Here is a 71632-nt window from a genome sequence, read left to right as displayed (position 1 = left end):
GGGAGATCAGAAATTGGCGGAAAGTGCTATAACGAAAGCCTAAATCTGAGAGGAAAGGCAAAGAAGTCCACACCATAGAATTAGGTGGTGCCAGGACCAGAAGAGCTGCGACCCCACCGGGAGGAAAAGACCGAGGAGATACAAGTCGGTGAGAGGAAGGAAAAACACTTACATAGGAGCCAACCTAGGGGAAACCCTGAACAGGGTTGGGTGAACTCCTAAGAGCTAATTCCGACCTCTTCGCCTGGAAGGCTTCCGACATGCCCGGGATTGATCCCGAGCTCATGTCCCACAGGCTCTCGGTTTACCCAGGGTCCCGACCTGTACAACAAAGAAGACGCAAGCTCGGCCCAGAGAGGGCCTCAATAGTAAAGAGCAAGTACAGGCGCTCCTGGAAGCCCTTTATCAGAGAGGTCAAATACCCAACATGGCTAGCCAATGTAGTGCTAGTCAAAAACAAATGGTAAATGGAGAATGTGCGTCGACTATACCGACTTGAATAAGGCGTGTCCCAAGGACCCCTATCCTCTACCAAGTATTGACACCCTGGTGGACTCCAGCTCAGGGTATCATACCTATCATTCATGGACGCCTACTCGGGATATAACCAAATCCCGATGCATGAACCCGACCAGGAGAAACATCGTTCATCACACCAAAAGCCAACTATTGCTACGTGTCATGCCATTCGGACTAAAGAATGCAGAGCCACGTACCAAAGGCTGATGAACAAAGTGTTTTCCTCCCATTTAGGGAGCCTAATGGAGGTATACGTCGACGACATGTTAGTAAAAACCAAGCAAGAAGTCGACCTCTTAACCGACCTCTCACAAGTCTTCGACACTATAGGTTGCATGGGATGAGACTAAATCCCGCAAAATGCCCTTCGCAGTAAGCAGGGAAATTTCTAGGCTTCATGCTAACACAAAGAGGATTGAGGCCAATCCCGACAAGTGCAGAGCTATCCTAGAAATGAAGAGCCCGACTTGTTTAAGAGAGGTTCAACAACTCAATGGCCGACTCGCAGCCCTCTCCAGATTCATGGCAATCGGCACTAAAATCCCTTCCATTATTCTCCCTTAAGGAAGGATGCCAATTTGAATGGACTCCGAATGTGAGGAGGCGTTCCAAGAGTTCAAAAAATTCTTAAGTCAACCTCCTATATTACTCGACCAATACCGGGAAAAGACCTCGTCCTATACCTATCTGTCGCAAACAAGGCTGTTTCATCAGCCCTGATCAGAGAAGACGAGGTCGGGCAACACCCGTCTATTTCACACAGTAAGGTTCTACAAGGTCCTGAGCTAAGGTACCACAAACTAGAGAAGTTTGTTTACTCCTTAGTGATAGCCTCACGAAGGCTACGACCTTACTTCCAGGCTCACACAATAAGAGTCCGCACGAACCAACCCATGAAGCAAATCCTTCAAAAGACGGATGTTGCAGGGAGAATGGTTCAATGGGATAGAGCTCTCCGAGTTTGATTTAAGATACGAAACTCGGACTGCAATTAAAGCCCAATGCCTCGCCGACTTCATCGCAGAATACGCAGGTGAACAAGAGGAAAAACCGACTACATGGGAACTCTATGTAGACGGATCCTCCAACAAAACAGGAAGCGGCGCAGGCATAATATTAGTAGATGGAAAAGGAACCCAGATAGAGGTCTCCTTGAAATTTGAATTTCCGGCTTCAAACAATCAGGCAGAATATGAGCCTTGATTGCCGGATTAAAATTAGAAGAAGTTGGCGCTGCGAAGGTGATGATCTACAGCGACTCACAAGTGGTGACTTCCCAAATAAGCGAGAATATCAGGCAAAGGACCCCAATATGAAGAAATACTTGGAAAAAACCTTGGAGCACCTTGGGCACTTTGCGGAAACCAAGGTTAAGCACATAACTCGGGATCTAAATAGCAGAGCTGACGCCTTGTCCAAGTTAGCAAGTACCAAACCCGGAGGGAACAACAGAAGCCTGATCCAAGAAACCCTCCAAGAACCCTCGGTATCAAAAACAGAAGACGAACAAAAGGTACTTGAGGTAGTCGGCCTAAACCTCGGATGGATGAATCCCTTAGTCGAATACCTGAAATTCGACATCCTCCCCAAAGAGGAGAAAGAGGCTAAAAAGATCCGAAGGGAAGCACAACATTATACATTGGTGAGAAATGTCCTTTACAGAAGAGGGATATCAACACCATTGCTGAAGTGCGTACCGACCTCAAGAACCTCCGAGGTGTTGGAGGAAGTACATAGTGGGATCTGCGGAAACTATCTCGGAGCAAGGTCGCTGGCCAGGAAAGTAATCCGAGCAGGATTCTATTGGCCGACCTTGCAGAAAGATGCCACAGACTTTGTGAAAAAATGCCAGCCATGCCAGATGCATGCAAATTTCCACGTGGCTCCACCCGAAGAGCTCATCAGTATAACTTCCCCTTGGCCTTTCGCGAAATGGGGAATGGATTTGTTAGGTCCTTTTTCCCAAGCACCAGGGCAAGTCAAGTACTTGATCGTGGGGATAGATTACTTCACAAAGTGGATAGAAGCGGAACCACTAGCCACTATCACCGCTCAAAGAAGTCGCAGGTTCCTCTACAAAAATATTATCACAAGGTATGGAATACCTTATTCCATAACCACAGACAATGGAACCCAATTCACCGACGCCACCTTTAGAAGCCTGGTAGCTAGTATGAAAATCAAACATCAATTCACCTCGGTAGAACACCCACAGCCAATGGGCAAGCCGAGGCAGCTAACAAAGTCATACTGGCAGGCTTGAAAGAGACTACAGGAAGCGAAGGGGGCTTGGGCTGAAGAGCTCCCTCAAGTATTGTGGGCTTATAGGACGACCCCCAATCCGCCACAGGAGAAACACCCTTCCGACTAGTCTATGGGTAGCCATGATTCCCATAGAAATCAATGAGCAAAGCCCAAGGGTAATTCTCCACGATGAAGTCGGAAATGTACAGGGGCACAAAGAGGAACTCGACTTGCTCCCCGAAGTCCGAGAAAACGCCCAGATAAGAGAGGCAGCATTAAAGCAAAGGATGACTACCAGATACAACAAAAAAGTCATTCGAAGAACATTTGTCGTTGACGACTTGGTCTTAATCAGAAACGACATTGGGGTCAACAAATCAGGAGATGGAAAGCTCGCCGCAAATTGGAAAGGACCATACAAAATCAAGGAAGTCCTAGGGAAAGGTTACTATAAAATAACCGACCTGGATGGCACTGAGTTACCTAGGTCATGGCATGCTTGTAATATGAAAAGGTACTACAGTTAGAAGCGAACTCTACTCCCTGATGTACTCTTTTCCCAGCTTCATGATTTTTTCCCAAAAGAAAGGGTTTTTTCTGGAGAGGGGTTTTTAACGAGGCATCATAGTAGAGGCTAAGGGAAAACATGCTGTCAAAGACCCTTAGTAGCAAAAAGGTACCTTCCCAATTAATAAAGATCTTTTTCATTACTATGTCTCTATTAAATATCCTCCTTTATTCTTTATAAGTCTTTCTACGAAACGCGCCGACTTAAGCTCGACAAAACGTGAAAATCCCATGAACCGACCTAACATGGTCGTCAGGATGAAACGACGAGGTACAAGTCGGCGTAAAGAGGTTATATAAGTTGATCGTATGAAACTCGGGAACAGTCCGACTTATAAGTCGAAGACAAAAACCCGAGTAGAAAAACTCGGATACATTCCGAGTAAACGAAAAACGCATCACAAAAATAACTTAAGTCATAAAAACTCACTACAGCAAAGTTGAGTATAAAGGATAACAAAAGAGATATGGAAACCTGAAAAAAGTTTAAAGTTTGCAGACAAACCTTTGCACAAAAAAGGCTCAAACAATGCAAGCTAACAAAAGGTTTTTTCGAAAGGATCAAACATATTCAAAGCAGAAAAGCATGTATACACGCAAAGTAACTTAAACCCTTATCCAAAAAAGGGCGCCTACTTTGATTAGAAAACCCTTATCCAAAAAAGGGCTTTATTTTTTTTAAAACCCTTATCCAAAAAAGGGCAACGAACAAGAATATTTTGTTTACGGCCTTAAAAGGCCAGAAGGAAATTGTTCACAACCACCAACATATAAATAAAGTTTAAAAAAGAGGGGACCCACAGGCCGGGCCCCCATATAGCCATAAAAAATTCATTTCTTGATTGGAATAGAGGAATCACCACCACCAGGAGAGGCGCCACCAGGACCGGGAGGAGGAACGGAAGAAGAACCTGAGGCATCCGAAGGACGAGGAGGAGACTCGATAATTCTTTGTCCCCGAGTCTTCAGGTCTGACTCGGAAATGACCTCGGGGACGGGAGGATCAACGATGGCACCGTCAATAACCACCTTGTCGGGGTGTAGTGGAGAAAGGTCCAAGTCGGGAGCGATAACTCTGACTTGTTCCAAGAAAATCCTCCAAGACTCCTCGGCACCATCGGCGATAGAGTCCTCCAACTCGGCGTATGCGTTCCGAGAATTCAGCAAGTCCTTCCTCACGGCAACAATATCTTGAAATAAGCTGTGGTAGCTGTCTTGCGCCGTCTTCCTCAGATTAGCCTCCAAAGTACATTGGGCCCGTAGCTTACCCTCCTCCTCCTTCAGGTGATCCCTCTCCTTCCTCAACTTATCTCTCTCCTCCTTCAGCTCCTTCTCATGTTTTTCAAAAATACGAAGTCTCCCCCTCCAACTCCTCAACCCTCGAGGTTGCACCCAAGCTAAGGGGAGCCTTCTCAAAAATATCCAAAAGCTTGCCACAGACACCCCCGTCCTAAAACTCTCCTCGGCCATGGTGGTAAGGTAGTTCCGAACAGAAACATCATCCATATGTATAAAAGGATAGATGTTCTTTCGGACGAATGCCATAGCATCCGCCTTAACCCCACCATCGAAGGAAGAAGAGCCAGACTCTGAAGTCTTGCGCTTCTTCTTCTCGGGTTCGGAGAGAATTTGGGCAGAGGGGGGTGGTCGGGGCAAGCTCGAGGAAGAAGTACAATAGGTTGAGTAGGAGTGCCAGTGTTCTTAGGAGGAGGAGGTGGAGGGGGAGGAGAGATGACCACCCCGGACCTAGCCCGGGACTTCGCCTTAGCCTCCCGGACCCTTTGGTAGGCCTCCTGAGCATTCTTTTTTGCCATATCTACAAAAGAAAACAAATAACAACCGAGTTACAAGTCGGTAAAATATAAGTCAACAACTCGTCGGTAAAATATAAGTCGGTGGAAACAACTCGGAAATAAAGAATGCATGCACTACCTATTTGGGATTGAACGAAGGTCGGTGTACCCTGGAGAATTTTCCTGGTATCCAAGTATGGGGACTTCCCCCACGCTTCTCGGAAAAACCCTACAATGGCCGCCTCCACCTCGTCTAGGTCGTCTAGACCAATCTTTTCGCAAGGGGTGGCCGGCAGCCAGTAAAGGGGAAAGCGAGGGGAGGAATGCTCGTCCAGAAAAAAGGGATGGTGGCCCTCTACAGCTTGAACCTTGAAGAAAAAGTTTTTGAAGTCGTGGAAAGATTCGTCAAAAAGGGTGAAAATCCTCCGACCTTGAATGGCTCAGAAGGATACCCATTGTTGTTTGTTGTTTAACCCACTAAAGGGCTTAGTCATATGGAAGAGATAAAAGAAGATTCTCAATGAAGTCGGGAAGTCTAAAGCGTGGCTTATAAACTGATAAATCTTCAAAAAACCCCAGGAATTGGGGTGGAGTTGAGTAGGGGCAACCTTACAATGGTGCAAAACGGACATCTCGAAAGCCGAGAAAGGGAGAAAAACACCCAAACGGGTGATCATACATTCGTACATGAAGAAAAAATGAGGGGCTGCCTCATTAACCCTCCCAAAGCAGACCCGGTCTTCAGGACCCGGGATTATCAATTCATATTTGGGCTCGTCCTCGTCCGAAGTACAGAGCCTATGATGAGTTCGGAGGTGAGTGATGAATTCAGCGTCGACCAACGGTTCCTCCCCAAGGACCGTATCGTCAACCCACTGAGAAAGAATGTCTACAGAAGCCATTTTTATGTAAAAAAAAGTGGCAGAAAAACCTACAAAAGGGAAAAAAAAGAAAATCAAAAACAAGGCCACTAAAGAAGAAAGATTCGAAACTAGAATCTACGGGTCAACCTATCTACTCACCAAACAAAACATGCAAACAAAAATGACATGGGAAAAGCAAAAACTAACCTTTATCCGAAAATGGAGGTTGGAGAAGAACAGAAGTCTTCGAACGCAAGGATGCAATACGAACAAGATAAGAAGAAGTTTGAAAGATCGCAGAAACGGAAAATGGAAAGAGAGGGAAAGTATTTATAAATAGGCTAAGGGGCATAATGGTAAAAACGAGGCAGTCATTAATGCGACTGCACCGTTACCAAAGCCCTCAATCCCTAAATAAACCCTCAACGGACACGACGCTTGAATTGACGTAACTGTCAGAAACTAAAAGTCGCGGAAATCACGTCGGTTTCCAAGATCCGTGTTCTTTCAAACAAGTCGACTACGAACCCGAGTTAAATACTTGAACCCAAACTTTAAAAAGATTTGGGCTCAAGTAGGGGCACTGTTCATACCCTGGCCCAATGTTAAGGGCCCAGGTCCAATCGAAAGGCCTGATCCATTAGATTAAGCCTAGCAAAGCACCCACCTCCACTCAAGAGGTCGGTGTCCACCCCGACTTGGTACGAAGAAGTCGGTTGTGAGATTAGCTGGCAAGTAAACACTCATTCAAATGAGTAACCGCCCCTAGAATCTCTCTAACCACTTCCTAAAGCCATATCTTAACCTCCCTAAGATAGTGGGACGGTTATTATCCTAAAGATACGGCACTACTCCAACGGTGGTTATTGGCTCACCACTATAAGTACACTGACACACCTCAGGTATTCCTAAGTCCCATACTCTCTAAGACCTGCTTACACCCTTGCTAACTTAGGCATCGGAGTGTCCTTGCAGGTACCACCCCCCATTCACACGCGAGCACAAGTCGGACGGAGCCTCCCGAGTTGCGGACCTACCTGGAATTCTCCTCCGTTATACACTTGGGCCGCCTAACGTCATTCATTGGGCTAATCTCCGGTTACCTACCGTAACAAGTTTATCTCACTATCCGTATTTTTGCATTATGTATCATCTTAGTTTTCATCTCCTTTATAGTTCATTTCTCTGTCCGTCTTCTATCTCAAATTTATAATGTATTTTTAAACTTACTGTAATTTGTTAGGAGGGAATTACTGTTATTTCTAAAACTTGGGGACTCCTATATGTTGCTAAAAGACACTTCTAAGAAACATGAATAAGCCACCTCAAGCATCCCCATGAAAGATCCACAACCTTCCCTTATTAATTAAATTACAATTACAATTAACTAGTCATTTCTTTTTTAGTTGAAGGTGTTCACCAGTGACTTCAACTTAGAAAGAATGTGTTATTTCAACGTTTTATGGCTAGTTAAGATGTGCTTACTACAAAATTGGGAAAAGCTAGTTAACATATTTGACTCTTTTTAACCAATCCGACCAACCAAAATAGTTTAGCGCATTACTTCAAATGAGGAAAAAGATAACGGCGGTTATCAAGGACATGCTGTATAGCTAAAACTTAAAATGATCAGCGAAAACCAATTGAGGTAATGATTAACGAAAAAGAATATAAAGAATTAATTTTTAATTAGTAGTTAATATTAATCAATTTTTTTTCATTTTAAAATTTTCCATTTTTTCAAGAGTTAGGATTAGGATTTATAATTTAAAATTTAGAATAAAATATTTATAATTTAATATCTAAAATTTAAAATAAATAAAATAATTTTAAAAATTGACTAATATTAATTAAAAGAAGTTAGTTCTCTAATATTATTTTAACCAAAACCTTCAATGAATTTGCTATTTTATTTTTTGTTATATGTATACGAAATTACAAACTAGTTAGAAGAGATGAGATAGAAAATGCCTTAACAGTTATACAACCTATGATTTCTGATTATACTATTATTTTATCTACACACGCTCACACAAATTACAAACCATTTAGAAGTATTTTTCTTCTTTCGAATTTAGAAATTACCTAAGTAAAATTAAAGAGAATAGGTTAGAGGTAGAATATTGACACTATTCTTTTATTTTGAGTTTTCAATATTTCGAATACGTCATTTCTAATAATGACAGTGTACCTGCAATGACTCCAACACTAGTTAGCATAGGTTGTAAAAAGAATTAAAATAGAGATTGTTTTTGTGTGGATAAACTTTTGAGTTATAGTTTGTCTCTTATGCTATTGTAATACGCCTTTTCTTTAATGGAGTAAGAATAACTCGGACATCAAAGAATACAGTGAGTGTAAGTACCTGCAAAAGACATTCTGACGCCCAAGTTAGTAAGTGTTTAAGAGGTATATAATAATTCTATGAATATAGAATATTAGACGTGAAATAGAACTTATCACATGTGTGTCCTTATAATAATTTTATAAATATAAAATGCAAGACATGAAATAAAATTTATCATGTGTTTTGTTTATAATAATTATACGAATATAGAATGTAAGACATGAAATAGAACTTATCGTGTATTGTTTTTGAGATTAGATATAGAAAGTTCCTTTTATAGGTATAAAATTGATGAATAGAATTGAGGTTATGACCGTTTGGTCATTAAGATAGAAATGATGGTCATTAAGTTGGTAATAAAAGTGTCGATTATAAACAAAGAATGAATGATAATTAAGGCCAAATTATGACTCATAATGTATAATCGAATTATAAGGTGATGGATCAAAAATCATGTCTAAGTGCATGTATTTAAAATAATGCATACACTATAATGTTATAATGTTATGAGTTTTTTACTTGGTTACTCTTTTCATGAGTTATTATTTTAATAAAATACTTTTTTTTCATAAGATATTTGAATGTTTGATATTTCATCATATATTGAATCATATTTTTTTTGGATACATATATAATTAATATTGCATTGCAAGTTTGTAACCTCCTCTTTTAAGAAGAGAACAATACTTATAATGTAACCATTAAATTTATAAAATGAATTAGGCACTATGTTAATTGATGAAAAAATTACCTTTATTTTTATAACATTTTTCATGAAATCTTCTTAGAATCTGAGATAATCATCAAAATTGGTTATTTTTACATATTCTTAAACTTGGTTCTTATTAATAATAACGAATTCAAGAAAATATTCCATAACACAACCATTCACACAATTCATGTGTTTTTGTTATAAAATATAAGCAATCGTCTATCGTACTAGTTTGGTTTAGGTTTTTCTTTTTTTATTATTAAAAAAAAAGAAAAGAAAAGAATTACTTAAGTGCACATTATCTCACTAGCTATTCTATATTTCATGCGTTAATTAAATACAGCAGGAGGCAATTCTAAATGTGGTGGTTGGTGGTCGGAATGAGGTTTTAAAGTGATGGAAAGGTGATATTAAAGTAAAATCTTTGACTGTTTTCCTGTCTAGTAAAACCTCATTAATAATATCTGGCTTCTTTTACCCTTTGGCTTGAATTCAAGTACATTGAAGCTGGATAGTTCTTTCAACAAATTGAAGAAATAAAGAACATAAAAAGTATACAAAAAGCGTATAGTAAAGTCAATTTAGATTTTAAAGCCAATCTACAATAAATTAGTTAAGATTTTAAAATAAAATCTATGGGCTAAAAAGATGAAAGCTCTACATCACCAATAGTGACAAATTCAATCTTTCTTGCATTTGAAATAGTTTTAATTTTTTAACCAATATTTTTAGGAAAATATAGTTAATAAAACTCAATTAATTTTAATCCGTAGGAGTGCTAGAGTAATTTTATATGATCATTAAGATAATAAAAGAAATTAATTTTTAGAAGTAATTAACTTTTATAACAAGATAATTCCGAGATATTGTTAGGCTATATAATGATGAAATGAAATCATATTTTGCATTAAATAGTTCCAATGTACATTTTGCCTTATTGGAGAAAAATGAACACATTATAGTATTGATATAAGGCTTTCCCTTTTTTGTAGCAGCAAAGAAGCTACTGTGATTGACAGTAAATAAGCCCAAAAGGCTCAGGAATAATAGAGATGCTATATAATCAGGGTTTGCCAAAGCAAGATGATTAAATTCGAGTTCATGGTTTGTACAAAGAGAAACATGGACCACGTGTATTATTGTCCTTTTTTTTACCGGGTACTTTATTTGTATACTTTAATTTACCTTTGCTTGCTTCCCTAGTTTGTCCACGACAGCCTCTCTTCTTTTGAATTCTTTTCCTGTAAATGCTTGTCCCTTCATACATATAAGGAAGAATAGAGACAACACTCTCTGTCTCTCGAGCTAGGTCAATGGAAATAATAATGGAGGGAATTTACCAAATTAGTTCTAGCTAACACTGCTTTTGTAATCCGAAATGGTTTGGGACCACTTTAATTTATATTGTATGTGCCAGTTAATTAGTTAAGTTTCTGTCGACCAAATTAATAATCACTTTCGATTATTGGTTATTTTGGTTCTTTCAGTTGTTATATATATACACACACATATATACTTTAAAACACCATTAGAATTTATTATTTTTGAACATTAATCGTCGTCAATTCAATTTTTTTAGTCTAATAATCCAATAATATATTTTATCTTATACTTTCAAATATTAGTAGCTAACTAATAGCCAAAACTAATAAATTCTAATAATCTTCTAATATTCAAACATTAGTGGCTAACTAATAAATTTTGATATAAAAATTAAGGCATTTATGTGTTATTGTTAAAAAATTTTGGTGTTATCTTTTTGATAAATTCTGCACAATTCAAAACTCTTTTTTCTATTTTTCCTCTTTTTCTACTTCGTTTTCTTATTCTTTTTCATCTTTTTTTTTCATCTTTTTTTTCTTATTTTATTTTTATATAATTCTTTTTGTTTTACTCTATTGAGAGAAATAAAATAAAAAGAGAAAAAGAAAATAAAAAAAAAGAATAACATGAAAAAAGAGGAAAAGAAATAAAAATAAAGCGTAATAATGTAACAGCAACACCATTAGTAAAAAGAAGAGGAGACACACAAAGATAGAAATTGCTTTTCATATTCTTTGAGCACCGCATGCAAAATATCTGTTTTTGCATTAATAAAGTACACGTATGTATATGCTACATATAATGAAAGTAATTTTTGTTAAATTTTGATCAACTTAATTAAATTTGATTGTCAAAAAAATTTAAATACATAATTGATATATATAAGTTTTATTAGATATATATCAAAATCAGTTATGAGTACAGAATATTTATTAAAATATAAAATACATACTAAATATAAATTAAATTATATATGTATTTATATAAAAATACATAACAAATTATTTTAGTATAAAAGTAGTATTTTTTTTTGTATATATATACATGCTGTCTTAGGTGACTACACTAGGCTGATGGCTATGCTGGCTACATTGCAGAGACTTATTACATCTTGGCATGGGATAGAGAGATTGGTGGTTGGTCTAGATTAGAACTAATTCAAAGCTAGGTAAATTCACTAATCAGCCGCAGTAATTATTTTGTTTAGGGATGAATAATTCACATCATGAAAACAGTAAGAAACAAATAAAAAAAAAAGTTAAATTTTAACAAAAACAAAAAAAATGAGAGAACACGTAGCTAGGATTCTAACCAGTGGCGAAGCCACGTTATAGAGTAAAGGAGCATAATATGTATGTATAAGTTTCAATTTTTTAGTTTAGTTCTTTTTTAATTTTTAGTTTTTTTTTTCTCAACTTATATTTTTCATGTTGGTCTTTCTAAAAAAATTTCTAACTCTGTCCCTGATTCTAACTCTCGTTGATTGTGACGAGGGGACTCTTGATTTAATTTGTTTCGCTTAGGAATCTCGCTTTGTAAAATGGAAAGTACTAGTGAAGGAGAACACATAAATCTCTAACAAACAAGAGTTACTAATACGGTGGAAAGGGGATATTGGTGCCCCCGAGAGAGCTAGTAGTGAAGAGTGTATGTGCCACTCAGTTCAGTAGTGTTATCGGTTGCAACCAACACTTTATGGTAAAGTTGAGAAGTTACTGTGAGTGAATTAAGCTTTAAAAGTTATTAAGCGAACAATTAAGAATAATATGAATGAACAATTACTTCATTCTCCACTATTTCATTTTCCACGTATTGTTGTAGATTGGTAGATCAATCCATAGTATTTTTTTTATCATCACAATCTTAGTCACTAGAAACGTGCCTATATACATATGTTAGTTAAAAGCATAATAAGAATTTATATAATGAGAATCAACATTCCCTTCTAGCCTGTATGTTCTATGCCTAATGGTACTTTGTATTAGAGTTTTGTTTTGGTAAGGATACTCTTTTGTGTTATAGTTTAGTGTTATTTTGTGAGTTCTTAAAATCTTTTGTCCAATTAAAAAAGTAGTTTTTTGAATTTGAACCCAAATGTGATACATACAAAAAGAACTCAAACGCTCAAGTGAGTAAAAATATCTTAAAAGAGAGTAAATATGATGTTGTGTGATCTGTTTTTTTTTTTTTTTTGTCCCCTTATCGTCGGTTAGGACTTTGATTTATAGCTGTTGTTGAAAAAATATTCGTTAGTTGTTTTCGAGATATCCGGTGCCGACTAAGTACGAGATTTGGAAAAAAAGTTTATTACGGTGAACGGTTATCTAGTTTGAATTTGCTTGATCATGCTGAGGTATAATTCGATTTTTCCGATATATTAGGGATATAGTACAAGTTTCATACTAATTAAGTACATATGTTTATTTCCATTTAACATAATAACTGTTGGTGGGTCCCAATTTCAAGTGAGATCCACACAACTTTTTTTTTTCTAAAAATGTGGATTTTAAGCCATGAAGGGAGAGAGAGTTTTTGAGACTCTCACTCCTGAAAGAAAGAAGAACGAAGCAGAGGCTTCGACGGGAGAAGAAGAAAAATTTGGGGAAAAAGGGCAAGTTATTTTTTATTCGATTAAACCGATAAACTTGTTCCATTTCTTATGAAATTTTAGTATGTTATTTTTGGTGTACAGATGAACATTAGGATATAACTTGCTAGTTGTATTGCCTTCTTTTTTATCTAACTTGAGATACCCACTTTTTAGAGGGTTTATGTTGATTCCATCAGTTTTGATGATGTATTTTGTTGATTGTTGAGATGCCCTAGTGTCATTAGGAAGACTTATTGTGTACCCATTACTTTGATAGTGGAAGATTTTACTAGACTAGGTCCTCTAAATTTTTTGTCCCTCTTTTGGGGGGAGGGGGGATTTTCCACATTAAAATTCTGGTGTTTAATTATTTAATATCTGCCATTATATTTGCTGCTTAGAGTATCTTTGGTATTGCCTATTTAATCGCACAGGTTGTAGAAAAATTATTTTTGGTACTTCCACTATTAGACAGGTTCTTGTTTGAACCTTTGTTGAGTTTTTCCAACAACGTGGTATCAGAGCTTTAGTTGTTTATCTCTGTTTTGATTAAATGGAAGAAAATACTCATAAACCGAATATAGTCAAATTGAATTCCTAAAATTATTTCATTTGGAAGACCTTCATGGAAGATATGTTGTATAGCAAGGACTTGTATGATTCTGTGGAGGAGGATAAATCCAAAGGTACTAAATTCGATGCTGAATGGAAGAAGCTGAATCGGAAGGTAGTTGCTTCAATAAGGCAATGGCTTGATCTTAGCGTGTATCCACATGTTGACACCGAAACGAATGCCAAGAATATGTGGAAGAAATTGAAGGAGTTATATGAGAGAAAGAATGTGCAAAATAAAGCATTCTTGATTAGAATGAAGTATATTGAAGGTAAATCAATACCGGAGCACTTGAGCAGTTTTCAGGAGACGGTGAACCAACTGATAAATAATGAAATCACTTTGAATGATGAGTTGCAAGCCTTGTTGTTGTTAAGCTCTTTGTCTGATAGTTGAAAAGTTTTGGTTGCGACACTGACTAACTCAGCTCCAAAAGAAAAGTTGACGTTAGCAATGGTTAGAGAGAGCATGTTGAATGAAGAAGCCAAAAAAAGAGAGTGAGGTTTGATTAATGTCTCCTCCTAGTCAGAAGCACTTGTTTCAGAGTCATGGGGGAGAAGTCAAAGTAGAAAACCTCACAGTTCTGACAAGTCAAAGAGTCGAAGCAAGTCAAGAGGAAAGTACAAGCCAAAAAAGGAGTTCATTTGTCACCATTGTGGCAAAGCGGACATATCAAGAGGTATTGTAGGTTCTTGAAAATAGAACAATCAAGGGGAAGAAACAAAGACAGAGGTAAAGATAGTGATAAAAAACTGATGCTATTGTTTATGAAGATGTTCTTATCACATATGATGAAAATTGTGTGAATTTTGTCTGTGATGTTTCTACTTGAATTATAGACTCTGGTGCCTCATGTCATGTCACTCCGAGGCGTGAGTTTTTCACTTTCTATACTGGTGGAAATTTCGGCAAAATCAAATTGGGAGATAAAGGAGTGTGTGATATCATTAGTATGGGTGATATGTGGCTTGAAACTAACATGGGATGTAAGTTGCAATTGAAGAATGTTGAGCATGCACCATATATGCGGTTCAATCTTATTTCAGTGAAGGCATTGGTTCAAGAGGGGTATTACACTTTATTTAGTAGTGAAAAATGCAAGATTACCAAAGGACTCTCATTGTTGTTAGAGAAGACAATAGTCTCACTACTCTCTACCGGTTGCAAGCAAAGTTGTGCAAGAAGATGTGAATGTAGCTGATGATTCCTCTTCTGATTTGTGGCATATACGTCTTGGTTACTTGAGTGAGAAAGAGCTAAGTGTCTTAGCCAAGAAGTACTCACTTCCAGTGAAAGGTACAACTTTAAATACTTGCACTCATTGTTTTGTTGGAAAGTATGCTAAAGGATCATTTCATAGTTCTAGACCTCATACGAGATCACATGTTCTAGATTTAGTTCACACTGATGTTTGCACTATGGATGTTAAGACACTAGGTGGTGCATCATATTTTGTTACTTTTATTGATGATTATTCTCGAAAAATGTGAGCTTTTGTTTTGAAATCTAAAGACCAGGTGCTTGGTATCTTCAAACACTTTGATGCAAGTGTTGAAAGAAAAACAGAAAGGAAATTAAAATATGTTCAAACAGATAATGGTGATGAATACAGGGGTCCGTTTGAAAAGTATTGTAAAGACATGGGATCAAGCTTGAGAAGATGGTTCCTAAGACTCCTCAACATAATGGAGTTACAGAGAAAATGAATCGTACTATCAATGATAGAGTTAGGTGTATGCTATCTCATGCAAAGTTTCCTAAATCCTTCTGTGATGAAGCGATGAAGACTGCAGTAGATTTGATCAACCTTTCTCCTTCAGTTCCACTTAATGGTAATGTTCTAGAGAAAGTTTAGAGAGAAAAAGATGTCTCCTATAGTCATTTACGAGTGTTCTGCTGTAGGACTTTTGTTCACATTCCAAGAGATGAAAGGTCCAAACTTGATGGAAAGTCAAAGCAGTGTATCTTCATGGGTTATGGTCATGAAAATTTTGGTTACAGATTATGGGATTCGGTGAGCAAGAAGATAATTAGAAGCCGAGATGTGATTTTTCTTGAAGACCAAACCATTGAAGACCTTGAGAAGAAAGCTAAGCTAACAATAACTGTTAGACATTCTGCTAATGATGAACCTGGTTCTTCCACTAAACCTCCTATTTGTAAGGACCGCAATTAACCGAACTGGTTAATTAAGTGGTTATGTTGCCCAAATTTGATTCTAAAAAGTTAGAATGAGAATCTCAGGTTTTAAACATCATTTTTGGACTCAGTGGGTCTTTCCGAGTCAGAAAATGTGTTTACTGCAAAAAACCGTGAAAAACTGTGAACCGGTAATTGAACCGGTTGAACTGGTTCAAATCTGCCCGGTGCTGCGCGAGTAAAAGTAGAAACAGCCAAGAACCTTAGAAAAACAGTAGAAATGAAAAACCGGACGTTAATTTTAAAAAGTTTGGCCCGAAGTTGGGACAAACGGGCTAAAAATGCTAACGGGTTGAACCGGGCCCAAGTTGGGTCCAAATCCAACATATATAAAGGTTCATTTAATGAACCCTAGTCTCAAAAACACACACACACTTCAGATTTGAAAGAGGGAGAGAAGAAGAGGTTGAGCCCTAATCACCTCAATCTTCTCAAGCTCATATCTTGAGTTCTAGAGCTCCGATTCACGTGCCGTTAGCGGCTACGCGTTCCTTGCGGAGAGCTCTACAAAATCCACCCAAGAAACTATAGAGGTAAGCTCGAAATTTTTCCAATTCTTCCCTCCAAAATTTTGGGTACCTAGGGTTTATGGCTAAGTGAGTTTTTGTGATTCTTGATGATTAGGTTCATTATAATCCTTGTTTAGCCTTGGGTTTTGACATCCAAATCTGTTGAGAGAGGTAAAAGGCTTTGAACACTTGTGAACTTTTGATTTATGTTGAGCCCTAGGTTGATTTTGTGGTGATTTATGTGTATATAGCTTATTTTTGTGAGTTTGGAGCTTGTTGGTGTTTGTTGGAGTTACCTTGGTGGTTGGATTTTGCTTGAAGGCTTATTTGGTTTATATTGGGAATCGGCCAAGGTATGATTTTGCTTTCCTCTATGTAGTATATAATATTCATGGACACTTAAGCTAGTGACCCATAGGATAGGATTGAATTTAAATGGTTGTTGAATTGTTGGATGTGATTGTATGATGATGTTGGTGAAATGATGATTATTAGTGATATGATGAGGATAAATAAATTGTGAAGTTGTGGAGTGAATTATATTGATCAATGTGACATTGGTGTTGATTGATTGGTAAAGTAGTTGGAAATTGTTAATGAAGTTTAATATATGAGATATATTAATATAGATGTTGTGGATGAGGAAAAGTGAAAAAAATGTGGTAATTTTGGTGTGGTATGATATAAAGGGTTGATTTTGATGAAAGGTGGAGTTTGGGAATGGCTTGGTTTGGTTTTGGTATGTTTTGCAAAGCAATTGTGAAAATTGTGATTTTGGGTAAAAGTAGATTTTTTATGAACTTTGCTTGATCATAACTTTTGCCTTGATTTTTAAAATTGATTGAAAATGATTTGAAATTAAAGATCTTTGAAATCCCTTTAAATCGATATAAAAATTGTAAAATTTGGAATTTTGTAGAGGAAGTTATGATCAATAAAAAATTTGTGTTGCAAACTGGAAATTCTGCAATGTTACAAAATTCTGAGTTTTCTGGTATGTGTGCACGCATAACCTTGTGCGCACGCACATTCTGCGTAAATTGTGACCTGTGTGCACACATAGACCTGTGCGTCCACGCAGAGGCAGGCAGTCTGCTTGCAGCGCTGGCACAGTCTGTGCGCGCACACACCAAAGGAAAAATTACATCCTGTGCGTACGCACAGCCTTGTGCGCACGCACACGTTGGGGAGGCCAGTCTGTTGGGGGCACTCGCACAGGTTGTGCTAGTGGACAGACCCATTTATGTTTTGACACCTGTGCGTACGCACACTTCTAAAAATTTCCTAGGCGTGCGCACGCACACCCCTGCGGACGCACACTCCCTGTTTCTCAAATTTTGCTTTGTTTTCAATTATTCCACCTTCTCGATGAGGTTGTAAGCTTCAATAATCCCCTTTTTAAGACTTCTGGGCATACTTTCGGGTGTTCAAATATGGGAAACGGTTTAAGGGTTTTATAGACTATTATTTGAAAAAATTTGGCAAACGGAGTATTAGGTTTCTGTTATACTGGAAAGGTTTGATGATGTATGATGAATGGTTGATGAATGAGATGTGAAAGCAAGGAACTAAAATGTGAAGGAACAATGGTTGAAAAGAGTCGAGGACTCTGAATGAAGTGATGGATCCATCTTGTACTAAAAATATTTTTGAAAACTAATGTATCACTTTTCATTGAGATTATGAGACACTATGCGCCCGGCAGGGGTCGAGGTTGGATCCCGCCTGTCGAGGTAGCGGCGGCATAAGGGTGGTAGTTCGTCCCGCTTGCGCTTGGAGGTGAGGTCGGAGGCAATAGATCCCGCTCGCATCCCTTCGGATCATCTGAGCGTGCAGGCGCAAAACCCTGGACAGTGATCCGAGCACTATATCTCGGGGGTTCCCACACCATGAATTCGAAGGGCAACATCTCCATGGAGATGTGTCGGATTGGCAGTTGAAACGACAATGTGATATCACAGCTAATAGGGCAGGCATTCATCATATGGATTTTCTACCTGTTTGTATGCTTTGTTGACTTGATACTGTTTCTTCCTATCTGTTAAACATGTCTAATTGCTACTTGTCTTAATTGTTGTATATGCCTCTACGTGTGTTTTACTTGTATTGTATATACTTGTGCTTTATTGGAGCTGAGGAGGTTCGAAAGGAGGTGGCGATGGGATTGCATGGCGGATCGGTTGGTGAAGGCTGTGGGACAGCGGTGTTTGATTAGAGTTGAAATTCCCTAAGATAGATTACCTTGTTATGGTATTACGGCTTAAGTTGTATTAAGGAACTACATATTATGCTGTTTTGGTTTAGTATGCTTTAAGTTTGAATTCTTGTGATGGATCTCGAGTCTAGGATTGCCTTTGGCGTCCCGGGGTCTTATATCATACATCATTGGGAATTGTTACCATACTGAGAACCTCCGGTTCTCATACCAAATTCTGTTGTGTTTTCAGATGCAGGTCACAACCCACCTCGGTGAGTTGTCTAGTTGGTGACAGGAGCGGAGGATCTGGATTATCTTCTAGAGTCTTTTGATTTATTATATATACATCTGTCTCTCACTTTTGTATTTGACTTTGGACTAGAGGCTTGTAATGAGAGAACAAAATTTGTATAAACTGTTTAACTGTCTGGTTTCATACATGATCTGTATATAGCTAGCCGGCTTAAACTCCGCGAGTCGTGGCTAGTGTCTTATGATATTATACTATTATACTATGATGTTTTGTTACTCGATACCTGTTTCTCGTGCTTTAAGTTAAATTCTTCGCTAGTACGTTTTGCACTTTTCAAATCCTGTTTTTGAGCTATATTCTTCATCGGACTTTTAGATAATATTAATTCCTACTATATAATATAGGTAAAAGCTTAGAACTGTCATAACCTTTGATTAACATTTGCTTTACGACGCGTGGTAAGGCTTAGGCTAATTAGGGTGTTACACTATTGATGGGAGAGATGTACAAGTTGATAATAATGGTGATGATTTGCATGATGAACCTACACCTCAACCTGAGATACCAGATGCAGAAGTTCCACTAGATGTTGAAGTTTCACTTGAACTACCAGTTGATCCTAATTGAGAAGATCTACTAGAGAGCGTCATCCTTCTCAAAAATACTCTCTTTATGAGTATGTGATGAACATTGAGACTGGGGAGCCAGAGAGCTACCAGGAACCTATGTCTGATGAGCATAAAGAAGATTGATTGAAGGCCATGCAAGAAGAAATTAAATTCTTGCATGAGAATCATATGTTTGAATTAGTGATGCTACCGAAGGGTAAAATAGCATTCAAGAATAAATGGGTGTTTAAACTAAAAGAGGATGAAAATGTCTCATGGCCAAGGTACAAAACTCGATTGGCTGTGAAAGGCTTCGAGCAAAAGAAAGGTGTTGATTTTGAGGAGATTTTCTCTCCAATTCTGAAGATGTCTTCTATTCGAGTTGTGTTTGGATTGGCGGCTAGCTTGAATTGAGAGGTTGAGCAGCTTGATGTGAAGACTGCATTCTTTCACGGTGACATAGATAAAGAAATTTATATGGAGCAATCAGAGAGTTTCAAGGTTAAAAGAAAGGAGCACCTTGTATACAAGTTGAAGAAGAGCTTATATGGACTTAAGCAAGCGCCAAGGCAGTGGTACACAAAATTTGATTCCTTCATGGAAAGTCATAGGTATAGTAAGAATTCTTCTGATCATTGTGTATATGTTAAAAAATTCTCTGATGGTGATTTTATAATTCTCTTGCTTTATATTGATGACATGTTGATTGTTGATCATGACACTAAGAAGATTGAAAGTCTTAAGAAAGACTTGAATAGATCCTTTGCTATAAAGGATTTGGGTCCTGCAAAGAAAATCCTTGGGATGAGTATCACTCGTGACAAGAAGAATGAAAAACTGTGGTTGTCGCAGCAGAAATATATTGAGAAGGTTTTAGAGAGATTTAGCATGAGTAATTCCAAACCTGTTAGTACTCCACTTGCTAGTCATTTCAAGGTGAGTTTGCAGTAATGTTCTACAAATGAGAAAGAGAAAGCAGAAATGAAAAAGATTCCATATGCATCTGTAGCTGGCAGTTTGATGTATGTTATGGTTTGCACCAGGCCGGATATTATTCATGATGTTGGAGTTGTTAGCCGGTTTCTCTCTAATCCTGGCAAGGAACACTGACAAGCAGTGAAGTGGATTCTCAGATACCTTAATGGTACTTCTAGAATTTGTTTATACTTTGGGAGTGGCCAAGCTGTATTGGATGCGTATATGGCTGGGGGTCTTGATTCAAGAAAGTCTATTTCTGGTTATATGATGACTTTTGTAGGGGAAACCATATCGTGGCAATCTCGACTTCAGAAATGTATTGCTTTGTCTACTACAGAGGCAGAATACATTGCTGTTATTGAAGCTCCTAAGGAACTCTTGTGGATGAAAAAATTTCTACAAGAGTTAGGCATCAATCAAGAGAAGTTTTTGTTATTCTGTGATAAGCAGAGTGCTATCCATCTCAGTAAGAATCCGATGTTTCATTCCAGATCGAAGCACATAGAAGTGAGGTATCATTGGATACGTCAAATGCTTGAGATGAAGTCATATGCACTTGAGAAGATTCATACTTATGATAATGGTTCAGATTTGATGACTAAGAGTTTAGCTGCAGTGATGTTTGATTCCTGCAAAGAGAAGGCGGGCTTAGTAGAATAGCCTATCCCCACTTGAGTTGGTGAGGAGGAGATTTGTTGGTGAGTCACCAACCTCAAGTGGGGCCCACACAACTTTTTTTTTTAAGAGAAAAAGAAAATGCCTTTTAAGCCACGAAGGGAGAGAGAGTTTTTGAGACTTTCACTTTTGAAAGAAAGAAGAACGAAGCAGAGGCTTCGACGAGAGAAAAAGAAAAATTTGGGAAAAATGACAAGTCATTTTTTATCTGATTAAACTGGTAAATTTGTTCCATTTCTTATGAAATTTTTATATGTTATTCCTGTTGTAGAGATGAACATTAGGATATAACTTGCTAGTTGTATTGCCTTCTCTTTTATCTGATTTGAGATACCCACTTTGTGGAGGATTTATGTTGATTCCATCAGTTTTGATGATGTATTTTGTTGATTGTTGAAATGCCCTAGTGTTACTAGAAAGACTGATTGTGTACCCATTATTTTGATAGTGGAAGATTTTACTAGATTAGGTCCAGTAAATTTTTTGTCCCTCTTTTAGATGTTTTTTCACATTAAAATTTTGATGTATGATTATTTAATATCTGCCATTATATTTACTGTTTGGAGTATCCTTAATATTGCTTATTTAATCACAAAAATTAGGAAAAAATTATTTTGAGTACTTCTATTATTAAACAAATTTTTGTTTGAACCTTTATTGAATTTTCAACAATAATATAATAATGCCTAATGAAAAACTGATGATAAATGAATATCATAACACACACATATATATATATATATAGGTCTCTAATATTAAAATATCTTGAAAAATAGGTTTTTGTTTTTTAGAAGTATAAATGATGTCAAAATACAATAATAATAGTACAGGTGGAAGTATAGACTATAGAGTACAATAAATTGAGTTTTTTTAAATAACTCATAAAGATATGAAAGTAACCCCCGATCAAATTTAAATCACAAAATTTTAACTCTTAAAATAATTAGTATTATTCATCTCCGTCGTGAATTTGGATATTCAGATAGATTTTTCTATACTTGCAAGGGAATATCTTTAGCGGATACTACTACTACTACTACTACTATTATTATTATTATTATTATTATTAACTAATTCAATTCAAATTGTCAGAAATGCTATCAGATCAACTTTAATTCAAAGCTTAGATTAAATTGATTAAGTCCAAATAGTAACAAAGATATTATTTGGATTGGATTTGGTTTACGTATTTTTGGTATAGTGACATTTTAAATTAAAATCATCATATGCACTGTATCCATATAAAAATGAGAAGATTACTACCAGATCGCAAAATAACAACTCAAAACTTAAAAGGACCACAAGGCACCTAAAGCCCAAACTAGTAAGAATTTTGTTTTTATTACGGGTAAGATTTTGATATAATCAGAAATTTAGAACACGACTTTGATATCCTTATTCTATTTTTTTTTTTGGGTCAGGCTACTTTAATATCCAAAATCAATAATATTGAGAATACCAGTTTTCTTATAAAACTTGTCCAGCAGTCCAATTAACCAATAAAGTTATACACATGCAATATTGGCAGTTAGCCTTTGGGCATCGTCCATCCGTTCTTTTTTTTTACCAAAAAGATAAGGAGATTCAAAACCGCAACCTCTTAAATAAGTATGGAGAGATTATACGATTTAAGCTATAATTCATTGGCGCATGCCCCATCTGTTCGTTAATTTACTCTTCACCAAAAATGTAGACATCCAGGCTGAACAGGCATGAAATGTATCTAGTGACTAATTGCCTGGCCGTCTGCCATTAAGCGGAGGCTTCAACACCCCCCCCCCCCCCGGCAGGCCCCCCGGCCCCAAAAAATGGTGACTTCGAAAGAATCGTCACTGTAACAGTGGAAGGGAAAAATAAAAAAATTCACATACACGGCCATACAGGCAATTTCTCTCTAAGCCAAGAGTGGATCAAGACAACAAAAAAAACAAAGAGTGGTGTTTTGGGTATTACGGCCTGGATGTGAGGTCCACATTCTTAAAGTATTGGGTCTAACGTCTTTTCTGGTGTGAGGAGACCGTCTAACGTCTTTGAGAGTAAAGATAAGAGTTAAAAAAGGTCATGGAAATTAAAGTTCAGATATGTAAATAGAGAAGCCAATAAGTGTTTAGATTGGTTGGCGCCAATGAGCCTTGGTTAATGAGCCTTGGTTTTAGTGGCATTTCTCCCCCCTCCCCACCTTAAGGTCTAGGGTTCAAACCCTAGAGAATGCAATCGAGGAAAATTGTGAAAATATGTGAAGAGTGTGTGGGTGTGTTGTATACCTAGGATTGGGGTTGTCCAATCCACCGACCAAAAAAAAAAAAAGATTGGTTGGCAAAAAAAAAGTGTCAAAAAAGGAGAAGGAATTGAATTTGTAAATTATCCGCCGAAGAAGTTGATTCCTTTGCTGCAGGAAGGGAAGATGTTAAGAGAGTTGTAACTCTTATTTTACTAAGTTATTAGTTTGTTTGTTGGGCCCCCGATTGTATAACAAAAAAAAAAGTTTCAACACGGGCTTAGATCAAGTGGCAATAACAATGTTTCTTAATCAAGCTGTACCAAATTTAAATCCTAGCTGAGACTGGGATGAAATTTAAAAACCCTCAAAGTTTGGGTGTATGGGTGTGTGAGAAATGTAATGACAAAAAAATAGTTAATAAAAGTTTAATGCAAATTTATAAATTATGAGTTGAGAAGTACTAGAATTTTGGAGGAGTATTAAGTATTTAATAATAGAAATAATGGCTTAATAATCACTCTTGTAACTTCTACTAATAGCTAATTATTCTTTTTTTTTTCGAGGAGTTGTTAAAATCATAAATTAAATATATGAATACGTTTGTAAGAACAATTGAGATTTTAAGTAAAAATCAACTTGTGGTCAGAATACAAACAAACAGATAAAATCAAGAGAAAAAAACCTCCCCCCTCCCAAAAACAGAAAAAGAATAGATATATTATAAAAAAAATGTACCTAAAACATTAGTATTTTAATAATTTTATCAATTAATTTTAATTAATATATATATATATATATATATATATTATATATATTTTTTATCATTGAAATTAATTGTTAAACTATTAAAATACTAATATATCTGGTACATTTAAAATTCTTTTTATATTATATATAATAAAAATATTATTTGTACATTAAAATTAGTTACTAAAATAAATCATTAATATATTTGTGTATAAATATATATGTAATTTAATTTATTTTTAATATATATATATATTTTAATATATATTTTATACTAATAACTAATTTTAGTGGTTAATTTTAGTGTATATGTAGCATTATTATGTATATAAACAACTCTATGTTCCACTAAACATTTGATTTTGACGTGCGTTGAAATCTTTGGCAATTTTATCTACTGGGAGTGCCGTGTAAATCATAGGGAATAAAGAGAGTCCACATACTTTTTTGGTATCTTATACGGCTAACTTTTGAAAGGTACTGATTTTTCTTCTTCGTGCCTAAGTCTTTAACTGAGAGAAAAAGAGTGATTGTCTTAGTTGAGGGTCTAAGCATATTAATATTTCCAGCTACGGGTAAGATCCCGGTTTCCCTCGGTAGTAAAGTACATTTTTTCGGATTTGGATTTATATTTTTATTTTGACATAATTTTAAACTAAATTCAGATTAAATAATTTGATTGGAAATTATATTATATAACAAAATATATATTAAAATAAAATTAGTAATAAAATGTTATGTTTTTATAATTTAATTAATTTTTTTATATTATGTGATTTTATTTTTTAAAATTTATTTTGATATAAATATTATATAATATTTATTAATTTAATCTTTAGAAATAAAACTTTATTAATTTATTATGTGAAAATTTCAAAATTATATAAATATATATTAATTTTATCTAGTTTATTCTAATATTTATAGAAAATTTCAAATTAAATTTAAAATTTGATAAAATATTAGGATGAATGATCTAGTTTAACTATCATATACACCCGTATTTAGAACATTACTAATAAGTATTTTAAAAATATTAGTTAAGACGTTTAATATAAAATATAAAAGTTTAAATAATTAAAATTTTAAATGTATTAAGATAGCAAAACCCTTGTGATATATTTATTAAAAAAATTTTAAAAAATTTACTTGTAATAATTTTAAACAACATCTTCAGGACGAGGAATTCTTTCATATTCCATAGATAAATTTGTTGTGCTTCATGAAATAATCTCATCTATTTATTTTTAAAAAATTCAATAAATTAAAAAATAATAAATAATAAAAATTATAATACAAAATAATTTAACTATAGAATAGATAAGAATTTTCCTTGAATGACACTAATTTTTAATCTCTTGACACAACAAATCCATGATTATTACAATCAAAAGATTCTGCTAGTAGATTTATTATTTTTGATCAACATTTTTAATTATTAATTTATTTTTTTTAATTTAATAATTTAATAATATATTTTTAGCCCATATTTTTAACATAAAAAACAATAAATTCTGCCTCCTCTAACATCCCTTTTTGATAATCATTGAGAGTAAGATTCTGATGTGTATAGATTATAGAAAATTATCATATCACTTAATTCGATGACCCTTGGGAGTAGTTTTGTTTCAATTTCGAGATTTAATTCAATGAGAATGATAGGAAGTGGCAGATAGAGCATAAATGTGCAAACACCACTATCATCAGTTCATCAAACAGCACAAGCCACAGTCGAGAGTAAGAGAACCTTTTCAGTGTTTACACGGCTTCAAACCGCCACTTGTTTTATTCTCTATCTCTCGACGCCACCGCCACAATCAGCATGCCACCCCAACAACCCCTCCTGGAGCCAGAAGAGGACACGGCCTACGACTCCTCCGAGAAGGTGGTGGTGGCGGTGGGAGTGGAGGATGAGTACGGCGATGACGTGGAGGCGCCGCCCTTCTCGTGGAAGAAACTGTGGCTGTTCACTGGGCCGGGGTTCTTGATGAGCATAGCGTTTCTTGACCCAGGGAACTTGGAGGGGGATCTTCAGTCGGGTGCGATTGCAGGATACTCGCTGCTCTGGCTGCTCATGTGGGCCACCCTAATGGGCCTTCTGATTCAGCTGCTTTCGGCCAGGCTCGGGGTGGCCACAGGGCGGCACCTGGCTGAGCTGTGCAGGGAGGAGTACCCGCCATGGGCCAGGATTGTGTTGTGGCTCATGACTGAGTTGGCTCTTATTGGCTCCGACATACAAGAGGTTATTGGCAGCGCTATTGCTATCCGGATTCTCAGTAACGGATTTGTTCCTCTATGGGCTGGTGTCGTCATTACTGCTCTTGATTGGTAATTACTATTATTAATTATGGATAAATTTTCTGTCTTATGCTTGATTTATTAAATTAAATATAGTGATTTTGGATTATTATTTTGTATTACGGTTATATAAATCGTGGGTCCGGGAAAATGGTTAGTTAATTCAACAAGGTCTCTTTGTTGCTTTGTTTACAGTTTTATTTTTCTATTTCTCGAGAACTATGGTGTGAGGAAATTGGAGGCATTTTTTGCTGTTCTGATTGGCATAATGGCGCTCTCATTTGCATGGATGTTCGGTGAAGCAAAACCCAATGGGGTTGATGTTCTTCTTGGTACTGAGTTCATCTCATTGATATGGACGTGTGTAACCGAATTGCTTTATCTCTGATCCAACCAGTTCTATCTTTGCAGGTGTTTTGGTTCCTAAACTTAGCTCCAGAACTATAAAGCAAGCTGTTGGAGTTGTTGGTTGCATCATTATGCCTCACAACGTGTTCTTGCATTCCGCTCTCGTTCAGTCAAGGCAGATTGATCAAACCAAGAAAGGCCGCGTTCAAGAAGCTCTTAATTACTACTCCATAGAGTCCACCTTGGCCCTTGCAGTCTCTTTCATCATCAATATTTTCGTCACGACTGTGTTTGCCAAGGGCTTTTACGGTACCGAAATAGCCGATAGTATTGGCCTTGTAAATGCAGGGACTTATCTTCAGGAGAAGTATGGGGGTGGATTATTCCCAATCCTATATATATGGGGCATTGGTTTGTTAGCAGCAGGGCAAAGTAGCACTATAACTGGTACATATGCTGGGCAATTCATCATGGGAGGTTTTCTCAATTTAAGGCTGAAGAAATGGGTGAGGGCGTTAATTACCCGATGCTGCGCAATCATCCCAACCATGATAGTCGCTCTTATCTTTGATACCTCGGAGGAATCTTTAGATATCCTGAATGAATGGCTAAATGTTCTTCAGTCAGTTCAAATCCCATTTGCTCTTATTCCCTTGCTTTGCTTGGTGTCCAAGGAACAGATAATGGGCACTTTCAGAATTGGTCCTGTCCTCAAGGTATATTAATTATTAAAAGTTCTACAGCATTTTGGTTACCTATCAGCATTCAGCTACACATTACTGGTCCATACATTTCATAAATGACTTTGAAATGCCAAATTAATTCATTTTTATATGACTTTGAAATTCCCTGTCTGTACATGCCTATAGTAGTCACAACTTAAATTGACCCTAGTAACAGTTATGAGTGGTATACATATATGTGTATATGCTAAATATCCTCTGTTATGCAGTCTATTGTAAGAACCCTAGCTTCTCTTGAACTTGGATTTATTTGGAGTAGCCCTTTGTTCAATATTGTTCAGCTCAGTTTGTTTGGATTGACCATTAGGCAGCGTTTGTTTGCAGAGACTGGGATTGAGACTAGGGGACCACGATTCAGTATTGTGTTTGATGGTTAGAAATTGGAACTAAAATTTCAGTTTCGGGACACAAAATTTCAGTTCCTTACCTCCAGAAAATGGAGACAAAGGGGATTGGAATTTTTTAAGACGAGACTGAAATTTTAATAATATTTCTTCTAAAAAATACTCTCATTTAACTTTTCAAATTCCAAATCTACCACTCAATCTCTATATTTATTTTAAATTAAACTCCGCCTATGTTACACTTGCGGTACATAGTCGGTCCCAAGCCCGGATAAATGAGGAGGGTTGTGTTAGGTCTTCGACAACCAACATAAAAACATAGTCGAATCCCCATGACATGAATCAAAGACTTAGACATAACTCAGTTTAATACATTTTACACCAAATATAATACAGAGACTAAGTCACCGTCTCCCAATCTCAGTCTCTCACTCTCCCTTTCAAACGTAGTTTACTTGCACAACACACACATATAAATCATCTTTTCTTTAGTAGGCAACAAATTAAACACAAAAACTAAAAGAATGTAACATGATCATTCCTTAACAAACGACATATTAGAAATGATTGTTTTGTGAATTGTGATGTGTACAGATTTTTTCTTGGCTGGTGGCTGCTCTGGTGATAGTGATCAATGGCTATCTTTTGCTAGACTTCTTCTCCTCTGAAGTGAATGGAGCAGTGTTTGCCGTTGTAGTGTGTGCACTAACAGCTGCTTATGTTGCATTTGTAATATACCTTATTGCGCGTGCTGTTTCCTTTTCGCCTTGGCAAAGTTTAGATCGATCAAAGGCAACTAGCACAGAGAACTGAGCATTAATCCTTGTTCCTTCAGACCATGGATGCCGCTCAAGACTTTCAATGGATACTCTATTCACACACTAGCTAGTTTTTTCGTTTAAGCAAGGGGCTCTGGTTCCTTATTTGCTATCTGTGCATCAGTTACACAAGTCTAAATAGATGTTCCTGTTGTATTATTATTAATATTATTAATGAAACTATGATGTTCAAAGAGATAATTCCTCTCTTGGAATGTGCTATTTATTTACTTCGAGATTCTGGCACAGCCCTGAAAGAAATGTTTCCAATGGGGAATACAAAGACTGCATGTTAGCAATGCGAACATTACATATATATGTGTAAAAAGAAATTCATTAAATTAGTTACTTATATTTATGTATATATAAATTTTATATTATAACATATATTCTATAGAGTGACTGAATATTAAGGGATACAATCTATTATATTTTTACATTCAAAATGCATACTTTTCCTTTGAAAACCTGTGTGTGACCATTCTAAAAGTTTCATATTCAAGTACATTTCTGTATATTTGTAAAAATGTATATTTTTCAGTCTTAAATGAAAAATATGAAACTAAGGATTTATTATATGAATCCCGTCATCCGCTAGGGAGCCAATGGAGTATTTGTACAATGTGTACAATGAGTTATTTATTTGGCCTGAGTTATTAAAAAATGAACATTAAGAGTAAAATTCTACTAATTTCTCAAACAAATTACACCTATACTATCGAGAATAACCATCCGGGTAAACATTTGATTGAATCGAACATCTCTAAACTCTCATTGTACACATTGTAGAGATACTTTATTGGCTCCCTATACTTCTTCTTATTATATATGTACTATTAATATAAATTATTTTACTTAGGCATGTATTATTATATTATATATGCAAAAATAATAGATATTTTTTCTTGTATAATGTATTTTTTTTATAACCAAGTAAATGAATATTCGTGGAAGTAGTAGGCACCATTGATATACAATGGGTTTCGGCCTGCTAGTTTGATTTATTTTTTTAAGACAAGAAATGGGCTGAATGATTTGGGCCGCAACAGATAGTCCAAGTCACTAACACATTCACAAAGCTGTCCCTCTTTGGAGATGTGTCTGAAATCAGGTAGTCTCTCACATAGCTGACATAGCTCCCATCTCTTTTCTTTCTTTCTTTCTTTCTTTCTTTCATGCATCTCCGGCAATTTCATCTCATCGCTCTGTGTCTTCCGTCTTCAATCTTTAGCGGCATCGGCACTCTTCTTCCCCATCGGTGACGGCCACCCCAGCGCCTAAGCGCAAACCAGGTGCCCACTCTAGCTGCCAATACTGCTGCCAATTTTCTCTTTCTCATTAATGTTTATTCTATTCTTGGTTTCTATTCTCTCATTTTTGTGGTGATTATCTTGTTCTCTTTATGCCCTAATTCATGTTCCGTTTAATTTTGTAACTCCTTGTTTATAATATAACGCAAAAAACACACGTTCTTGGATACTTTGAGGAATCGAGCTGTGTGCCTTATGCTTTGCATAGCCTAACCACTCTCAATATCCATACTTGCTTCCATCTGCTATGTGTTCACAAATCAAATATAAAAATTTTGTAAATTTCATCTATGCTTGATAAAATTTTCAATGTTCCGATAGGCGCAACGAAATTACGTAATGGAGATTGGATATATTGAATTACAGGGTTGTTCTGTTTATTTATAATAAATGAGAATAGTATAATTCCCCAAACCCTCGAGAGAGCTTAGACTATGAACTCTAGAAATATTCTCCATGAATTTTTATCTGGTCTGTAGTCATCTTATTTGAAGAGTAATATAATTTACCGAACTCTCTAGAAAGCCTAGACTGTAAATTCTGAAAATATTCCTCAACAGTTGTCAGCCTTGCTCTATTTTTCTTTACATGGAATGTTTAATTCTTTATGACGGGTTTTGCAAGTTGCAACATGTCCTGTTAATTTTATTTTAGGTTACAGTTAATGCTCTAAATAATGTTTAACCAAGGAGTTGCTCTTGAAATTCAGTTGAACACGCTGCATGAATATGCCTGACATGGAGCAAGCTGGGGAAGACGTGCAGTCTCTGATGGGGCAGCTTGCTCAGGCATTTATTGAATTAGAAGCACGGAAGGAGGCTTCAGAGACTAAAATCCAGTGGGATGAAATTAAGCAACATTTCCAAGAGCTTGAGGTGACAATGAATAGGAAGCTTGAAGAGATTGAAGCCAAGGAGAAGGAGTACGAACAAAAAGAATTAGAAATGAATGCATTACTTGCTGAGAGAGAGGCAGAGGTTGCTTCTAGAGAGCAGGACCTCTTGGATCGGGTTCAAGATCTTAAAGATGCCGCTGTTTCTGCCATTGTGGAAGCTCGTGCAAATCACCAGACTGCGACTTTGGAGTCTGTAGAAAATGGGGAGAGCAAAGAAAACAAGGTAAGCAGCTCTATTGGTGATGCTAATTCCCCAGAGGAAGACTTTCCTCATAAATCAGGTGAAAATACTGATGGTGTGGCTACTGAGATTAGGCCGCGTCCAGAGCTAACTCAGTTTTGTGAGCATATGGATGCAAAAGGTCTTCTGAATTATGTTCTGGAGAACGAACATAATCTCTCTGTTATTCGTGAAGATATCTGTATTGCATTAGAGCATGCTACTGAACCAGCACGTTTGGTGCTGGATTCACTAGAGGGGTTTTACCCCACCAATGAAACTACCGAACCAAAAGATAAAATGGATGATGCCCTTCAGGGCATGCGCAAATCCTGTATTATAATTATGGAAGCCATGGCCAATTTATTGGCAAAGGCTGATCCAGGTGCAGACCACCTTCTGAACCCTGAAACTAAGCAGCAAGCCAAGGCAATTGCTGATGAGTGGAGGTCCAAGTTAGCTAGCGCAGACGTTGATGCTGCCAATGGAAATTCATTGGAAGCAGAGGCTTTTCTGCAGCTTCTTTCAACTTTTAGGATTGCTTCAGAGTTTGCCGAAGAACAACTCTGCAAGCTTTTACAAGCTGCTGCTCAGTGCAGGCAGGCACCTGAGCTCTGCCGATCTATTGGGTTAACTCACAAAGTGCCAGGTTGGTTTTCTTTTGATTAACTGACCTGTGAAGTCTGCAACGAAGGGTTCTCCAGTCATATATGTAACCTTACTATAGATAACTAGTTTTCTTTAAGGATGTTAATAAATTAGAATTTATAACGAAGTGCCGGCATGTGTTTCATATATACGCTGCTGCCTTTTGGTATGAATTTACATGGTCAGAGATAATATGATTATCATATATTTTATCATTCTAACTTCTACTTTTTACGCAGCTATTGTAGACTTATTGATAAATGAGGGGACACAAATTGCTGCTGTACATTTTATTCACTCCTTCCAGCTTGAAGAAGCATTCCCGACTGTGCCTCTTCTGAAGGTATATCTCAAGAACTTGAGGAGAAACTCACAAGTCCGGGCTGGAAATGTGGGTGATATTGCAATTGCTAAGGTATGATTTGGTGCTTCATCGAAGTTCATTTCAATTGTTAATGATTTTCTTATTCTGCATGTATAACAAATTTGTAAATTGCCGTTTATCTGCAGAATGATGCCAATGCAAGAGAGTTGGCTGGACTGAAGACAGTGATCAATTGTATCAAAGAATACAATCTTGAAGCTGACTACCCACTTGATTCCCTTCTGAAAAGGGTTGGTCAACTAGAGAAGTCAAAGAATCCGGATAGAAAGAGAAGTGGAGACTTTAACAAGCGTCCTCCATCAAAGAAGCCGAGGATGAATTCAGGTTACCATCGTTCATCTGGGGGTAGCGCTGCTCCGGCCAGTGTTATGGTTAGGCAACATCCACCAGTTAGGGCAGCTGCATATGCAGGGATTCCAGATAGGTATCCTCATGCTGGTACTGCTATGTATAATTATCAAGTTCCTGGCCAAGCTATGTACGCTCAACCATCCAATGCTGCTCCTAACCGAGGTCGATATATGAGTAGTGGTTTGCAGTCGTCACACAAGCTGTACATGTGAAATGTGATATACTTCAAATCGTTGTAGGGAAAGACTAGATGTGCCATTAATACTTTAGTGAGGCCATGCTTCTAGGCATGTTTTGTTCCTGTTAACTTCATTTGGAAATTCGAAAGCATTTAGTATGTGTGGGAGGAAGTTTCGCATGAGTCACTATCTGCTGTTTGTTTTTGATGGTGCAGCTTTTATTTGGCCCAAAAATCAGCACTGCGAGTTGTGACTATTGATTGTAACGAAGCTTCCTTTTGTTAAGTGAGGGTTTCTCTCGAAGATATAGAGATATTTCTTTGCTAGTAGTTAGCACCGAACTTTCGTTATCGTCTCCATATTTGGCATATTCCTTGTGCTCTCCCCCTTTATATTATTATGGAATGATTATCAAAGCAGTTTTCTTTTTCTTTTTAATAGAAAAATGCTATTTATACAATTAGAATTTATCAAATATAACCAATGATTCGTGGAGAAAATGCGAGTATGCGACCCAATTGGAACCCTCAACCGCTGGAAATTGACATGTCGAAACTTCAAAGCTCAATCTGATCACAGACCATAAAGAGACAATACTTCAATATGCCCAAAATGAATGAACGAAAAAATATCTCAAGGATTTTTTTTCCTTAATAAAAAAAGAAGTTAAATGCTCAACAACGACTATTGAATTATTACCTAACTAATAAGGCGTTAACATTAACGACTTCATAGTGTTCCAACTTCCAAGCACTGTGAAATTAACAAGCTCCGGTTAAAGTAAGTCGATCAAGTCAAATTCAATAAACTAAAGGGTATAACTTGAAATTGAAGGAAACGGTAACCTGGCTTGCCTCCGTTCCGTTCAGTTCTCCAATTAAGGGTGCTGTGTGTTTGCAGCACCGATCAGCGCCATCGTCGCGCGGGAATTAACTGTAGTCGTTGGATTCAGTTACTAATGGCGCGAGCTTGGACTCTGTTCACTCTGATTCTATGGGTGGCAGAGTTGGTTCTTTGGGGAGATGGAAGCGATGTGTTACTGCTGCAAACTGCAGAGAAGGGCTCTCCTCCTGCCATGATTCTCCCTCTCCATCTCTCTGCTCCTAATTCTTCCAACTTCAACTTTAATCATCATCGCCAACTTCGAGGATCCCACCCTAACGCTCGCATGAGACTCCACGACGATCTCCTCCGAAACGGGTTTCCCTCACTTCCCTTTTCTGAAAATCGAGATTCTGTATTCTCAGTATTTACTAATTTGTTTATTAATTGGGAAATTTGATGGAGTAGGTACTATACCACGCGGCTATGGATCGGTACTCCGCCGCAGAGGTTTGCTCTTATTGTGGATACGGGGAGTACTGTTACTTATGTTCCTTGCTCTACTTGCCAACACTGTGGTACGCACCAGGTGATGTTCCATTCCCCTCTTATGGAGGCACTTTTGCGTCAATAATTTCATGTTTGTTAAATTTGTTTAAAAGAGCTGGCTATTGGGTTGTGGATATGACTTTTGAGTCTCGATTATCAAAATTGGTCATATAAGTTGATATAAGAAATTGATTGGCAGTTTCAGATTCAACATAAGTCTAGGTACCAAGTGTTAGCCGTAAGTTAGTTAGTTATGGTAGTTACTATTGGTTAGTTAATGACTACTAGAAATAGAAAGAATTGTGTCTAGTAATTTTGAGTAATTGCATCTTGGACAATTTAGAGGTCTATTAATTAATTACTATTCCTCCCTGTGTGTTTATTTTGTTTCTCAGTATCTTCCAAGGATTTTTTTTAAGCTGTGCTCATGCATGTGGAACTCTGATTTATCTGAAGTTGAATGGATTTGTAAACCCAATTTTATTTGACAGGACCCAAGTTTCCAGCCAGACTTGTCAAAAACCTATCATCCTGTCAAATGCACCTCGCGATGTAACTGTGATAATAAGAAGAACCAGTGCACATATGAGAGACGGTATGCTGAAATGAGTAGTAGTAGCGGGGTCCTGGGTGAGGATGTCGTATCCTTTGGAAATCAGAGTGACCTTGCCCCACAGCGTGCTGTTTTTGGCTGTGAAAACGTTGAGACTGGTGATCTGTACAGTCAGCATGCTGATGGCATCATGGGTTTGGGCCGTGGTGAATTAAGTATCATGGATCAACTGGTTGAAAAAAAAGTAGTAAGTGACTCGTTCTCACTTTGCTATGGTGGAATGGATGTTGGTGGAGGTGCAATGGTTCTTGGTGGCATGTCTTCCCCAGCAGACATGGTTTTTACACATTCAGATCGTCATCGAAGGTAGGATTCGAATATATTACGGATACGAGGTATCATGCTTTTCTTAACAAGTTCATTTGATTAATCTTACATTTACTCTAGTTTTGGGATGACAACAGTCCATATTATAATATCAATCTGAAGGAGATACATGTTGCGGGGAAAAGATTGCCTCTAAACACAAAGGTGTTCAATGGAAAACATGGAACTGTCTTGGATAGTGGCACAACTTATGCATACCTACCACAATTTGCATTTCTCGCTTTTAAACATGCCGTAAGTTCTTCCATAGATATATTTTTCTTATGTGGATCATGACTCTGATTATCTATTTTATCTGCTTGCAGATTATGAAGGAAGCCAAGTCTTTGAAGCGAATCCCTGGTCCAGATCCAAATTACAATGATATATGTTTCTCTGGTGCTGGGATGTATGTCTGTTCTCTGTATCATTATTTAGAGTAAACAGATACCCGTTGCAGCTTAAGTAACAGTTTGAGTTTACTCGTGTTTCAGTGATGTCTCTCAACTCTCTAATAAATTTCCAGCTGTTGACATGGTATTTGATAACGGTCACAAATTGTCACTGTCACCTGAAAATTACTTGTTCCGGGTTAGTCCCATATGAAGATCATTAATATCTTTAGCTTTAACAGTTTGATTGGTTTCCTAATCCCTGTTTTTCACATTTTTATGAAGCATTCAAAGGTGCGAGGTGCATATTGTCTTGGGGTTTTCCCAAATGAAAATGATCTAACTACCCTCTTAGGAGGTAACCCATTTACTGTCAGTAACTTCATTTCATTTCATGCTTTTCCTTCATTCGAAATAGATCCTCTCTATTATTTATTTATACAAGATTGCTAGCTTCTAAGGTATAGATTTGCATTGCTTTAGTGATCATTCATATATTATTTTTTATAGGTATCATTGTCCGTAACACACTTGTAATGTATGATCGTGAGCATTCAAAAATTGGTTTCTGGAAAACTAATTGTTCTGAGTTATGGCAAAGACTACACATATCAGATGCCCCACCACCTGTGCCTCCAAATGTTAAAGGAACAAACTCATCCAATTCCACTTCACTAGAGCCTTCAGTTGCTCCATCTGCAACACTGTATAATTTACATCAAGGTATTATAAGCTGATTGCTGTTTCAACATGGATAGAATATTGTACAGTTTAAAAAATAGTTATATTCTGTTAAAGTTTTAGTCTATATTCATAATGTGTATGCTTACTCATGAGTCATGACTGTTGTACTTTCATCAACTTAAATGTGCAGATGAACTCCAAATTGCTCAAATTACAATTGTAATTTCATTTAACATTAGCTACTTGGATATGAAGCCTTTCATTACTGAATTGGCCGGACTCATAGCTCATGAGCTGGATGTTAATGCTTCACAGGTTAGAAAACTGTAACTTAAATGCTGGAACATCTTGCTGCATAGTTATGGCTTTAATTTTGATTTGTAATTCCGGTGCAATAAATGAGTTTAATCATAATATTGAGACAACCTTCACTAGCTCAGATGATTGGTGTGGGTTGGGTACTTGGGTCTGGTTAGAGGACTGGAGGTCCTAGGACCTAGGTTTTAGTCTTTCAACCAACTTTCAGGTGTGTCCCGAAAACAATTTTGCATTTTCAGCTAATTTTTACCTGTTCAAGTGCGTTTTTACTTGTGATAATAATATTCTTGGTTTCCTGTCCCAGGTTCACTTAATGAATTTTACTTCTTTTGGAAATGGTTCTCTCTCTCAATGGGTCATAACCCCAAGGACATATGCTGATTACATTTCTAACACCACAGCAATTGTAAGTTGGACTTTTGAATAAGCATTTCTGCCAACATTGCCATCTGATGGTAATTTTTTATGCAGAGTATAATTGCCCAGCTTTCTGAACATGGAATACGACTTCCTGAGACATTTGGAAATTATAAGTTACTTAGTTGGAATGTTGAGCCTCCACGGAAACGGTAAGGTTCTTCTTAAAGTAAAAGTGGAATTATCTGTTCCATAGTATCATTTATTTTAGTAATGTTAGGGAGACAAAAAACAATCAGCTCAAACAGTCCAAACTTGTCTTATTTAACATTTATTTGTTTGGCTAATATTTTTTGGTTACCAAACATTTTTGTTTTTATTTATTGTAGTTGCATAATTGCCTATTTTTTACTTATTTTTAGTTCTTTTAATGCGTAGTGGAAAAATTTTGCACGTTTCTTCTTTCAAACATTACCTACGCAATTTCAGATTCATTTATTCTTCTCTTTCTGTGGGCCTGTTCCTTATTTTAGTTACCATTTTGGTGATCAGTTTGTTCTTGTGTGTCTTTGAGGTTGTTAAATAGTCTTCAATTTCCTATGGTTCTGTTGTTTAGATAGAACTTTTATCTGTTTTTGTTATTAACACATATTCCTATTGATGCAGGAGTTGGTTGCAACAATATTATTTGGTTGTGGCTCTGGCTGTTATGCTTACATTGCTTCTACTAGTAGCAGCCTTAGGAATATTCTTAATTTTGAAAAACAGAGAGGAAATTGTGCACTCGTACAAGCCAGTTGATGTGGTTGTGCCAGAGCAGGAACTTCAGCCATTATGAGCTACCTTGTGCTGCAGCTTCTGCATAATGGTCTGCCAAATCCTGATTAGTGCAACTAGCATATACCAACATTCTTTTGTTTCAAAGAAATCATGCAGTTTATGTATAACAAAATCTTATAGTATGTGTATAGGAACATATTTTGGAAATTGCATAGTCAGAAAAGAAAATTTGTGAATACTGTAATATACAAAAGGGTGTCACATTAGGTTGAAGTTTTGAACTATTTCGTCCAAGAATCATTATTGCTACTTCTGTGTATTGATCCGAGAATCTTATGTCGCATTTATTGAGGGCTTCAAGGTTTTGATTGGTGTTTTGATGAATACTCTGTTGAACATGTTTCTTGTGTTTTTCCATATTCAGACATTATCACATTAATGATGATTAATAATAGGTTGTGATAATAATAGCAACATATTTCAGTGTCAAAATGATTATATGTCAATCAACAAATATTTAAAAACCAACTACGTGTACAGCTTGTCGCGCAATTTCATTTGCCTGATTAGATCTGATAATTATTAAATTCTTAAAAAAAAAAAAAAAAAACAAAGGTGTGAGGAATCTCTCTGGTGTTTTATATGAATAAAACCACGCGCCTGACCAATGTTCGTAACATGAACGCAGATCACAAATTGCTGACTTTGCAGTACCGTTGTTCACCAGTTACTTTCATTTCATGGCAGTGGAGGTAGGTGGACTGTCATTTTTTTTAGTGATAAGTCATAACTCTCCATCTATATTAATTAATACTATTAACGTTACTCATAAAAAAAACACATGACCCAACACAAACAAGAGCAGCTTCTTTCATTCTTTGTGCTAAAAGCAAAGAGAGAGATATACACTAGTATAAAATTCAGTAAATCAAATTGCATTAAACAAATTAAAAATTAGTATTACATTAGACAAACAATTTTTCATTATGTGTGCATCAAAATTAAGTCCTAAAATATAGTGCATACGTTCTTTATTTTTTTGGTCTAAACTAATATAAAATTCAGTAAATTTTCATCAATAGCTGGAATTGAGTTAGCTTATTTACAAAACTAACAAACTTTCTTGGTATGTTAAACTATTTGAATCAGCAATCAAGTTCTCCTCCTCCTGATTTTGATAGGCTCGTGATACTGGATTCTGTGTTAGATTAGTGGATGCATCACTTTCTTCTTACACGCCTATAAATAGCATGAGCGCTTTGTGCATGAACCAATTTATCAGTTAAATTTGCCAAAATTCTTTTGTTGGAGTAAAAGCATGTGAAAAAGTCGACCCCTTAAAGAAGAATGAGAGAAGGTGATTTTGTATATATATATTATGAAGGCCTACATTCATTGAGTGCGATTTTGGCATTGAATATTTCTTACCAGCAAAGGAAACTTAACAAGGGATGGATTTGTTGTTAAAGTTAATAAATAGTATATTACAAACCTTCTTTTTCATTTGGTTAGATTCTACAACACTCTTTCGGCCAATGGCCCATGCTTTTAGCTGTAAAAGGTGTTACCCCACATGCAATAAATATGTAGCATAATAGGGTGCAGTGCAGGTTAAGGCATTACAGAAAATTTTTCATTAGTATATAGTAGACAATATAAGAATTTATCTGTGATAGTGAAAGTTGAATAGCGGATGACGCCTTTAATTCTCTTATAATTTAATTTGTTACCAAAGCACGTGAAAGTATAATGAGGACCTGCAATAACCATTATAGTGACTCCTACTAAAGACTAGAGAGCCATTGCTTCCAAACCTTTGGTGTTCTCAGCTTTTTTCCTTACTGATACTCCAAAACGTCCCTTTAATTTGTCAATATACTTGATCCGGTCATGCATCCCACAGAATAAGACATCGAAGAGTGTTACATAATATAATATACAATCATGTTACATATAAAAAAAACACCATTTATAGAAGAATATAACCTTCGACCTTAGTGGTAGTGTACCAGATAAAAACATCAATTATAGATTTTGCTTCCACTCGCTCACCCTCAATTAGAAAGAAGTGTGCCTTTAAGATAAAAAAAATTATGAACGCATAAGGTGGTAACTGGTAACTGTAAATTAGGGCTCCGTTTGGTTGATGTATTTGATGAGACATAGACACAGAGACACAGACATTAAAGATATGGACATAAAATATTTGTCTCTATGTATTGTGTTTGGCAAAAATAAGAAATAAGACACATATATTTAAAAAAGACTAAATTACCCTTCATTCAACCACAAGTTTTACCACTATTACAATACACCTATTATCCCAAACAATGCATGCCATCACCATTAAATTTTTATTTCTTCTAATAATTTTTTATTTCTTCTAATACCATCTTAAATTATCATTTAAATATTAAATATATAATTGTTCTTGAAAAAAAATAGAAAATTAAAGTTCAGAATTTATTAAAGATTAATCAAAATTTAAATAAATAAAAAAATTAAATGTACAAATTTTTTTTTGAAAAAAATAGAAAAGTAAATTTAGTTGTAGAATCTAAAAGAGAAAGAGAAAAAAAGATTTGGAAAGATAAGAAGACAAATTTTAAAAACTCAATAAGGGTAAAAGAGTAAAAAATTAGTGTCTCACAAGTTGTGTCTCAGTGTCTCACCAAATTGGAGGTACACAAATTTAGTGTCTCCGTGTCCATCCGTGTCCTCCCGTGTCCTTCGAAAATCTGTGTCTCACCAAACCAAACAGCAGACATGTGTCACCGTGTACCACTGTGTCTATGTCTTAGTGTCTGTGTCTCAGTAACCAAACGCTACCTAGTTGAACCGTTATTGCATGCCATAAATTTAAGAAGGGGAAAAAAAAAAACAGTCGCCTAATATGATAAATTAAAGTTGTCTTTACTTTTTAGGTAGCGTCTACCCGAAGAAACAAAGAAAGTGTGGAATAAAGTTAGAGGAGGCAAATAATTAAAAACAAAAGAGATGGAAATGGAAATACTAATTGAGTAATTGCTAATACCCAAGGTGTACATTATCTCAACATTTTGTTCTACTAGCTACGTTCCTAAATAAGTGCTCAATTAATTTTGGACATTAATTAAGAAAATAATTAATAATATTTTTACTTGAAGTAAATTAAGCTAATTATATAAAACTATATCTCTGTTAACAATTTTCTTTTTTCAATATTTATCCTATCTTCTCACTTACACTACTATATCTTTCACTTAATATTATTGTTAATTACTAATAAAAAAAAGTTTAATCTTATTTAATTTTTGTAAATTAACATTTAGAAGCAAATAAATTTAAAAAATATTCTATAAACACAAAATATCAATCATTAAATTAATCATTATATATATGTGTATATATTTATATATAATTTTGGTAGAAACTCAGGTGCAGTCGACTTCATGTGAAGTTGATACTTGAGAGCCGTTAGATGATTTGACTGATTTGACTAAATTTTCATCTAATGACTTTTAGATATCAACTTCACGTGAAGTCGACTTCATCTGAATTTTCACCTATAATTTTGTATAATTTTTCAACAAAATAATTAACCACCAAAATATCAAAGCTATAAACAAAAAGGATAAACCTTTTCATTAATATCAATCATATATCCATATAAAATGACTAACTAATAATTGATCTTTTGTGTTTGTAGTATGATTGAATAAATTTTAAGGCATGAATAATAAAATATTCCTTCTGTTTTAAAATAATTGTCGTGTTATTATTATTTTTTTTATACATTAAAAAAGTTAATATATCTAATCCTATTTTGTATCTAAATAATTTTTTATTGTATTAAAAAATATCAAAACGACAATTAAAATAAGAGGAATTAGGAAGGAAGAGATAAAGTAACATAATTCAACGAGGAAATCTGTATAAATTTCTGGATCTTAGTATCTTGCCGCTTCTATTATTGTCCGCAAGCATTATTTACCAAACGCCGATAGCAGTGGGTCACCCTTGAATTGGAACAAACAAAATATGCATATTTTTTTGTACTATTTTTACTTGACATAAAATTTAGTACTCCACGCGCTCAGACATTATATTTTTGCTGATTTCTTTACAACTGATTTATCTTTCAATCCGTAATTCTATATCAAGATGTTTATAGTTACTTTTGGAATTGGTTTTTCTATTCGTGGCTATAATTAAGTGTGATCGTGTTCTACTTCCCCATGGACGAATCTAGATCTTTTTTATTTGTTTACGGGTGATCAATCAACCTGGATCTGGAGACATCCGAGAGTGCAAATGAACCAGAAGACAGAAATCCAGAAAGCGAGAGCCCTAGTGTGTTTCTATCAGAAAATGATGGTTTAAAAAAATAATTAAATTTCAATTTTTTAAATACATTTTTAAATTCAGAAGTTATAATAATAATAATAATAATTTCATAAGACTATGATGCCTAAATTACAACGTTAAATATTTATTCTAATTTTAGTGAATGAAATTAGCCAGATTCGCTTTGTCGGTGCTCACAGTTTAGCCTCCTTAGTCTTTACTCATTCCAAACCCCATCCCCACTAAAAACTTTGGAAACGACCAAAGTAGAACTAGAATACGCATTGGTGTGTGGGGGGTGTATACCACAAGGGTCAAATCCCAAGAAAAATTTGCAAAATTGAGTAATGAATGAGCAATGACATAGCTAGTAATGCTAATAAACATCGTGAATAATAGAATAATCAGAGTTTAAAGGAAACAATAGTAGTAAAATAAATTAAATGTCGCCCATAAAAGGGCCTCAAAAAGAAAATAAATGATACAAGAATGTCGTAACAACAAATATAATGCACACTCTCTCTTTAGAAGATCAAAACAAGGGAAGCCCAGCCCAAAGCTAAGCATCCCAACACCTTCTTCAAGCATCTGATGGATTCAGCTCCACTCTGCAATTCATATCAAGAAACCAAAATTTCAGATCCCAATGTTAATCACAGACACACACATTAAATAATCATCGAGCCCTAAACATGACATTCTCATATCACCGTTTTATTGTTTAACTAAATTACTTTCATACCCTAAACAAATAAAATATATTTTTGAAAACAAAAAAAAAAAAGAAAAGAAACAGTAGCCAAAGTAAGACAAGGTTTGAGTTCAGTGAAAACCTTAAACTGACTTTGAAACTTTGAAGTCAACTAAAGTCTAAAACTAAAACAAATGAGTATATATCTGATTTCACTCCTCAGATCTGAAACTAACTATAGATCTGAAAAAGATGGACATGCAAAGATTAGAGAATGTACCTCGTCATTGGCAGAAGTAGAAGGACCAGGGGACGAAGCATCAGGAGCTCCCATCGGCGGTGCTGGAGGGCCAAGCAAATCCGGTGAGGGTGCAGGTGCACCGTGCTTCTTACCCTTCTTAGTCTTCTTCTTTGACTTCGTGGGAGCAGGAGCAACAGAAGGAACCTCAGCGCTTGGTGCTACCACAGGTGCTGGTGGAGAACTTACAGGAGGAGTGCTTGTCGGTGCGGGTGTAGGTGGAGACTTCGCCGGCGGCGAGCTGACGGGAGGAACCGGAGCTGGTGGAGAACTCACTGGTGCCGGTGGAGTGCTCACTGGAGCAGCCGCAGGTGGTGTCGATGCTGGAGCCTTGGCCACCGGAGCTGGAGTAACTGACTTTGACGGAGTTGCAGCTGGAGTTGACACCGGTGTTGCGGCGGCCTTCGGAGACGAAGCTGGTGGAGATGACTTGGGAGAAGCAACCGGCGCCGGTGATTTTGGCTTTGAAGAAGGAGCTTGTGCTTGAGCTGGAGATGCTGCTGGAGTAGTAGCAGCAGGAGTTGCCGGGGTTGTAGTCGGGGCTGCCGCCGGGGCTTGACCTCCGACGCCGGCGACGACAATGCAGATCAATGCGAGGGAGAGAACACCTTTGCGATCCATTTTCCTTTTTTTCTTTTTTGCAGACAGAGAAAGAGTGAGAGTGTGTTAGAGATGAAGGCCTTGGGGTTTGTAGCGGGTGCATTATATAGGCCCTTTTCTATCAGATTTTGACGTTGGAGATGCATCATTGTCAGAACAGAATGGACGGCAGTGATTAATCTAGATCGTGTGTGCGAAGTGGGTCCCGTGGATATGATGGGCCAGAAATAGCCGTTGGATCGACGTGTCCGGAATAGGGTGCAGAAGGTTCGTCTTTTGGGGCCCACTTGATGCGGAAACAAACAGATATTAGCGCGGCGTGGCGCTTCTCCCAGTCTGGACTGGGCCCGTTAGGCCCATTAGGCGCATGTGATTTTGGTTAGGGCAATGTTCTGGCTTTATGAATTATGATGCATTTCATTTTCTTGCAAGGTATGAACAAAATGAGGCTGCCATGATTTTATTATTTATCTAAGTTTCTGTTTCACTGGTTTCAATTTAAATTACAAATTTACAATGCGTAGGGAAAGATCATAATCAACAAAAATCCAAATAAAATCTGATAAATTATACGCCTTATGTGAATGATGTAACATATAGTAATGTGATGGTTGTTGGACTATGTTGGTGATACAGCTGGGTTAGTGTTGGGTAGGGGGTATAATGAACCAATCACAATGTGCCAGAAAGGATTTGTTGCAATAATTGTTCGAAAGATTACAAGTTGGAGCTGGTAATATTACCGACACATTTTGTGGACCCCTCACGAACATGCCTTCAAGCTTTCAAGCCTTCAACTGGGCCTTCTCTACATTGTTATTTTAATTCTTGTTCCTACTTCTTTATGAATGTTCTGTTCTTAGTTCTTATATACATATGAATGTATCCTATAAATCAGTTATCCCATCAAAACAAAGCATATGATTTGAGAGTAAGACTTTTAACACCACTTCAAGCACTATAACAATTGATGATGTTTTATATGATTCAATTGATCACTTGGCTTAGAGAATTATAAGTAATAGTTTATGCATTCTCCCTTTTTTGCGCTGGATGTTCCTGATTCCAATTTTTATAATAGGATAAGCTCTTCCGAAGATCTTAAGATCCCCAGTGGTTATAATGTCTTTTTAGTTCTTTAATTGCACCACATGATAGAAGATCATAAAGTACAATTAATTAAAAAATTTTGTTTGAGCGCTATAGTCAGGTGAAGTGTCTGATTCAACACCACCCCCAATCTTATTAGGTTTAACGGCTACGTGTATTAATGGCATAAATAAAACCTTTTCCTATATTAGATAATAGACATAATGACATATTCACCTCCTATCTAAATTTTGTGCGTTGTGCTTTTACTAATTAACTAGATTAAGATGTGGAATGTGCGGAGAACTAAATTAATTATATTATATTATATAGTATAAATTTAAAATATTAATATTATTTAAAGATATATTAGATAATACATAAATAATATTAAATTTAAAAGTTAATTTATAGAAAATATTCTACAACATATTTATTTAATTTGATAATTTATATATAATTTAATAATATTATTATTCTATAAAAAATATACAAAAAATATTATTTTAATATAAATAATAATTATGTTTAACCGTTATTTAATAATTTAATTGAATAATAATATAAATTAAATTTAATTGATTAAGAAGTTTAAAATTTTGTCTAGTAATATATAATTATTAATTTAAATTTTATAATGATTGATCATAAATGATCATTTAAAATAAAAAATTAATTCAAAATTTAATAATTATAAAAATTATACATAAATTAGACTATAAATAATAAAAATATTTAATTAAAGTTTATTCACCTGATTTCATATTATTTTTTTATTTTTTTTAAATAGTTACTTTTGTTTAATTTTTTTTGGGTTGTATTTAAATACTATGATACGATGATGAAACCATTTTAGATAAAATTTAAGTATGAATATTATTAAATTTTTTATATGTGATAATAAAATATAATATTTAATTTTTTAATTTTATTTTTTATGAATCACGATAATATGATATATTTTTAACAATATTATTACAACTAAATGATATTAAAAAAATGTCAATTGTTGAAAGAAAATAGAAGTGATATATATAGGCGACAAATGTACTATATAATTTATGAATACAATTACACAAAAAAATAGAAAAATTAATGAATACAATCACATAATCACCTAATACATAGTTTAGCAAATTTTAAAAAAAAAAACTATGGTCATCAACTAAATTCTAATTGTGCAAAAAAATTAACAAGAATGAAAAAGGAGAAAAAAAAAGAGGTATGAAATTATGTGGGAGGAGATAAAAAAAATGTGTGAAGTAGATGTTGATTATATGGTAAATATAAGAATGAGTGATGAGTATAAAAAGAGAAGAGAAGGAATTAGCTTTTAATTAAATTTATACCTATTAAAAAGAATTAACATTAATATTGAAAATAATAGTATAACCTAAACGAATTCTATAATATTATAGAAAGATAGGTTATTATGATGAGATAAAAGTACCATGAGAATCTATGGCATAATGCAAGATAGAAGATTATGTCACCAAGAAAAAAAATCTTATGTGATAACATAGAGTAAAATTAAATGTTTAAGAATTGTTGTTGTTCATACCATGACCCAACGATAAGGCCCAGGTCCCAACAAAAGGCCCAACCCAAAAAGGTTGAAGCTTTGCCTTGTATCGACCTCCTCCCTATGAAGTCGGTTCCTATCACGACTAACCATAAAGAAGTCGGAAACGAAGATTAGCTGGCAGATAATCACTCATTCAAATGAGTAACTGTCCCTAAAATCTCTCTACCCACTTCCGGGAGCCATATCTCAACCTCCTTAAGATAAAGGAACAGTTATCCACCTTAAAAGGCGGAACTACTTCAGCGGTGGTTATTGATTCACCACTATAAATATCCTGACACCCCTCAGGTATCTCTAAGTCTCAATACTCACTAGACCTGCTTACACTCTTGCTGACTTAGGCATTGTAGTGTCTTTGCAGGTACCCTTGGGTGGGGAGGATCCTTTCATCGAAGACATAAAGTTAGAATCCTCCCTCAAAGGTTGCAACTCTCGTGACGAAAAGGAAGAGCCACCCTTGGGTGGGGAGGATCCTTTCAGCGAAGACATAATGAGGGCAAAAGTTCCGAGGAACTTCAAAAGCCCTGATATGGACCTCTATGACGGAACCACGGATCCAAAGCATCACCTGAGCAACTTCAAAAGTCGGATGTACCTAGCTGATGCTTCCGACGCTACGCGATGCAAAGCTTTCCCGACTACCCTATCGAAAGCAGCGATGAAGTGGCTCGACAGCCTCCCCCCGAGGTCGATCACCAGTTTTGAAGACCTCTCAAAGAAGTTTTTGATGAGGTTCTCTATCCAAAAAGATAAAGTGAAACATGCGCCAAGCCTCCTGGGAATAAAATAGGAGGTCGGAGAATCCTTACGAGCCTATATGGAAAGGTTCAACAAAGCATGTTTAGAGATCCAAGACCTGCCCACCGAGGCAGTCATAATGGGGTTAGTCAATGGGTTTAGAGAAGGTCCCTTCTCACAGTCCATATCCAAAAGACACCCCATATCTTTAAGTGATGTACAGGAAAGAGCTGAAAGGTACATCAACATGGAGGAAAATGCTAAGCTGAGAGATCCGAGTTGGCGACCCGGACACCTTCCCTCAACAAAAGAGAGGGAGAGGGAGCCCAAGAAAAAAGAAGAGCTCGGTCTCGATAGAAATATCACTCTTATACTCCTCTAAAGGTTTCTATAGTGGATGTATACAAAAAAATTTGCAATACTGAAAGGCTGCCACCTCCCAGACCCATTAAAAATAAAAAAGGAGGGAGCCGCAGCGACTACTGTGAGTACCATAAAATATATGGTCACTCCACAAATGACTGTTACGACCTTAAAAATGTGATAGAAAAGCTGGCTAGAGAAGGTCGGCTTGACAGATATCTCATAGAAAGGTCGGATAGTCATGGGAAGAGAAAGCGAGACGATATGGATAGAAGAGATCCACCACCGCAGACTCCGGAAAGACATATCCATATGATCTCAGGGGGATTCGCGGGAGGGGGACTCACCAAGTCTTCTCGCAAAAGACACCTCAAGCGAGTCTACCAGGTCGGAGGAGAATCATCCGACCTCCCCACCATTTCATTCACAAGAGAAGATGGGCAAGGAATAATTCCTGGGCACGATGACCCAGTAGTAATCACTATGATCCTAGCCAATGCCCATCTCCACAGAACCCTAGTAGATCAAGGGAGCTCAGCGGACATCCTTTTCAAGCTCGCCTTTGACAAACTAGGGTTGGATGAGAAAGAATTAAGAGCCTACCCCGACACCCTGTACGGACTAGGCGACACACCAATAAAACCACTAGGATTTCTACCCTTACACACTACCTTTGGAAAAGGGGAAAAATCCAAAACTCTGAGTGTAGACTTCATAGTCATCGATGTAGGGTCAGCATATAATGCTTTAATTGGCAAAGCTACCCTTAATCGACTCAGAGTGGTGGTATCCACTCCCCACCTTTGTATGAAATTTTCGACCTCAGCGGGGATAGCAACGGTAAGGGGAGATCAGAAATTGGCAAGGAAATGCTATAATGAAAGCCTAAACCTGAGAGGAAAAGGCAGAGAAGTTCACACAATAGAGCTCGGTGGTGCAAGGGTTAGAGAAGAGCTGCGACCACAATCGGAAGGAAAAACCGAGGAGATACAGGTCAGCAAAGAGGAAGGAAAAAATACTCACATAGGAGCCAACCTAGGGGAAACCCTAAAGCAAGGATTGACTAAGCTCCTAAGAGACAACTCTGACCTCTTTGCCTGGAAGGCCTCTGATATGCCTGGGATAGACCCCGAGCTCATGTCCCACAAGCTCTCGGTCTACCCAGGGTCCTGACCTGTACAACAAAGAAGACGCAAGCTCGGCCCAGAACGAGCCCTAGTAATAGAAGAACAAGTACATGCGCTCCTAGAAGCCGGCTTCATCAGAGAAGTCAAGTACCCAACATGGCTAGCCAATATAGTGCTAGTCAAAAAACAAAATGGCAAATGGAGAATGTGCGTTGACTATACTGACTTAAATAAGGCATGTCCCAAGGACCCTTATCCACTACCAAGTATTGATACCCTAGTAGACTCCAGCTCAGGGTATCAATACTTGTCGTTCATGGACGCCTACTCGGGGTATAACCAAATCCCAATGTATGAGCCAGACCAGGAGAAGACATCATTCATCACACCCAGAGCTAATTTCTGCTACGTGGTCATGCCATTTGGATTGAAAAATGCAGGGGCCACATATCAGAGGTTGATGAATAAGGTGTTCGCCTCTCACCTTAGGAGCCTAATGGAAGTATACGTCGACGACATGCTGGTGAAAACCAAGAAAGAAGTCGACCTCTTGTCAGACCTCTCACAAGTCTTTGACACCATAAGGCTACACGGGATGAGACTAAATCCCGCAAAGTGTGCCTTCGCGGTAGAGGCAGGAAAATTCCTGGGCTTTATGCTAACACAGAGAGGGATTGAAGCCAATCCCGATAAATGTAAAGCTATCCTAGAAATGAAAAGCCCGACTTGCTTAAGAGAGGTCCAGCAGCTGAACGGTCGACTTGCAGCCCTCTCCAGATTTTTGGCAGGATCAGCACTGAAATCCCTTCCACTGTTTTCTCTATTAAGAAATGGACGCCAGTTCGAATGGACTCCAGAATGCGAAGGGGCATTCCAGGAGTTCAAAAGGTTCTTGAGCCAACCACCAATCCTAACCCGACCTATAGGCGGGGAGGACCTCGTCCTTTACTTGTCCGTAGCAGATAAAGCCATCGCATCAGCCCTAATAAGGGAGGACGAGGTCGGACAGCATCCAGTCTATTTTATCAGCAAAGTTCTACAGGGCCCCGAGCTAAGATACCACAAACTAGAGAAGTTTGCCTACTCCTTAGTAATAGCCTCACGAAGGCTACGGCCTTACTTCCAAGCACATACTATAAAAGTCCGCACGAACTAACCCATGAAGCAAATCCTCCAAAAGACGGATGTTGCAGGGAGAATGGTTCAGTGGGCAATAGAGCTCTCCGAGTTCGACTTAAAGTACGAAACTCGGACAGCAATCAAAGCACAATACCTCGCCGACTTCATAGCCGAGTATGCAGGAGACCAAGAGGAAAAGCCAACTACATGGGAACTCTATGTAGATGGATCCTCAAACAAGGCAGGAAGCGGTGCCGGCATAATATTGGTAGATGAAAGGGGAACCTAAATAGAGGTCTCCCTCAAATTCCAATTCCCAGCTTCAAATAATCAGGCAGAATATGAAGCCTTGATCGCTGGATTAAAGCTGGCAGAAGAATTTGGTGCAACAAAAGTGATGATACACAGCGACTCACAAGTGGTGACCTCCCAGATAAATGGAGAGTATCAGGCAAAAGACCCAAATATGAAGAAATACTTGGAAAAAACTCTGGAGCATCTAGGGCGCTTTGCAGAAACCGAGGTCAAACATATAACTCGGGATCTGAATAGCAGAGCAGACGCCCTATCCAAGTTAGCAAGTACCAAGCCGGGAGGGAATAACAGAAGCCTGATTCAGGAAACTCTCTAGGAACCCTCCGTAGAAAAAACAGAGGAAAAGCAGGTGATCCTTGAGGTAACCGGATTAAACCTCGAATGGATGAACCCCTTGGTCGAATACATGAAATTCGACATCCTCCCCAAGGAGGAAAAAGAAGCTAAGAAAATCCGAAGGGAAGCACAGCACTACACCTTGGTGAAAAATATTCTCTACAGAAGGGGAATATCAACACCCTTGCTAAAGTGCGTACCGACCTCAAGAACCACCGAGGTATTAGAGGAAGTTCATAGTGGGATCTGCGGAAATCATCTCGGAGCAAGGTCACTAGCCAGGAAAGTAATCCGAGCTGGATTCTATTGGCCGACCTTGCAGAAAGATGCCCAGGAATTTGTAAAAAAATGTCAACCATGCCAAATGCATGCAAATTTCCACATAGCTCCCCCCGAGGAACTAATCAGCATAACTTCCCCATGGCCCTTTGCAAAATGGGGGATGGACTTGTTAGGTCCCTTTCCCCAGGCCCCAAGGCAAGTCAAATACCTGATTGTGGGAATAGACTATTTCACAAAATGGATAGAAGCAGAACCATTAGCTTCCATCACAGCCCAGAGAAGTCGGAGGTTCCTCTACAAGAATATCATCACAAGATATGGGATACCATACTCCATCACTACAGATAACGGAACCCAGTTCACTGACTCTACCTTCAGAAGCCTGGTGGCCAGCATGAAGATCAAACACCAGTTCACCTCGGTGGAACATCCACAGGCAAACGGACAAGCCGAGGCAGCAAACAAAGTCATACTGGCAGGACTGAAGAAAAGGCTACAAGACGCAAAAGGAGCCTGGGCTGAGGAGCTCCCACAAGTGCTATGGGCTTACAGAACAACCCCCCAATCCGCCACTGGAGAAATGCCCTTCCGACTAGTCTATGGCGTAGAAGCCATGATACCAATATAAATCAATGAACAAAGCCCAAGGGTGATTCTCCATGACAAGATCGGGAACACATAGGGACACAAAGAGGAGCTCGATTTGCTCCCCGAAGTTCGAGAAGAAGCCCAGATAAGAGAAGCAGCGTTGAAGCAAAGGATGACTACAAGGTACAACAAAAAAGTCATTCGAAGAACATTCGCCCCGAATGACCTGGTCTTGATCAGAAACGACATTGGAGTCAACAAATCAAGGGAAGGAAAACTCGCTGCTAATTGGAAGGGACCATACAAAGTCAATGAGGTCTTAGGAAAAAGGTTATTATAAAGTGACCGACCTGAACAGCACCGAGTTACCGAGGTCGTGGCATGCTTGTAATATGAAAAGGTACTACAGTTAAAAGCAAACTCTACTCCCTGATGTACTCTTTTCCCAACTTCATGATTTTTTCCCAAAATCAAAGGGTTTTTTCTGGAGAAGGGTTTTTAACGAGGCATCATAGTATGGCCTAAGGGAAATAAGTTGTTAAAAGCCCTTAGTAGCAGTAAAAAGTACCTTTCCCAATAAATAAAGATCTTTTTTATTTATCTCTCATAAAAATTCCTTCTCGTTTATTTTCTTTTCTAAGAAACGTGCCGACTTAAGCTCGACAAAACGTGAAAATCCCATGAACCGACATAGATGGTCGTCAGGATAAAACGACGAGGTACAAGTCGGTGTAAAGAGGTTATATAAGTTGATCGTGAGAAACTCGGAAACACTCCAACTTATAAGTCGAAATGAAAACCCGAGTAGAAAAACTCGGAAACAATTCGACCCGTAATTCGAAAACCGAGTAGAAGAAAAACGCATCGCAAAAATAACCTAAGACATAAAAGCTCAATAAACCACAAAGTTGAGTATAAAGGAATAGTGGAAAAGAGAGATCGAAAAACCTAAGGACAAAGACTGTCAAGCTCATAAAGACAGACAAAGCCAAAGAAAAGGTTTTTCAAAAGGTCGAAAACACTTTCTAAGGTACCAAACAAAAACAGAAAAGCATGCACACAAAAGGTAACTTAAACCCTTATCCAGAAAAAGGGTATTTCCTTGTTAAACATAAAACCCTTATCCAAAAAAAGGTATTTATAAATATTTTGTTTACGGTCTTAAGGCCAAAGAAAAAGTCAAGTCACCACCACCATAAACAACAAAGAGTTTAAAAAAGGGGGGACCCACAGGCCGGGCCCCCATATAGCCAACAAAATTTTTAACTATCACCACCAGGAGTAGTAAGATCACCACCAGAATGAGGAAGAGGAGTCGGAGTGCCATCAGGACCAGGAAGAGAGGCATCTACAGGAGTTGGAAGAGAAGTCTCGGGAGTCTCGGAAGAACTCGGAGCATTATCTGGACGGGGAGGAGACTCTATGATTCTCTGACCCCGAGTCTTTAACTCAGACTCAGATACAGGTCGGGGAGGAGACACAATAGCCCCATTAATAACAATTTTGTCAGGGTCCAAGGGAGAGAGATCCAAATCGGGAGCAAGGACGCCGACTTGCTCCTTGAAAATCCTCCAAGCCTCCTCGGCTCCCTCAGCAATAGAGTCCTCCAACTCGGCATAAGCAGTCCGAGAATTCAACAAGTCCTTCCTCACCTCCACGAGATCCTTGAACAAGCTTGAATAACTCTCCTGCGCCTTCTTCCTCAAGCCCTCCTCCATATTACATTGGGCTTGTAACTTGCTCCCCTCCTCCCGAAGGTCATCCCTCTCCTTCCTCAATTTAGCAACCTCCTCCTTCAACTCCTTCTCATGTTTCTGATATATGAGAAGTCTTTCCTCCAACTCTTCAACCCTCGAAGTTGAACCCAGAGAGCTAAGAGGAGTCTTCTCAAAAATATCAAGAAACTTTGTACACACCGCCGCCGCCCTGACACTCTCCTGAACTAGAATAGTAAGGTGGTTCCGAACAGAAACATCATCCATACCTATACGGGTATGGGGATAGATGTGTTTCCGGACAAATGCAGGTGCATCCACCTTAGCCTCACCTTTAAAAGAAGAGGAAGACTCTAAAGTCTTACGCTTCTTCTTCTCTGGCTCAGGAGAAGGTCGGGGGGAGGGGGTAGCTGAGAAGAAGCCGAAGAGGAAATAACAATAGGCCGAGAAGGGGTCCCCAAAGTTTGAGGAGGAGGAGGAGGAAGAGAGGAGCTAGTTACCCTGGCACCGCCGGCCCTGACACGAGATCTTGCCCTGGCCTCCTGAACTCTCTGGTAAGATTCGCCGGAATTCTTCTTCGCCATCTCTGTAAAAGCAATTATTAGCCAAAAATTTAGACAAGTCGGAAAAACAAGATACAAGTCGGAAACAAAGTATAAAAGATAAAGGCTACCTAATTGTGCCTGGACAAAGGCCGGCGACCCCTGGAGAAATTTTTTGGTATCCAGATATGGGGCCCTCCCCCACACTTCTCGGAGGAACCCCACAATGGCTGCCTCCACCTCATCCAAGTCATCCAAACCATATTTCTCGTAGGGGGAGGCCTCCAACCAATACAGAGGAAAGCGAGGAACAGAATTTTCATCCAGAAAAAAGGGGTGGTGACCCTCTACACCTTGAACTTTGAAAAAATAATTTTTAAAGTCATGGAAGGATTCATCAAAAAGGGTGAAACTCTCCGACCTTGTATGGCTCGGAAAGACACCCATTGTTGCTTGTTATTTAACCCACTGAAGGGCTTGGTCATATGGAAAAGATAGAAGAAAATCCTCAAAGAGGTCAGAAAATTTAAGGCGTGGCTGATAAACTAGTAAATTTTCAGAAAACCCCAAGAATTGGGGTGAAGTTGGGTGGGAGCAACTCGGCAGTGACGCAAAACAGCTATTTCAAAATCAGAAAATGGAAGAAAAACACCCAAACGGATAATCATGCTTTCATACATATAGAAAAAATGAGGAGCCTCCTCAGTATCCCTCCCAAAACAAACCCGGTCTTCCAGACCCGGGACCACCAATTCATACTTCGGCTCATCCTCCTCAGAAGTACAAATGTGGTGATGAGTGCGAAGGTTGGTGATGAACTCGGCATCGACCAAGGGTTCCTCCCCCAAGACCGTAACATCAACCCACTGAGCAAGAACTTCTACAGAAGACATTTTTTCCTTAGGATACGATGTAAACCTACAAAGGGAAAAGGAAAAAGAATAAAAAACGAGAGTTCCTAAAGGGCATGAAATCTAAACAACCTACGACGCCACCCTATCCTTCTCCAAAGAAAATAAAAGGCATGCAGAAGCACTTAATAAAAAGGAAGAAAGAACCAACCTTTGCCTGAAAAGAAGTAGAGGAAGATGAAAGCCTTCAACGAAGAGTACCCCACGAACAGATACGAAAGTATTCCACGAACAGATGAAAGGGAAAAAATTTTTGAAAAATCGAAGAAACGAAACAACGAAGGAAGAGGGAAGCATTTATAAGCACGTTAGGGGCATAATGGTAAAAATGGAAGCGGTCATTAATGAATGCACCGTTACCAAGGTAATTAATACCTACGCACACCCCTAACGGACGCGACGTTTGATTAGATGTAACTGTAAAAATCAAAAGTCACGGAAATTCACGTCGGTTGCAAACGAATCACGTCGGTTCCCTCACAAGTCGGTTACGACCCCGAGTAGAATACTCGAATCCAAATCTTAAAGGAAATTGGGCTTGAGTAGGGGCACTGTTCATAGCCTGGCCCAACGATAAGGCCCAGGTCCTAACAAAAGGCCCAACCCAAAAAGGTTGAAGCTTTGCCTTGTACCGACCTCCTCCCTATGAAGTCGGTTCCTATCACGACTAACCCTAAAGAAGTCGGAAATGAAGATTAGCTGGCAGATAATCACTCATTCAAATGAGTAACTGCCCCTAAAATCTCTCTACCCACTTCCGGGAGCCATATCTCAACCTCCCTAAGATAAAGGAACAGTTATCCACCTTAAAAGGCGGAACTACTTCAGCGGTGGTTATTGATTCACCACTATAAATATCCTGACACCCCTCAGGTATCTCTAAGTCTCAATACTCACTAGACCTGCTTACACTCTTGCTGACTTAGGCATTGGAGTGTCTTTGCAGGTACCACCCCCCATTCTTTCGCGCACACAAGTCGGGCGGAGGCACCCAAAGTGCAGATTCACTCGAAGGCCTCCTCTTTCAAACGATTGGGCCAACCAACGCCACCCAATCCATTAATCTCCGGTTACCCATCGTAACAGTTGTAAAACTACCTTGTGCTCTCTTTTAATATATTATAACAAGTAATAAAAAAATTTAATTGAATTTTATTCACTCGATTTCATATAATTAATTTTTTTTATTTTTTAAATAGTTAGTTTTGTTTTTTTTTTATCTTTTTTAGTTTATATTTAAATACTATAGTACAATAATAAAATTATTAGATAAAATACATGTATGAATATTATTAATATTTTGATTATTAAAAATGTTATCTAATATTTTAATTTTATTTTTCATGAATCATGATAACATGTATTTTCAATGATGTTATTACAACTAAATGATATTAAAAAGAGTAAAGTATTGTTTTTGTCCCCAACGTTTGGGGTAAATCTCAAAATTGTCCCTAACGTTTCAATCGTCCTATTTACATCCCTAACGTTTTAAAATTGACTCAATGTTGTCCTACCGTTAGGGATCCGTTAATAAAATTAACGGCGGGACAAAATTGAGACGATTTTAAAACGTTAGAGACATAAATAGGACTAAAACGTTGGGGACAAAAACGATACATAGAAATAAATTTTAATTTTATTCTTCAATAATATCAATTTTTATTGTACATAGTATTCAATTATTTTTAATCATATTTACGCTTAATCACCTTATTTTTATTCTAAATAAATTTATTTTTTTAATTTTACACTTAAAGTAATGTATTTTTTTATAAATAAATAAATTTTACACTTTTATTCTAAATAAATAATGTAATGTGATTAGAATGAAAGTGTAAAACTATAAAAAAAAATATAAGTAATGTGATTAAGTAATGAAAGTAAAATTACATTATTTATTTAGAATGAAAGTATAAAATTTATTTATTTATAAAAAAATTATATTACTTTAAGCGTAAAATTATAAAAAAAATTAATTTATTTAGAATGAAAATAAGGTGATTAAGTGTAAATATGATTAAAAATAATTAATACTATGTACAGTAAAAAATTGATACTATTGAAAAATAAAATTAAAATTTATTTCTATGTATCGTTTTTGTCCTCAACGTTTTAGTCCTATTTACGTCCCTAACGTTTAAAAACCGTCTCAATTTTGTCCCGCCGTTAATTTTATTAACGGATCCCTAACGGCAGGACAACATTGAGTCAATTTAAAAACGTTAGGGACGTAAATAGGACGATTGAAACGTTAGGGACAATTTTGAGATTTACCCCAAACGTTGGGGACAAAAACAATACTTTACTCTATTAAAAAAATATAAATTGTTGAAGGAAAAAAAAATGATATATAGACGACAAAGACAATACATAATATATGAATACAATTACATAAAGAAATAGAAAAACTAATAAATACAATCACACAATCACTTATTAATACATACGTTTAGTAAATTAAAAAAAAACAAAAATAAAAGCTATGGTTATCAACCAAATTTTAATTGTGCAAAAAATTAGCAAGAATTGAAGGGGGAGAATGAGAAAGAGAAAGAGGTATGAGATTATGTGAGAAGAGATAAAAATAAAAAATATGTGAAGTGAATGTTGATTTATATAATAAATATAAGAATGAGTGATGAGTATCAAAAAAAAAGAGAGGAAGTTAGTTTTTAATTAAATTTATACTTATTAAATAGAATTAACATTAACATTAAAAATAATAGTATAACCTACATAAAAATAAAGGGTAAGAGAATATAAAAAAATAAGGTTAAAAAAAAATCTTATAATATTATATAAATATAGATTATTACGAGGAGATAAAAAATACAATAAAAAATCTATGGCATAATATGCAAAGATAGAAATTGTATGTTATTTATAACAGTTAAAGTAACCATTATAATTATCATTGTAATATCTGATTATATATATATATATATATATATATATATATATATATATATATATATATATATATTGTTCTTTATTATTTGTAACCATTAAAATAACTTGTAATTTTTGCTGTAATATCTAATTATATAATAAATAATTATGTTATTTTTAATTATATTTAAAAATTCATTTAGTTATATTTTAAAACTAATATTATAATTAATTACATTATTTAAAATAGATTAGTTATCCTAATTTTAGTATAAATTCACGTTTATTTTTTATTTCTTGTAATATTTGATTATTTTAATGGATTTTAAGAATATTTTTTTTATTGAATTTTATGAGACGTAACATTTAACATTTTATAATTTTAATAGGATTTTAAGGTGTCGAATTGACATTAATTTTAGGACAATTTATATAAATAAATTGTTTACCCTTTAAATTTATGCAATTGCATTCTTTTAAACATGAAGATGCAAATTGTTTCATATATCTATAGAAATTACTATCGCTATAGTTAGTCGCAGATTACATGCAAATGGGAAACACAGGAACCACTACTGACAATAACGGTTTATATGTGTGAAAAAGTGTGCATAAACCGCTGGAGGTAGTAGCAGTTTACGGTGAACATGATATTTGCTGTTTCTATACCATTTCGGTGTCAACTTATATATTATAATTTTTTCATATTCATATCTTATCTTCATATACATGGGTATGTGGAGTAGTCTTAGCAATATCGAATTTTGATAATAATCATACATGATGTTTTATTTGTATTTCTTGCTTGTGAACTAGAGTTTTGGGGAGAATACAAGGCTTTGATTTAGTTTAGTGTGTACCGGAATGTAATTTTAGAAAATCTCTTATATGTTTAGATGTTATTTTATTAGCTCAACTTATTTTGTTTTGTTGAGTTTCTTTAATTTTACTCTGTGTTTGTGATAACTAAAGATTAAAAAAAAATATAAATATTTTTGCCAAAAATACTGTCTACGATTTTTTTTCACAAAATGTCCAATGAATTTGTTTTAAATTTATAGACATAAAAAATTCATTGGACATTTTATGAAAAGAAACTGTGAATTTTTTGGCAAAAATATCTATAATTTTTTTTAATCTTTAGTTAAGTTATTCAATCATACATACAAAATAAAATTAAAAAAAACTCAACAAAACAAAATAAGTTGAGCTAATAAAATAACACCTAAACATATAAGAGATTTTTTAAAATCACATTCCGGTACACACTAAACTAAATCAAAGTCATGCATTCTCCCTTACTAAATAAAATAAAGCCAAAACTCTAGTTCACAAGCAAGAAATACAAATAAAACACCATATAAGATTATTATCAAAATTCGATCTTATTAAGACTACTTGGCATGTCCATATATATAAAGACAAAATATGAAAAAATTATAACATATAAGTTGACACCGAAATGGTACAAAAACAACAAATATCTTATTCAACGTAAACCGTTACTACCTCTAGCAGTTTATGCACACTTCTCCACACACATAAACCACTACTGCCCGTAATAATACTTTATGGCAAACATCAATAAACAGAAATCGCGACAACTTCTAACGGTTTCTGTGTTCCATTATTTGCATGCAGCTAGCTATAGCCCGTTATATGTTTTTGTAAACTGCTACTACCAGTAATATAAAACAATGTATTTATGTTTTTATGTTTGAAAGAATGCAATTACGTAAATTTGAAGGACAAACAATTTATTTATGTAAATTATCCTTAATTTTATTTCTTATAACGTTTGATAAATTTAATGGGACATTAAGGTGTAAAAAATAAATAATAAAATATATAAAAAAAGAAAAATAAAAAACTAACAACAGATCTAAAATTATTTAAACTGACATGACATTATATTTAAAATTAAAAAAACTAAAAATAAATCTAAATATTATTTTTAACTCTTTTTTAATATATTACTAATAAATTTAGTGTTATTTTTAGATAATACAAGCTTTTAACTATCTGTTTGGTTCATAACTTAAACCAAAACAATTCCAATTGTTGCTAGTGTTCTTTATTTAAAAAGTTTTTATTTTTTTAATAGTTTTTATATAATAAATGCTTTGTATATTGTCTTAACATGTTCCTTAAAAAATAGCGTAGTCAATTTCCTCGCGTTATTAATCTAATATGTTAAACACTCTAAATCTATTTATTTATTTATTTTTATTGCTAAAACGTGTTCCATCCAAGGATGAACATTAAGGAATAAGATACGATAAGGGCCATGGTAGCTGCTTTATCATTCATATTACTTTTTATTCTGTATTAGTTCCTAATAAAAAAAAAAAAAAATACATGTCTCTAATATAACCTAAATAAATAACTATATTCATCAGTAATTCATTTGGAAGTGGAACAGATATGTTGCCTAAAAAAATATTTTGAAAAAAATATTTTGTTTACTAATTTTTATAAATGAACGGCAGTAATAATCTTGATAGATTTTATTAAACTAACCTATATGTATTTATTATAATTAGCTTTCAATAACATGATATGAACGATTTAATCAAGAATAATTAATATGAGATTTAGCTATTATATTTGATTGAATAAAATATATTTTAATTATAATCATATTTATTTTAAAATGTTGTAAAAAAATTTTAAATTTATATATATATATTATAAAATCCAAATAAATAGTTATCTTTCTCTTTTCATCTATAACAAGTTTATTCCTTGAAAGAAATATAAAAGATACATTTTTTACACCTGATTTGATTAACAAATAAAAATAATTTTAATAAGTGTTTCGACACGTATAGCATTCTTATTTGCAATGGTGACATACCGTAAAATATGAACACCTTTACAATAAGTAATAACATCCTACAATGTATATAATTCGTTAAAGAAAAAGGGTAAGTAAACAATATATATTGCGAATAAAGTGAACAATGATTTAAGAAAAAAGATAAAATTAAAATTAAAATTAAAATTTTTAATTAATTAAATAATTATTAACAGATTTTAAAATTTTAAAAATTAAGATTAATACCTAAATATATTTACACTACAGACGATTGCTCCTAATTTTATTATAACTACAGTTTCAACGTCTGTGTCAATTCCTCTCACCTCCATAATTATTACTCATCGTAGTTGTTGGAGACACCTGGTAAGACTCACAAGAACACCACCATTTTCTATTCTCGGCGCATTAGTTTTTCTCCAATTCTTTTCAGCGCCGTCGTTGTTTACCCAACCAACTTCTCTCATCAAAGTCGATCTCTCCAATCACGGACATCATTGTCACCTCCGATTTCTTGTCACCGTCGCTCCTTCGACCACCAGTCCTATTCATTGCCGTCGTTGTTTCACCGGACACTCTCATTAACGTGTTTGGATTTGTATGCATTAGTTTTTGCTCTGTTATTCTTTCATTGGTGAAAAAAGTTTTGCAATCTATCTTTCTACATAGTGATCATTATATTCACTCATATGCCAATATTGTAGAGGCGTAAATAAATTTTTGACAATGTATTTATTGAAAATTTTATTTGTATGTAAATGTTCATTTTAAATATAAAAGGGATGGTTGTTTTTGTTGCAAATCTATTATTATATTTTATTTTACGTAAAAAAGAGATGAATGTTTATTTTACATACAAAAAGAATGGTTATTTTTGTTACAAATTCAATGGAGGGTTGATTGGACAACAATGGTATTGATAGAATTTTTAGGAGAAAAGCAGCGACGAATGATTAAAAATTTGAAAATATAAGATAAAAAAATTTTTTTTATTACTTGATTGGAGTATTTTTTTATATCTTCGATAGGTCAAAAAATCGATTTATTATTCACATTATTCAGATTTTTTATTAATTACCTAACAAAATTATTTTTTAAATTGTTCAATTTTTAATTAAAGGTCTGTGTATCTATGCACGATGATATTAACTTTGTTTTATTTTATTATATAATTCTACTAGGAAATCAATTAGAAATGTAATCAATTAGTTAAAAAATAAGAAGTTTAATATAAATTTTTTTTATATATTATCTTATTTTTTTAAATTTTAAAATTAAAAATACAAAAAATTAATTTAAATTGACTTATATTATAGTTAGTTCTCTAAATTCTTTTATTATATATAAGTGGAAACAATTGACTATTTTTATTTATATTTTCTATAAATTAGTTATCTAACTTTCAGGTTTTCATATTAAGCCTCGTATTTACAACTTCCATTCCATTTACAACCTCCACTTAGTTTCTCCCAAAAAATTCTTTGTAAAGAAAAAAAAAAGCTAGCAACATACTGGATTGACGGGTAAAAGTGTAACTTGCAATGATTCTAAACTTTTAATTTATGTAGGAAAATATCTGAAAATAATCAAAATATTAAAAGCATAGAAAACTGAAAATATCAGGTTGGGACAACCATCTTCATCCCATATTATCTTTCTCCTTGGTAGCTCCCTTCTAACCCTTCAATTTTTTTTTTTTTTTTTGTTCAGATAAATTAAATAGCTCTTAATTTTAAGTATTACTTACTTGTACATGCATATTTAAGCATTCTGTCTACTATTTGATCATTGTCAAAATTCAAACATGAATATAACATATTAAAAGATTATATATATTTCAAACATAAAAGATAACATATTTAACCACTCAACCCTAATTCCGAGTTAAATCTCAATTTGGCCCCTGAAATTTGGCCTGATGCTCAAAATGACCCCCACAATTTTGTTGGCCCCAATTAAAACTCCCAAATTTATAATTGTGGCTCCAACTTGTCCCTGTGGTCATCTTCATCACCGGAATGCTGATCTAGCGCAATTGCATGACATGTTGGACACTAATTAAACGACGGCGCATTAGTTTCGCACGCAAAACCTTTGGAAACCACGGTTTTCTTGATGTTTGACAACTTATGATCGTCATAGTGGAAAGAAAGAGAGTTTTAACCCACAAAAAACTGAAACGGTGTGGTTTTTTAAGGGTTTCGGCACAAAACCAATGCGCCGTCGTTTAAGTAGTGTCCACCGTGTCATGCAATTGTATCAAATTAGCATTTTGGTGACGGAGATGATGGCAGGGGCAAGTTGGAGCCACAATTACAAATTTGGGGGTTCTAATTGGGGCCAACGAAATTGTGAGGGTCATTCTGAGTATCGGGCTAAATTTCAGGGGTCAAATTGAGATTTAACTCCCCTAATTCCTCCAATCCTCACTCCCAGGTATAGCATTTGTTTTGGTCTATAAAGGAATAGCCTTGTGATTTGTTTTAAAAAACTGGAATACGCTTTAAGCTTATGCTCCAGATAAGAGACTATGGAGTTTGTCCAAAAAGTAAGCCCTAAAGAAAACCTCATTGACCAAAAATCTTCTCCTCCCCCAAAATTTTGGGCTCAGCTAGCATCGGTAGAGTTGAGAGAAACTTGGAGGATTTTATATAGATTGTGCTTGAATCAACTCCCAAAGACCGACTAGTCTAATCCATAACATATAATCCCCTCCAAAACCATTCAACCATGACAAGAAATTAAAAAAAAAATTACGAGTATATTAAAAATTAATTATTATATACTTTTATATAAATATATATTATTTTATATATTTTCAATATATATTTTATATAAATAATTAAATTAATAATTAATTTTTTTATATAAAAGAAAACAATTTTAAAAGGAGACAAAATTTAACTGAAAATTAATTAGAAAAATTTAGCTTACAATCTTTATTGAATATTATATTCTCTATCTAAGTCTAACACTACTACATACTCATTTTATTTCCACGCTTGTTTAACTAAAGAAACTTAATAAGATGAACCACTAATATTCATATGATACCATTCCTAACAAGTATTAAATTGCCTTTTCCTCGAAAGATGTAAATATGATTGCAAAACAATAATGTTAAAAGAAACAATAATTAAAATTATTTTATTTAACATAATATCTATAATTCTATATATATATAATATTTATAATTATATATTTATTATATATAAAATAACATAATTATTTTAACAAAAATTAATAAATATTAAATAAAATAATTTTTAACTATTTAAACTCATCTTCTATTATCATTATCTCTCACTATAAAAAATCCGTTACTAAATTGTTTTCGTTTGCAGAGCTTTGAAGTTTAGATTTCTCCAGAACACTTTTGAAGTAAGTTATTGTGAAACTAGGGTTTTCTTGAATCACATGAAGCTGGTGTTCACTGTTCAGAGTTCTAGATCACGTGCGCACAAATCTATGATAGATGTGCACGCCTAGCAATAAACTCAACTAGGCAAGGGGCAGCACCCTTGTTCTTCATCAATATCTATGTTTATAGGGACACATGCCAATAAACGAACTCGTGTGTTGATTCTTTTCCAAGTCCCTCATAGGCTGTAATCACATGGTTAATTATAAAGGAGCTGCAAATGATTTAATTTAAATTTTAAAGAACAAGCATATATGGTGATAGCCGCATTTTCTTGAGACCAACCCTTCTTGTACTTGCACTATATTTTTATATTTGATTTGATCACTTTTTAAGTTGGAAACTGGATGATTTCATCATACTTTCAGCAGGCAGGGGATAGTTTGAATATATATGCAGTGGCATTGATTGAGTGCATGTTTGGGTTTCTATTAAGGTAATTGAAAAAAGATTTTTTTTTTTAATGTATTTGATAATTTTTTAATAGTAAAAATAAAAATATATATATTTTTTAAAAAATATCATTTATGTCCGATATTTTTCATATATTTATATTATTGTACCTAAATATAATTAATAGATAAAAAGATATTTTTATATGAGATTAAAAATGACAACATTTATCATACTCGTAGGTTGCCAATCCGATTCGGAGCGGATAGAATAGGGTGTGGGTACTATCCGACCAACTCACATCTTATATATGTATATATTTATATAAAAATATGTTTTAACTTTTAAATGGATGGTAAATCAAGGATCACTCATTAAATATAAAAGATCCTTCGTTATTTAGAAAAGATCATTAATTGATAATTTAATACGGTTTTTTACATAAAAATCAGTTTTATTTTATATTATCCTTAAATTATATAATAATATTGCATCTTTTTTAGTAACTGATGGATAGAATCGAGTACTCACGGGTTAAGAATAGGTAGAGTTAGGGTTGAGATATTCTCAATCTGCGAATAAAATAGGATTAAATTTATATAAAAATCTCAATACGCAGGTAGAATTAGGGTTGAATCTAAATCCTATCCCTACTCTATTTATTACCATTCCTACATAAAATATCTAAACATAATTTTTTTATTTAAAAAAAAAATTTAAAAACTCACCCACAGCGCTTATGCTTAATTCCCAAGAGATCTTAGTCATCAATAGCGCTTGTATATATGTCTCTCATCTATTCCTTCTTTTACTTTTTAAATGAGTGTTCTTAATTTTCTTACACAGCTTTTGTGGCGATCCGTTTCAAGGTGATTGATAATGTCTATGTTTCTTTAAGTATAGTAGATTCGTGGTCCATCCGGCATTTTTGGTCAACAGTTGATGAACGAAGAAGATTTAGCTGATATGACATGCTTTATTTTGTCCAACAAATGTCAAATTTGAACTTATATGCATAGCAACTTATTAGCATTTCTATATATTTTGGGTGAGATGTTTAATGCAATAGTAATTTTCTTAAGTGAACACATATATACCATATCCAAAGACACCAAACAAGAGATGCAAGAAAAATTGTAAAAGTCATCACTTTAAGTAATGTTTCTGTGACTGCAAAATATACTTCAATACTCAAGTCAATTTAAATTCCAAACAATAATATTTGTTTATTGAACTTAAAAAAAGCCTAAGTTTCTCTATTCTCTTTATAGTTATGTTTTATTCTTTTTTAATCGATTTATAACTTAAATTTATTAAAAAAAAAATTGTACATTTTGTAATCGATTTATAATGACAGAGATTGTTCTGGTGTTAGTCCATTATTATGCACAGATCAAATAGAAATATAAACTTTAGCTTTATACTTTTAAGTAGTGCATAATAACTATAAGTAGTATAAAATATCATTATTCGATCCTAGCTGCCTTAAAGTAATGCCGTTGAATGTTCTTCAACAATTCCCCTCCGTTGTTTGTACTTTGAAGCAATGATTCTTCCCATAATCCCATGTATTGAAAACAAAGTCACTTATCATACTCATTGCATTTTCTGTACCATATTACATGTGATACACGCAACTTAACTTAATTATTATCTTGTCACGAGCAACTAGGTGCGCCACAACTACTACTACTAACTCCAACCAATATATATTCAATCCAAATATTACAACACATACAAAAAAAATTAAAGACCCCATCAAATTTCTCACCATGGATATGGAATACCAACTCCCACAAAATTATTCAACCACAAAGAAGACAAAACATAACTTGATACCTGCTACGCCAACATGCACCAACGACAACTACTGTTCCTGTTCTTGTTTCTTCTGCATCGTGTCTGAAACAGTTCCTACTCTCAGAAGAGCCAAAATCTCTCGCTACTTCAAACAAATGCCTCACTTAGACGACCAAGAACACATCCTAGCTTTAAATGGGCTCTGGAAAATTGCTGTCACTAAACCAAACGATCCAGAGTTTCCTTCCCTTGGCATATTCAGATGCATGGCCAAATTGATTCAAAAAAGTGTCAGCTACAAAGATTGGCTTCTTAGGGACCAGAATATGTATATCCCTTACTATGCAGCACATATCATTGGTTCCTACGCCATGAATGAAGTTAAGCTTGCGGATAAAGCAGTTAAATCCAACGTGGTTAAGCCACTAATCGAACTATTTATTGGGAAAATAAGTTGGGTTGAGCAGAGAGTTGCACTTCGTGCACTTGGCCACCTGGCAAGCCATGAAGCAACTTTTGAAGCCGTAGCGGAACACGAAGCTGAAATCATAGAAGCAGCCATTGACATAGCTTCTACGTGCCTCGACACTGTTTATGAGAAGTTTGTTTCTTTGAAGGAATCAGAGAGATTAGAGTACCAAAGGAACTTGCTGACGAGAGGGCAGAGAGGGTTGGAATTAGAGAATAGAAAGGCGGAAGAATGGGCCAACCAGCTTCAGTGCTGGTCTCTCTATCTTCTTGATTGCTTTGCATGGAGAGAAAGATCTGTGGGATTGATCTGCAAGAAGCAGCAGTTCTTGAAGGGATTGTGTGGGATGTGGGGTGGTTTAGCGAATCCAACTTCACCTGCGGGATTAGGACTTGTAAGAACTCTTTGTCATACCAAAATAGGTAGAGAAAGCATAGCGGATTTGAAAGAAGTGATAGTGAATCTTTGTAACGTTTCAAGATCCTCGGATGATAGACAAAAGTTGGCCATTGAAAGCCTTTTGCAACTTCTTAAGGATCCATTCACAAGATATAAGGTCATGGATATTGTAGTTCCTGTTCTTGTTGATTTGGTTGAGCTCAAAAGCTTAGGACAAACAATCACACAGACCCTATTACAGGATTACCACAAGATCAAGTTTTTCAGGTCGTTGAATTTGAAGAGCGAAAGGACCAAGAGAACGTTGGAAGAGTTATGGGATTTGAAGGTGGATAGAGTGAAGAGAGAGAGTCTAATGAGTGAGCAAGAGATCAGAGAAAAAGAAGCCATGGCTTGTGCTTTGAAACAAGAAGGAAACAATGAGTTTTGGTTAGGGAACATGGAAATGGCTGCGATGAAGTATTCAAAGGCTTTGGATTTGTGTCCATTGAAGAGAAAGAGAGAGAGAGTGGTGCTTCATAGCAACAGAGCACAGTGTCATTTGGTTGTTGGAGATGCAGAATCTGCAGTGAGCGATGCAAGTCGAGCTCTGTGCTTATCGAATAATGGTTATGGAACTGCCACGTGTCTTCATGGGAAGAGCTTGTGGAGAAGAGCACAGGCTTATGACATGAAAGGGCTCTCCAGAGAGAGCTTGATGGATTGCTTGGTGTTCATTAGTAACCGTTTTGGTGAGACTGATCGGAAGAGAAAGGGTTTCAAGTTCAAGATTCCGTACTATGTGGCTCGTATGGTTAACAAGCAGATGAACGCCACGTGGCTCTTTGCTTCTTCGGAAAAGTCAAGGCGGCGCAGAGATAAATGCGATGCTACCAACTAGATGAAGAAGAAGACTACTACGTGGAGAAAAATTAAAGGTGAGTTTCTGTCTTCTAGAATGCTTGATTTTCTAGAAATTTAAGTTTACTGTAAATTATTATTTCATGCAAGTGTGAATAGCAAATTTTTTATAGACATGGATTATGGTTTATATATGATGGAACATTAGGTGCGTTCAACTTCACGTAAACTTGATAATTGAATACAGTAAAAATTTAGTCAAATCATTAAAATCATTTAAGATTATCAATTATCAATTTTACTTGAAGTTAACTCCACCTTAATTTTCATCTTTATATATACAAGTGACCATTTAATTAGTAACTTTAATTTGTATGTATGTATATGTGGTTTAGTAAATTAAATGCATGGAATATCCTCGAATATAAGTTCTTAACTGTGCTTTAATTTAATTTCAAGTTACGTCTAACAATAATGGAGGAGAACCTTTGATTGGGAGACGAGTGCGGCTAAACAGAAGAGAGTTGAGAAGGGCAAATCCGAGGAGAAAAGTAGTGGGTGAAAAATGAAAATGTGTTAAGAAGCCAGCACATAATCCAAGAGGGCGAGACTACAGAAAAGTGAAGCATATCAGAGAAGGAGCACCATACAAGACTAAGGTTTATTTATATGTGGCAAGTAAAGCATTAAATGAACTTCAGGGTTAGCTGACAATGCCAAGCATTAAATTGCTAAGCATGCTAAATAACTTTTTTTGTTACATTTTTTTTTTGTGACTTTTTTTTTGTTACATTTTTTTCTGGTGACTTTTTTTTGTTGTTACATTTAATATATGAAAAGAACTTTCGGAGGAATTTTTTTTATTCTTGTTAAACAATTTTTTACTTTAAATGCTAAAAATGTAAGTTATTCCCGTTATGAAAATTTATGTGAAATAACTTGGGCTAGTTAAGTACTTAGTTCCGTTTAAATTAATATTACGAAATTAAATGACATGTGACATCTAATTTACTAAAAGACTAATACCATTAATGATTTTTTGATCAATAGTATTAATCCTTAATCACAATGATAAAGTAAAAATAAAAAGTGTACGATATTTATTTTGGTATTAAAAAAAAATAATGCTACATATACACTAAAATTAACCACCAATATAAAATATATATTGAAATACAAATATACATTAAAAATAAATTAAACTACATATATATTTATACACAAATATATTAGTAGCTAATTTTAATAACCGATTTTAATATACAAATAATATTTTTATAAAAAAAATGTACGATATACAACCTTGTTTGCATACACCCTTCTTTCTTTTTACATTTTATAATTTTGGGCCATCAACGAGCCAGCATTGATATTTTTGTACATCAGCCTCAAAAAAAAACCCTGAATGCATAGTTGCATACACTCCTACTCACATTTTCTTAACCCCCTCCCTCCAACACACACTTCTCCCAACTGCAAAATCCCACTTTTCATTCGCCATTTTTCCATTCCCACACTACTGGCTAAATACTAGCTAGATTTTGATCAAAAGTGCCGATCCCTTAGATTTTTCATATCTCAAATATCCCAGAAGAACACGGCAGTCTCCTAAATGAGTAAGAAAACAGAAAGAAAAAGAGATTGGAGATCTTCTAGGGCATTTTCCTACAAAATATTTATTGTGGTATACCATGCTTCTCTCGGAAATCGGAATACATAATTTTTCAAAAAAGCATCAAGGTTGGATTGATGCACCTAATTCTACCTGGAAGCTTTTTTTTTTTTTTTTTTTGGTCAGGATCTGGAAGCTTTAAATAATGGTTAGGTTAAACATCCCAATCGTTCACGGTGTTATAAGACCAATAAAAAAAATTACCAAGAGGTAAGATAAGTAAGGTTGAGCCTACTAATACAACAACGTTTCAAATATGGGGAAAAATAATTTCACTACAAACAATTTTTACAACAAATAAAATACAAGTATAAATACAGCACCCACCGTTTCGTCTCTCTTCTCTTTCAAAAGCCGGGATGGCGAGAAAGTAGATATTATTGAAGTAACAAAGATAAATAGTAATTTAGTCATCTACTTCCTTATGTAGTTATATTACATTTCTGTACAATCGGAAACACATTATTACAATAACAAGCCTGCGTACAGATTTAAGGCTCAAGAAGGTCAATGACCTAATACTTCTCAGCAGCAACAGCTTATGACGAGACCAGCAGCAATATAATTATCCGCAACCTTAAAATAGACCTACAACATTCAGATCAGTATATCGAATTAGCTTTTGCAAACATATAAAATTGAACCATTCACATTTGGATTGGGTATTTAAATATAAACAGATTTGAATCCTCTCATTCGAAATAAACATGATCTTGTAGCATTCACATTTCACCATTGATTTGCTTTGCTTTTCTTTTTTTCTTTTTTTCTTTTTTTTTTGGGTTAGAGATATGAACACTCATTTTAAACAAGAGAGAATCCTTATCTAATATAAACCACTATTCTTTCACTAGAAGTGATAAACAGAAAGGGAAATACAATTTCACCAAAAAGTAAACAGAAATGGAGTATATCTTAATATGCAGTTGACTCACCAGGTAATATCTCAAGAAGTTCAATCATCAGAAGAGCTCAAGGCAGCAACAACAGATCCTGTTGTTGAAAAAGTGGATGCAACATCAGGATAGTCTTTCCATGAGGTATTCACCTTCAAGGATGGGTACAGCCAACTTTTGACAGAGTCCACGAAGGAGTCTGGATCTAAATTCAAAATAGCTTCCCAATCGACCTGTAAACCCTGTGGAAGGCTTCCCGTAAACTCCATATTGGCTGCAAGTAACAAACCCAGCATAACCACTAGTCCAACTGCAGCAGATCCTCTGGAGAGTGGCATAAAGTTATACCTGAAAAGGAATGCAGATAGGTGGATATATGGATATGACCTAAGTAAGAAACAAAGACAATCTACACATTTTGATAATGCTGTACCAGTAATATGTCATCCTTAAGATTGCATCTCTCACGTTTTCAAGTGCGTCGAAATCAGTAGACCCATAGTTTTCACCACAGTAAGCTTTACAGAGGGTCTGATACACAACATCCCAACATGCAACAAGGTAAATTCACAATCCAATGAGTAACTTGAATGATAAATAAAAGTAAAAAGATGCCTTCGTATAATCATCAATCACAATTCAATGATAAATGCAGGTGACATCCTTGGTAAAGATCTATAGGAACATCTATCAGGTAAACAATCCAACAGAAGGTTTTGGTGTCACATACTTCCCATGCCATTGCCATTTCTGCATCATAATCTTCCCATCTTGCTGGTGTACAAGGTGTTCTAATTGAAAAGTCAAAACCATGTTCTCCCCTGAAAAAGAAAAACCATCAATTCCGACAATATGATGTCTGGAAAAACTAAAGCAACAAAGAAGACTATCATTTTCTCAAAACTTGTATCTAGCTTACATTTTTAGAAGAGTAATCCTTGTCCCTTCAAGTTGTTTCCTGAAAGCACATCAACATCCAGAAATAAGTGCGTGAAAACATTTTATTATCCTCAGATTTATGCAGTATACAACTTACCCTTCAAATGCAGTACTGTTGCACCAAGTAGCTGACCAGAAATCCTCACCGACAATATTATAAAGATCAGAGCAAGATTTTGCATGAATGACCTGCACATAAACAAAAGTTTCCATAAAAAAAAAAAAGATTACAGAAATACTATTAAAAACAAAATGCCATGTAACATCAAGCAGACATCATTGTTAATAGTTGTCAACAATGACAAGCAAGAGAAGGCGAGTACTGATGCATTTATATTAGTTCATCACAATAATTATTTAAAAAGGTTTAGTAGTTATATCCAATTATATTTGGAAGGGAAGTGCTATTTCTATGTGTGAATTAAGCAAAGTAAACTATTCATGTGCTTTCTAGTAGTAGCTTCAACTTTTGGGATGATTGCTTTCTGGGATGGTGACAGATCTAGACGAGTAAATTGTTCAGAAGCTAAATCTTTGCCTCTCTCATTCTTCAAAAATAAAAACCTAGATTTCAACAACATATGGTAAGAATAGATTTGTGCATTCTCCATACTTAATTCTTCAGGCCCAAAGGGCTCATGTGTAAGAGCTAAGGAGGAATTCAAGAGATACAAAACTATTCATGTTAACAACTTAATTATTCAGGACAGTTTGTCACTGACAATAGTTTATCTAAATTGATGTGTAAGATTCAAGAAATGCTACCTATCATCAAAACAGTTTAACCCTTTTTAAGTAATGCTAAAATTTATATTCAGAACTGAAAATTTCGTGTATCACCCAACAGTAATCAAAGAGGCATATACTACTGTGAGCCAAGCAAAAGTTTTCTAAAGCTGACCACTTGAAGTTACAAATCATGGCAGAGTTAATATATATATATATGGCAAGAAAAAAAGGGCAAAACACATGAAAATCAACAATAAGCAACTCACTTCTTCTAATTTCCCATCTTTCAAGAGATGAATGATCTGGTCTGTTTTGCTGTAGACATATGTTCTCTCTTTGATGACAGTCTTTGAAATATCTAAGGTCCTGTGGCATTCATTAAGAATGAGTATTTCCCAAGCCAGTTTGTTGATATAAGGAG

General features: G+C 35.5%; 6 protein-coding genes across 8 annotated transcripts in view; 4 read left to right on the top strand and 2 right to left on the bottom strand.

Moving 5' to 3' along the window:
• Nucleotides 1–25524: 25524 nt before the first annotated feature.
• On the top strand, nt 25525–28703 carry LOC130982317 (metal transporter Nramp3.2-like). The gene is made up of 4 exons (XM_057906282.1): nt 25525–26286; nt 26452–26588; nt 26668–27320; nt 28286–28703. The coding sequence occupies exons 1-4, from the start codon at nt 25781–25783 to the stop codon at nt 28502–28504; spliced, it is 1515 nt and encodes a 504-aa protein (XP_057762265.1). The 5' UTR covers nt 25525–25780; the 3' UTR covers nt 28505–28703.
• Nucleotides 28704–29619: 916 nt separating this feature from the next.
• LOC130979006 (FRIGIDA-like protein 3) lies at nt 29620–32914 on the top strand. Its single transcript, XM_057902345.1, has 4 exons — nt 29620–29801; nt 30529–31583; nt 31822–31997; nt 32093–32914. The coding sequence occupies exons 2-4, from the start codon at nt 30542–30544 to the stop codon at nt 32528–32530; spliced, it is 1656 nt and encodes a 551-aa protein (XP_057758328.1). The 5' UTR covers nt 29620–29801; nt 30529–30541; the 3' UTR covers nt 32531–32914.
• Nucleotides 32915–33177: 263 nt separating this feature from the next.
• LOC130979005 (aspartic proteinase 36-like) lies at nt 33178–37702 on the top strand. 3 transcript variants are annotated; one of them, XR_009086511.1, is made up of 12 exons: nt 33178–33697; nt 33788–33908; nt 34360–34787; nt 34886–35042; nt 35114–35196; nt 35282–35378; nt 35465–35537; nt 35690–35902; nt 36054–36178; nt 36304–36587; nt 36653–36750; nt 37205–37253. XR_009086511.1 is itself a non-coding variant. In XM_057902343.1 (12 exons), exons 1-12 carry the CDS (start codon nt 33456–33458, stop codon nt 37374–37376), a joined length of 1911 nt encoding a protein of 636 aa, XP_057758326.1. In that variant the 5' UTR covers nt 33182–33455; the 3' UTR covers nt 37377–37702. The 3 variants fall into 3 exon arrangements, 1 of the variants encoding a protein (XP_057758326.1); XR_009086512.1 differs by lacking the exon at nt 37205–37253 and having other exon boundaries at nt 36304–36389; nt 36486–36587; XM_057902343.1 differs by having other exon boundaries at nt 33182–33697; nt 36486–36587; nt 37205–37702.
• A 4313-nt stretch (nt 37703–42015) lies between these two features.
• Nucleotides 42016–43320, bottom strand: LOC130979023 (lysine-rich arabinogalactan protein 18). The gene is made up of 2 exons (XM_057902366.1): nt 42616–43320; nt 42016–42252 (listed from the first exon to the last, which is right to left on the bottom strand). The coding sequence occupies exons 1-2, from the start codon at nt 43252–43254 to the stop codon at nt 42169–42171; spliced, it is 723 nt and encodes a 240-aa protein (XP_057758349.1). The 5' UTR covers nt 43255–43320; the 3' UTR covers nt 42016–42168.
• Nucleotides 43321–65019: 21699 nt separating this feature from the next.
• Nucleotides 65020–67820, top strand: LOC130982980 (uncharacterized). The gene is made up of 2 exons (XM_057907138.1): nt 65020–67052; nt 67435–67820. The coding sequence occupies exon 1, from the start codon at nt 65240–65242 to the stop codon at nt 67013–67015; it is 1776 nt and encodes a 591-aa protein (XP_057763121.1). The 5' UTR covers nt 65020–65239; the 3' UTR covers nt 67016–67052; nt 67435–67820.
• Nucleotides 67821–68840: 1020 nt separating this feature from the next.
• LOC130980238 (suppressor of RPS4-RLD 1) overlaps nt 68841–71632 on the bottom strand; it is a 9800-nt gene continuing 7008 nt past the window's right edge. Inside the window, exons 18-24 of the mRNA XM_057903906.1 lie at nt 71478–71577; nt 70580–70671; nt 70463–70501; nt 70274–70364; nt 69977–70074; nt 69583–69891; nt 68841–69235 (exon numbers count right to left, since the gene is read on the bottom strand). Coding sequence (XP_057759889.1) covers nt 69603–69891; nt 69977–70074; nt 70274–70364; nt 70463–70501; nt 70580–70671; nt 71478–71577 — 709 coding nt within the window. The 3' untranslated portion in view covers nt 68841–69235; nt 69583–69602. The remainder of the gene's footprint in view (nt 69236–69582; nt 69892–69976; nt 70075–70273; nt 70365–70462; nt 70502–70579; nt 70672–71477; nt 71578–71632) is intronic.

Source organism: Arachis stenosperma, chromosome 5 (assembly GCF_014773155.1).
Source record: "Arachis stenosperma cultivar V10309 chromosome 5, arast.V10309.gnm1.PFL2, whole genome shotgun sequence".
Lineage (NCBI taxonomy): Eukaryota > Viridiplantae > Streptophyta > Magnoliopsida > Fabales > Fabaceae > Arachis > Arachis stenosperma.
The sequence above is the reverse complement of the archived record's forward strand: the minus strand, read 5'-3'. Positions and strand labels throughout refer to the sequence as shown.

What these genes read in the sequence shown, in the direction of transcription:
- LOC130982317 (XM_057906282.1), top strand. Translation starts at nt 25,781, where the DNA reads ATGCCACCCCAACAACCCCTCCTGGAGCCAGAAGAGGACACGGCCTAC. An exon ending in GTCATTACTGCTCTTGATTG is followed by an intron (nt 26,287 to 26,451) that starts GTAATTACTATT and finishes CTTTGTTTACAG; the next exon opens with TTTTATTTTTCTATTTCTCG. An exon ending in GAATTGGTCCTGTCCTCAAG is followed by an intron (nt 27,321 to 28,285) that starts GTATATTAATTA and finishes TGATGTGTACAG; the next exon opens with ATTTTTTCTTGGCTGGTGGC.
- LOC130979006 (XM_057902345.1), top strand. Translation starts at nt 30,542, where the DNA reads ATGAATATGCCTGACATGGAGCAAGCTGGGGAAGACGTGCAGTCTCTG. An exon ending in GTTAACTCACAAAGTGCCAG is followed by an intron (nt 31,584 to 31,821) that starts GTTGGTTTTCTT and finishes CTTTTTACGCAG; the next exon opens with CTATTGTAGACTTATTGATA. An exon ending in GTGATATTGCAATTGCTAAG is followed by an intron (nt 31,998 to 32,092) that starts GTATGATTTGGT and finishes GTTTATCTGCAG; the next exon opens with AATGATGCCAATGCAAGAGA.
- LOC130979005 (XM_057902343.1), top strand. Translation starts at nt 33,456, where the DNA reads ATGGCGCGAGCTTGGACTCTGTTCACTCTGATTCTATGGGTGGCAGAG. An exon ending in TTTCTAACACCACAGCAATT is followed by an intron (nt 36,588 to 36,652) that starts GTAAGTTGGACT and finishes TTTTTTATGCAG; the next exon opens with AGTATAATTGCCCAGCTTTC. An exon ending in GTTGAGCCTCCACGGAAACG is followed by an intron (nt 36,751 to 37,204) that starts GTAAGGTTCTTC and finishes CTATTGATGCAG; the next exon opens with GAGTTGGTTGCAACAATATT.
- LOC130979023 (XM_057902366.1), bottom strand. Translation starts at nt 43,254, where the DNA reads ATGGATCGCAAAGGTGTTCTCTCCCTCGCATTGATCTGCATTGTCGTC. An exon ending in CTACTTCTGCCAATGACGAG is followed by an intron (nt 42,253 to 42,615) that starts GTACATTCTCTA and finishes TATGAATTGCAG; the next exon opens with AGTGGAGCTGAATCCATCAG.
- LOC130982980 (XM_057907138.1), top strand. Translation starts at nt 65,240, where the DNA reads ATGGATATGGAATACCAACTCCCACAAAATTATTCAACCACAAAGAAG.